The sequence below is a fragment of the Camellia sinensis genome, chromosome 6 (genome assembly GCF_055761805.1).
Source record: "Camellia sinensis isolate YWXY chromosome 6, ASM5576180v1, whole genome shotgun sequence".
In the NCBI taxonomy this organism is placed as follows: domain Eukaryota; kingdom Viridiplantae; phylum Streptophyta; class Magnoliopsida; order Ericales; family Theaceae; genus Camellia; species Camellia sinensis.
Genome location: NC_138966.1, coordinates 27,027,625 through 27,099,713, shown reverse-complemented (window position 1 = coordinate 27,099,713; position 72,089 = coordinate 27,027,625). Strand labels below are relative to the sequence as shown.

Sequence of the window (72,089 nt, the reverse complement as noted above, 5' to 3'; positions counted from 1 at the left end):
CTGGGGCTGAGAAAGCAGCTCCTGCCTCGGACTCTGCTGCTGCTGCAACTGGTTCTCAGGGTGATCAGGTATGTCTATTGACATTTAACCCATTTTATGATTTCTTTTCTTCATTCTGTTTAAAAATTGATTGTATTCCAAGATTTTTTATGTTAATATCTTTTCCCATGATAGTAGGTTTCAAATTAATGACCATAACTACTTCCGTAGTTATCTAGTCCTCTTTGAATCCTATGAAGAGCCCTCTGATTGTGTTGTAGTTATCTTCGTCATTTAGGTTTGGTTATTAATAATGATTGTGAGGTTGGAGGTGATGGGAGTCAATAGAATCAAAGTGGGTTGGCTGAAGCGGAGGAATGCATTTATTATGTGATTGATGAACACCAAGAAAATTGAAAGGAAAATTTTATAAGACATATGTTAGGGAAATGATACTTTACAGGATAGTGTTGGGCAACTATGAAACATTATGTGCATAAAGTAAGTATAATTGAGATAAGAATGATTAGATGGGTGTGTGGGAAGACTAGGAAAGATAGAATAAGAAATGTATATATTCATGAATTGTTAGGAGTAGCATGTATTGAAGATAAGTTGAGAGAGAGTAGGTTAATTTGGTTTGGTCTTGTACAATGAAGACCTATAGATGCAACAGTGAGAGAGTGATATGATCACCATAAATGGAGATTTTAAGGGGAGGGGAAGACCTAAGTCAACATAGGATTTAGTAGTAAAAAAAGATATGAATTTATTTAATTTAATTGAGCCTAAAGCCGTTGATAGAGTAGAATGGTGAAAAAGAATTCATGTAGCCAAACCCACTTGCTAGGGGGCATAGTTTAGTTTGGTTTGGTTGAATTGATTAAATGTAGTTTTGAATACATTTGATTGTTTAATGCATACCACTTCAAATGTTTAAAATCTGTTGAAGCTTCTTGTTGGATCTGGATTTGCTCATCAAGCCTGTTATATGCTTCTCTAGAGATTTCTACCTTCATACCAGCCTTATGACTATTTGTGTTGCCAATAGTAATTTCCTGCAACATCGATGTTGAAAGGAATGTGAGAATGAATATACTTTGGAATATACTTATCAAACTGAATATGACACATCAAAAGCGAAGCTTTTATGAGTGAAGTCAAACTTGTGTTTGTGTTCCTGTCTGCAGTTATTAAGACATGAAATGTTTTTGCCTAGTTACTGCACTTAAAATTTAGTGTGAAGCTTTCAAATGGCTCTAATTGCACATTTTCAAGTGTTTTTGGGATGAAGAGAACTGTTTCAGCAAAATGTGATGTTACTACTATATATTGAAATAAACTTGGAATTAGAATATTATAAGTACAAATCAGTAGGAACTTTTATCTTGAGCAAGTTTTTGTGCTCTCTTTTGCTGATTAAATTATTTCAGTGAACTTGTTTCATTTTTTTGATTTGCTAGAATATTGCAATTTGAGATTCACTATTGGAAGTGGATCCAGTGAGATAGTTCCTTGCTTTTGGATCTTTTTCATTTTCATCCAATCGATCCAATTATTTTTCTTTTTAACATTTTGTGGTATGCTACTTGAAACGTGGATTGTTCCGGTACAATGAACGGTAACGGGAACGTGGTACACCATATGTTCTAAAATGCAGTTCGATAGGATTAGGCTTGTATAGATCACACTATTTGAATTTAAGATACTTTAAACTGTGAGTACAATTTTCATCTAATTATTAGACATCCAATAAAATATAGTGTATTATTCTTTAAATTCATCATGTATAACAAAATTTTAGAAGCATTTATGGCCCATTGTTTTTGCATTTTGTCATGCCAAAACTTTACTCTTTCTATATTTTAGTTCATTATATTTGATTTTTTCTCTCAAGGAAAAACACTTGAGAAAAATATTGGAATCACTTTGGATTGCTATATTTATTGTTTAGGAAAAACAAGTGACCATCTTTCGGAATGTGTAGTCGAAAACATAAATCGCTAGCTTATTAGTGTTTTTTGGTAATTTTGCATTTTGTGTTATTGTTTCTTTTAATTAACACCTTTTCTCCTCTCCTGTAACAGGGTAATTACAAAAAGCAAAACTATGTCCAAATCTCCGTGGAGTCATATTCACATCTAACTGGGTTGGAGGATCAAGTGAAGACTTTAGAGGATCAAGTTAATGAATTGAATGAAAAGCTATCCGCAGCCGAAATAGAGGTGACTAATAAGGACAACATAGTGAAACAACATGCTAAAGTTGCTGAAGAAGCTGTCTCAGGTGTGTTTTGATATAATTGAGATCTATAGAAGGAAAAGAAACTTGTGCACATATGCTATTCCTTTTATGTAAAAATACATTGAATCTCTTTCTTTTCACATGAAAGTAGTTAATGAAATAAACCTTGCCTTTGGACCAAGGGTTTTTTTAAATTGTGTATTTGTCATAGATTAGAACCTAAAATCTCTTTATTCTCCAGGTTGGGAAAAGGCTGAGGCAGAAGCTTTAGCGCTGAAAAATCATCTAGAATCTGTCACACTATTAAAGCTTACTGCTGAAGATCGAGCTTCTCATTTTGATGGTGCTCTTAAAGAGTGCATGAGGCAGATACGAAATTTGAAGGAAGAACACGAACAAAAATTGCATGAAGTTGTTCTTACCAAAACGAAGCAGTGGGATAAAATAAAGCTTGAACTTGAAGCAAAGATGAGTAACTTGGACCAAGAACTCCTCAGGTCAGAAGCAGAGAATGCTGCACTTTCAAGGTCATTGCAGGAACGTTCTAACATGCTGATTATGATAAACGAAGAAAAATCACAAGCAGAGGCAGAGATTGAATTATTGAAGAGCAATATGGAATCGTGTGAAAGAGAAATAAATTCCCTAAAATATGAACTCCACATAATTTCAAAAGAGCTAGAAATTCGCAATGAGGAAAAGAATATGAGTGTAAGATCTGCCGAAGTAGCCAACAAGCAGCATCTGGAAGGAGTGAAGAAAATAGCTAAGCTGGAAGCAGAGTGCCAAAGATTGCGTGGTCTTGTTCGGAAGAAGTTGCCAGGTCCTGCAGCACTGGCTCAAATGAAGTTAGAAGTAGAGAGCTTGGGCCGGGATTATGGAGAAACTCGAGTAAGGAGGTCTCCTCTAAGGCCTCCTAGTCCACACCCACCCCAATTGCCTGACTTTTCCGTTGATGGTGTACCAAAATTCCATAAAGAGAATGATTTTCTCACAGACCGTCTTTTGGCAATGGAAGAAGAAACAAAGATGTTGAAAGAAGCTTTGGCAATGCGTACTAGTGAATTGCAAGCTTCCAGGAATATTTGTGCTAAGACAGTCAGCAAGCTTCAAAATTTAGAATCACAACTGCGTGCTAATAATCAACAAAAAAGTCCATCAAAATCTAGTCTTCAGATCCCCACTGAAGGTTCCCTCAGTCAAAATGCTATCAGTCCACCTAGCTTCACCTCCATGTCTGAAGATGGAAATGATGATGAAAGAAGTTGTGCTGGTTCTTGGGCTACAACATCAATCTCTGAGCTCTCCCATTTCAAGGGAAAGAACATCGAGAAATCCAACAAGGCTGAAAATGAAAATCACCTGGAGCTTATGGATGACTTCCTGGAGATGGAGAAATTGGCATATTTATCAAATGATTCAAATGGAGCCATCTCTGGTTCAGATGTTTCAAATAATATGAGATCTGAAATTGCAAACCAAGATACTACAATGAACCCACATTTCCATTCTAAAGAACAGCCTGAGTTGGATTTGTTAGCAAATCATGAGTCTAATATGAAATTGCCAGTACCAGATCGACAATCTGATATTGATCCACTGCCCTTGATGAAACTCCAAATGCGAATCTCTATGTTGTTTGAGTCCAAGGATGCTGACATGAAAAAGATTTTGGATGACATCAGATGTGTTGTGCAGGAAACACAGGATAGCCTGCATTTGCACACCGTGGGTTGTGTTTTCATGGAAAGTCACTGCTCTGATGCCACTTGTGATAGGCAGGCTTGTTCTGAGGGGACTGAAGTAACCGAAGAGAAGGAAATGTGTTTGTCCAAAGATAGTTCCATTAATGAAGAATTGGCAGCTGCTATATCTTGGATTCATGACTTTGTATTGGTTCTGGGGAATGAAGCTACAGCTGTCCAGGGAACATCTCCTGATGGGGATGTACTGAGCCAAAAAATTCAGAAGTTCTCTGCCACCTTCGATAAGGTTATTAACAGCAAACTAAGTTTGCTTGATTTTGTTCTTGACCTTTCTCGTGTTTTGAATAAAGCCAGTGAACTTCACTTTAATGTCCTGGGTTATAAGAATAATGAAGCAGAAGCCAATAGTTCTTATTGCATAGACAAGGTCGCTTTACCTGAAAATAAGGTGGTTCGGGACACATCAGGAGACGCATATCCAAATGGTTGTGCTCACTTTTCTGATTCCACTTCTGATCCTGACATTCCCCATGAAGGAAGTTTCATCCCAACCTTCGAATCAAATGCTACATCAGGGCAATGCTCGCTTGAGGAGTTTGAACAGTTGAAATTAGAAAAAGATAACATGGTTTCAGATCTGGAAAGCACCAAGGCTCAGCTACAGGGAACAGAGCAGCTTCTGGCAGAACTTAAATCACAATTGGCATCTGCTCAAAAGTTGAACAGCTTGGCTGAGACACAGCTGAAATGTATGGCCGAGTCATACAAGTCTCTTGAAACACGTGCAGAGGAGTTGCAAACTGAAGTTAATCTTTTGCGGGCCAAAACAGAAAATTTAGATAATGAGCTTCAAGAGGAAAGGCGGAACCATCAGGATGCTTTGGCCAAATTCAAGGATCTTCAAGAGCAATTGCGAAGGTTAGTTCCTACCTTTTTTCCTGCATGCTGGCCATCCTGCCCAAACTGATACGTATGTCAGGTACAATGTCCAAAAGGATAGTTGCAGACTCAATTTAAGGCCTGATCAATATCAGGCCAGGATCAGGTTTTATTATATCAAACCTGCTCCATTCTATATGTTTTATGTGGTTAACTATGTTATTCATGGAAAGTAGAAATGTAGATAAATGAACCTTTACATGTGACCCATTGATCCTCATCTCTTCTGAGAAGTTCAACGATTTTCGGAAAGTATATCTTGCATTTCCCTTAGTTTTCTTTTGGTCTGAGTTCTGATGCATTTCCCGTACCCACAATTATTAAGTAAAAGATAGGGTTTCATCAAGCGGTGTTAATTTGCAGCCATTCACCTGTAGGGACTTGAATCCTTGAAATAAATATTGGTAGCCCTCTCTTCGTCTATATATTTGTTTGTTTATATGTATTCATGCCTCAAGTAGATTTTGATTTATCTCTGATTCTTTTTATTTTTTATTTTTAAAAGGAATGAGAGTTGCACAGTGGCTGATGTTGATGTGACGACTAACCAGGTGAGGGTTTATACTTATATCCACCTTGTGTTTCCAATTTTGGAGTTGTTCAAATGCTCATAAGCTTTCACTTCTAACTTCACCTAGCCTGTGTTGAAAGTAAGAGTCTGAAATTTTAACAGATAGTCATACTTTGCTTTAGGATTTTGTTTATTTGCTTATTTATGATTGGATCTGCCTCTGCATGCTGTTGGAATTTAAAATTTTACAATGAAAAGTTATGCTTAGTCTCTAAATTATTTATTATTTATTTTTTTTAAGAAATACAGTTGCGTTCCATACTCTTTCATTTCGTTTCACTCAGTCTTGCCACTCTTGTTTGTAAATATTAGGGTGTGTAAGTGGCCATAAGAGTTCTACACGACCCTTGAAATGTAAAACTTTGTGGAATGAGTTGGTATCTATCTTAGTTATAATATGGATGATTTATTAATGCTTGTATACAAAGTCACGACCAACATTTTATAAATTTGAGACTTCATAACTTGCATTGCATCCCAACTTTTTATAATTGGCTCTGGTTTTTGTCTCAAAGACTTGTTACACTTAAAAATGCATCATGTTTTTGTTATTATATGGTCTTAAAGCTTGATTTGTTTTGATTATTTGTAAAGTAACACAAGTGTTGAATGTTTTATATATGTATATAAGAGGACATCTGGACATGAAAATTAAAGCAATACCACGTATTTCTTAAGCATGACACAGATTGGTAGTGTAATATAAGACACATCACTGGTCATAAATATATAAATATTCACAAAATCGCATTTCCTCATTGTAAAAGTGTGTTATACAAACTAACATAAAATGCTAGCTTGTGAGACTTAGAAATTTGGTCAAGCTGTTCAGAAAGTTGGAACTTATGGGAGCTTATGATCAAACAAGTTTATCATCAAACACTGCTTTTAATATTTCCTATGTTGAGGATAAGAGGGTGTAATCAAGGCCTAGATTAGGAATCTTATGGATGCCATGGGTGTTTAGAATGACACTGAATAATGTCTGGCATGGCAACATGGGTTATACAACTCAGTTGAGCAGATTATGATATGCTTCTTTCAGTGCTTGATGATTTTATTTCAATATTTAACTAAATGTTGGACAGGAAGCACGAGTATTAATAAGTTTTTTTTTTTTTTTTTTTTTTTAATTTTTTTTTTGGGAAGATTGAAAATATTATGTAATGAGTCCTGGATCAAGAGCTATAATCTGTATATTCATATCAAGATTATAAAGTTTAAAAACATATGTTAATAGCTTTTAGGGTCTGGTGCCTTTCTTTGGACTTGTCATCAGAATCACAAGTTTCCCCATTGAATGCTCTATACAATTTGGGTCTTTCTGCTCATTGTTTTCTTAGCTGAATTTTCATACTATATTAAGTTGCGCATTTTGGATGTGATAATCAAATGTTTTATTCATGCTAATCAGTCAAAGAATCCCCACCAATTGGGGTATACTGATTTATAGCTAGGATGAAATGAAACTTTGACCTGTGAATTTGATGTTATATTATATCTTTTTGCTTTTCATGTCGTATGATTTCCTGGAACTTATTATAATGCTACAAGTTCCTAGTTTCAACAACTGGGTTGATGGATCAAAAAATATTAACTTGTGAGCATTTGTCGTCATAGCAGGAGAGAGACATAGCTGCTGCGGCTGAAAAGCTGGCAGAGTGCCAAGAAACCATATTTCTTCTTGGCAAGCAATTGAAAGGTTTGCGTCCTCAAACAGAGCTTATGGGATCGCCATACAAAGAGAGGAATAAGAAGTCTGAGGACTTTACTGAAGAAGAGCCAACTACCAGTGACATGAACTTTCGAGATTTTGATCAGACCGAGATGGACAAAGCCATCTCTACCTTTTCACACAGAGTTGGCAATGAGTCTCCAATGGATCTATACAATTCTCATTTCAGCCCCTCTGACACTGAAGCAAAATCACCAATCAGTTCAAAGCATCCAAAACATCGGCCTACCAAGTCTGGATCATCTTTTTTATCTTCTACAACTCCAGAGAAACATTCACGTGGGTTTAGCAGATTCTTTACTTCAAAGGGAAAAAATGGCTATTAGGCTTGCAGCTCAAAGGCTTAATAGCATCTCTTGGCTGACACTGGTCTGGATCATATTCAACTTGGCCAATTTGCAAACTGGTTTGAGATTCAAAGAGGGGTTTTACTTGTACATGAGAGGGGTCATCAGCATTTGATTTGAGAGACATTGGTCTACACCCATACGCGGTAATCTGCATTTAGTCACTTATCAAAAAAAAAAAAAAAAGAAAAAAGAAAAAAGAACTGTATGTATTTCATAATTTGGAGGCCTCAATCATTCATGCATCACACAAATCACATGGCTCTCAGAGGTCCAAATCCTGAAACTCACATGTTGCATAGCCTTGGAGAGGATGATTTGTGATCAAATTGAGGTAGTTTTTTGTATGAAATTGTTGTATATGATCTCCAGTCGTTTTCATTTTGTTTGAGTGAACATATGATACTTATGTTTTTCCACTTTTTATATAATATAAATATAAATATTATTTTATTTTTTGTCGGCAAACAAGGAATGAACATTGATGGAACTGGAAAGCATGTGTGGAAGTAATGTTGTTGAGAAAGATCACAAACATGAGGTCTGAATGAGCTCCATCACGTGGTTAAGTTTGGAGTGCTGCTAATGGCATCACGCTCGACTCCCCTTCATTGTTTTTTAACTACAAGTTTACCCATCATAAAATTTCAATTTTGATCTCTATTCCCAGCCCCTCAAACCCTAACCCCACCCCAACTCCAGTCACCTTCCCCGGCCCATTCCCAGCCGCTTTCTACCCTAACCTCCCCATCGTTGCCCCACTCCTCCTCACCCCTTTCTTGCTATCCTACTCCTTTGTACCTTTGTTCACCCCACATCCTCCTCCCTTGTCGGTCTCCACTGCCTTCATTCACTCCCACTAACCTTGGCCGAGAGAAAAGAAATCATGCTTGATCGAGTTTGCAGATAACGAAAAGAAGGGAAGGGAGCGGAGGAGATGGGGAGTGAAGAAGGGGTTAGATAGGGTGAGAATGGGGCTAAGGTGTGGCGTGGAGGTGGGGGGAAGGGCTGCCAGAGGTGCCGGTGGCGGTGACAGTTGTTGGAAGTAGAGGTGGTGGCTGTTGTTAGGATTTCAAATATTATGGATGAAGATAGAATTAATATTAAAGCGGGTAAGGTTGCAAACGAGACGAGCCGAGCCGAGTTTTAATACGTTTGGACTTGTTTATTAAGATTTTAACGAGTTCGGCCTCGAACTTGATAAAAATTTAATGAGCCGAGCTCAAGTTGAGTTGGCTTAGGCTTGACTCAAGATCGAGCCAGTTTACGAGCCTTAAAAAAAAAATTATAAATTCATATTGTGTATGAGACTAAAGTCATAATTTAAATTTAAATTATACAATAATATAAACAATATATATAAACATACTAAAAGAAAAGTCAATATTTTATTAAAATAATAATATCTACCACTACTATTATGTAAATGTATTATCTATAGTTAGTTATTATTTACATTTACGTTTTTTAAATATATAAATAACATATTTATCTTATTTTTTTATACATATTTTTACATTATTTAATATATAAATAATAAATGTTAAATGAGCTAGCTAACGAGTTAAGTTTTAGTATGTTTGGACTTATTTATTAAGATTTTAACGAGTTCAAAGTTGAGCTGAAACGCAAAATAAATAAATAAATAAGAAAAAAAAATAACAAATCGAATTTGAACGAGCCCTTAGCAAGCCGAGTTCGAGTCTGTTCACGAACGACTCTATTCATTTGCAGTCTTAAAAGTGGGTGTTAAAAAAAAATAAATTAAATTTCAAAATTTGTAAGCAGGTGTCCAAAGAAATTTGGTGGGTCAATACTAGGGTTGGGCATCGGCCCATTGTCCTGCCTAGTCTGTCTGGCCCAGTCCAGCCTTATTTTTTTTAGGATTTGAGAATGTTGTTTTAGCCTATTGGGCCGAGTTAGACCAACATTTTTAGCCCGATAATGGGCTGGGCTTCCTAGTTCTCCATTATTCCAATCAGGTCCGGAAGAGAAATCAATCAAAAGTCAATGACCCTGAATTGAATCATGACTATATACGCTATTCTAATATTGAGATTCAATATAGATAAAATCGTGGAAGCAAACCTTTGATTATCTTGGACAAATGCCCAAAGACTCCATTGCTTTTCTTGGTTGGACAAACCCAACCGGCAATTTTCAACAAGTCTTTCTTAATTTTTAGAGCGAGACGGGAAACTACAAACTACTAAACGTTTCATCTAATCTCTCCTTCTACTGTCTTTCCTACCTACTATTAGAAAAGAGGTTGAAGCAACAAATCCTTTCTTTTTTATTTTAACCTAATTCCTTGCCAGGTGGGACAAGAAAATGCCCTATCCAAGCTGCCTGAAGAAGGATATTGGAAGCAGCGTATTGCTTTCCCTTCCTTAACAACAAAGCTTTAGGATTCCAGGGATTATTTATATAACAAAGGATTATTGCTTATATGAAGCAATAAGCGTGCTATGACACTAATCGTGGCTATCTGTCAAGGAAGATCTATTTTCAATTCAGCCTGAGTCGACCCACTATTAAATCAATTAATTATAATATATTTACATATATATTTTTGTTGGATCTAGACTTTTGCTTGGGGTGTCCTAAATAAGTACATTTTTAATTTTTTAGACTAAAAAGTTGAGGAAGAAAATATGGATGTTTGGGTTAACTTTTGACTTTTTATGAAAAAATGTGTATTAAAAAATTATATAAAGAAGTTTATAGGAGAAGATAGTGTAGTACACCGTACGGATTGGCAGTCAGTCAGCTGGATGAATACATGGGAAAAAATTACCTCCTTTTCGGGCTTTGATTGGACGATGTTGTTCGGCCCGTGGGGACCACCACGGGTCCCGTTTTTCTAATTAGAACCATTCAATGTGTAGAACTCGTCGAGTATTATATGCTTGTAAAAAATCACATTGATTGGATATTGATAGTTATCTGATCGTGTTAGTTTTTTTTGTCAACTGTTAACTATAACACCATCCAATTTTTATACAAAACTAATTTGATCATAGAACTAGACGAGTTCTACATATTGAACGGTTCGAATTATCAAAACGGGACCCATGCAACTTAGTGAATGTACACATGCAATTTTTTTTTTTCTTTCACTGAAGCTGGCCTAACGTTAGAATCATGATGAGTCAAAAAGTTGATTTGTATTTAATATTTGTATATTAATTTTTTTATATTTTTTTTTGATAAATAGTGATAGCTTTTTTGATAACTTTTTGACTTTTTGGCTTTTTTTACACTTGCCAAACCAACCCTTTATCTTTATTGATTTTATTAAAACTTACATTTGTGGTGATGTGTAATTAAATTTCTTTAAGAATTAGAATGTGTGGTTGAATTCAATTATGGAATGTCTTAAAAAAAATTTAACATATAGTCCGATAGGTGCGCTTGAGATTTATTATTATTTTTTAGACCAGACTTGCGAAGATGTAGAGGTCTGATATTTGGGCTGGGCCAGACAAATACAAAATTTCCTATTATGTATTGTCGGACCCACCCGAGCCCACCCTTAGTTAGCACTCTAATTATGGATGCACTGGGCTTTAAAGCAGTATAGAGTCCAAAGGCCACAGTCGACATGCCCATTATTCATGCATTACCAAGTGGGCTGGGCTGGGATGGGCTCAAAATGTGCAAGCTTAGCCCAGGAAAAGGGAAATCAACAACTGTTTTAAGGGCCTGTCAGTGTCAGGACAACCCAAAGACCAGCTTTTAATAATTAATTTTTAAAAAAAAAAACAAACAAACAAAGAAACAAGATGAAAGTTAAACAAATGCAAAATATTTTCCTTTTATTTTTTTAAATTTTGGTTGTCGAATGTAATTTAAAATAAAATAAAAACCCAGACACCGGACACACATCACCTATTGGGCCCATGGATAAGTGATGTGTCTCTAGGCTTGTTTTTAGGAAAATATATTCAAAATGATAGCTGGCTTGAACAGACTGATGATCAGCTATCTTAATTTTAGGCAGCGGTTGAACTTGATACGTTTATTTTGGAGTAAATTTTGATGATTTGAATCGTTTACTTTTTAAAACTCGTTAAGTAAAATATTTATATAAAAAATCAAGACAATTATACATAGATAACTATATGTTTGAATCAAATTTATATTACAAAAATTAAATAATTTTTCTTAAAATTAGCTTTGTCATTTATTTTTTTAAAGCAAATATTATTCAAACATTTTAAGCTAAGTTACTCAACATGAAAACATGGACAGTCCAACCCACCATGCCATTTCAAACCCCAAGTTTATGGTACAATTATTTTGTAATTCATTTACGCTGTGTTTGGTTGGGAAATTTAGGGAGGGATTTGAAAAGGAAAAGGGAAAAAGTGTGTGAAATTAAGTGAAATATAAGTATGTTTTATTCATATTTCACCTACCTTTTCTATTTTTTTTCCAAATCCTTCCTCAAATCTCCCAACCAAACACAGCAGCATTAAGAAAAGCACCGATTATATTCTTAGACATCTGTGATCTCAAGTTGTTGATTAAAAATCAAAAATTAAAAAATCTTGTTTTGTCAAATGTTGTGATGATATTTTATAATAAAAAGGGCTCTATTGATTTTCTCATGTGTCAAGTTCATATAAATATCATATTAGCTAAAGATGAGATATTTATGACCATTGGACCCTATGGCCTTTGGACTGGTCTGGTTCAACAATTTTTTAAGAAAAGTCTTCGGCCTTTGGACTGATCAGGGGCACTGACTTTGCAAAGGTGAAAATCCGAAATTTTTGAATAAGTACTCATTGAATTTGAATAAGTACTCATTGAAATTTTTTAAGAAATTTCTGATTTTGAATAAGTACTCATTGAATTTGTCAAGTGTACATAGTCATGATTCAAATGAGTACTTACTTCTGATTTTCCTATTTTGGAAAGATGAAAATCAGAAATTTTTGTACTTATTTTTTTTGTCTTTTGGCTTATTGATAAATTCATTTGGAAAGTGTTAAATAAGCAGTTTTTTTTTTTTTTTCCAAAATTATTATAATATGGTGTCACATCACTTGCAAAAATATAAATTGACCATATTATCCTCCTTATCCTAGTCAAAATCTATACACACGAGGGTATTTTGGTAATTTTATTTGTTGACATATTTCCATCTTTCCAAATGTTGTTTGCTCAAATAAGTTGGCTTTTGGCTTTTTGAAATAAGTCAAAAGTTTTTTTTTTTTTTTTCCCAATTGAGGCCTTAATATTTATGTTGGGGTCTGAATGGTGTCCAATCCAAATTTGAGACAGTCTGATCCAGTTCGGTTTATTGGGCTCACGTTTGAATCCCTTTTCGATAATCAAAATTGTTTACATTTTAAGATTTCTTAAGTATATTATTTCTGTAAAAAAATCACGTCGATCGGATAACAGATACTATTATGATCACTTTTGTCTGGAAAAAATAGATGGTCAGAAAATTAACGGTTCATAAAAAAGTTATCCAAATACATAATATCCGTTATCCAATCGATGTGATTTTTTACAGGGATAATATACTTAATAAACCCTAAAATGTAAACGATTCAAATTATTAAAAAGGAGTCCAAAAGTAAGCCCAATGAGCCAGACTGGATCCTCTAGCCCAAATGGTGGACAAGCCCCAGCCTTTATGTTGTCCTTATTTTTCATAAATAATCTCAAGTTGATTTGATTGCTGTAAACACATGATCTTATCATATTTTTTTACATGATTTCTCCATTTTCCAAATCATATTTATTGTCTATTTTATTGAATACAAATATAACAAGGGAATCTAGAAACTTAACCGATTAAATCATCAAAATAACCCGTGATAGGTAAACGGGCCGAAACTGGACATTGGCCCTTATTGAAACTATAGTTAGGATTGAAGTCGGTAGTACGGTTTTGAAGTTGTATGGGGTACTTAAGCTTGTGACCTTCAATATCGGTTACACAACTTCATACAATTTTTACTTCTCTTAATTCTCTATTTAGCAATTTTATAAATTCGAGTCTCACCGCTGCACAATTTTTTCTTACTTTATTTCTCTCCTACCAATTGTATTAAAAAGTAAAAAAATAAAATAAAAATAAAGACTTGGAGAGCTTACAAAGTTTTGAAGTTGTGGAAGGTAAGTCATATCTTCCATTTAGTGACAAAAAACTTCAAATATTAGAATCCCAACATGTCTGTCGCACATGAAAGTCAATCTCCCAACATAAGTGGCTATGCCCTGTCCATCTCGGATTTTAACCTTTTTTTTTTTTTTTTATTAAGGGAGATTATGAAAAAAAAAAAAAAAAAATTTATACAAATATGGAGGGATACAATTTAAAATTGTATCCCGACAACTTTTGAGTTGTACCACCATATTTTACTAATTTTTTTTTTTTTAGTTTTATACCCTAAATTGATATTTTCCATTTTTCTAACTTCCCAAGCTACAGCTCTCCAGATCTCAATCTAACCTAGCTATGTAGAGATTGAGAGAAGATGATATACTTCATTAATCAATAATACTGTTTTACATGTGAACTTTGTTTCCATTTAATAATAAGTCAATGGTGTGGTCCCTTGTTCTGAGTTTCAAAGGCCTAAGAACACATTTTATCTTTAAATTAACACCACTGAATATGGAATCTACTACATGTTTTCAACAAACCAAATTTGATGGTTTAAAAAAGAAACGACACATGACCTCTGCCCAAGAAAATCAATAACTAATACTTTAAATAACAACCCCCAACCCCATCACCCCCAAAAAAATGTTTGTAGCAAAGTTATTAATCTCGTATCCGTTAGTATATCTTCTTTCTATTTTCATTTTTTTATTAGTACAGTATGTACCGGCATACTAATTTCAAATTTATCATTACAAAGAAAGAAGAGTGAATTATACTGAACTCTCTTAATTTTTTTTTATAAAAATACAATAAATTCATCAAGACCTTCCCTTTAGTAAGACTAAATAGACCAAAAACTAATATATATACTATACAGTATGAAAACACGAAGATAAATAAGATGAAATATATATTTCAGAGTAAAAAAGATAACAAAATTATTTTTCCATTCATATGACTATGAATTACGGATGAAAATGAGAAGTGTTATGTGAATTAAAATTTTAAGAGAATCGAATATAATTATGTCAAAACTGTAAGGCTTATTGTATTTTCTTTAAAATCTTTTTGTTTTTCTTAAAAGAAGCTCCATCAAATAATTACAAATAAAGAAACAAATCGCAGTTTGTTTATAAATGAATAGTTTAAGTTTACATTCATATTTGTCATTTATTTTATAAAACAAAATGTGATTTGTTTATATGCTTATACATGTCTGATTGCAGGAATGATTTTTATTGAGGGGCCTTTGAGTTAGACGGTTCGAATCATCGTTGCGGATCATAATACGGGCCCACTAGAGAGGTATGGAAAGATGAAGGTATGAAGAGGAGTTCATCTCTGTTCGTTTGGGCATGCATGACCTTATTGAGATTAATATTCTAATAAAATGTATAATCTGACATTTGATTAAAAAAGTTGGGGTTTAGATTAATAGTCCATCTAAAAATCTAAGGAACAATTGAATCCCAAGAGGAAGGATGAGATATAAAATAGAGGATTATGAAGAGGTTCAAACTAATTAATTAAATTATAAAATTAATAGAACTTTCTCAATGCCTTCTTGTAATCTTGAGATAACATCCAAATAGAAAAAAAAAAATACACAATTAAAAAATAATAATAATAATCTTAAGATTATCATCTTAGTTCGCAAAATCAATTAAGATGTATCATCTATAGGATGTTGGACCACCAAGCCTGCAATGAACAGGGATAGGGTTGAACTAGTGTAAGGATATATCATAGATATGTATAGATTAGATAGATAGATATTGGGCATGATTTTAATAATACTGTAAAAAGATAACATAATTTCACTGGCAAAGGTCCAAGTGGCTATGATAAATCATGATCATAATATTGGTGGCCACTCCTTTTACTTTATTTGGATCTGTGTGGGCCACTCTTTTAAAAGTCTTCTCATCAAGATCATACCAACACTACAAGTGATGAAGGATCAAAACTCAAGTCTTCATAGAATTCATAAACCAGAGTAAAACAAAAGAGATGTTTAATGCAGTTTGTTAGAATTATTATTATTATTATATATTTATTAAGTAAAAATAATTTAAATAATTAAAAAAATAATTGATTATCGCTAAATATTTAAGGAATGACACTTTTCATTTCTATTGTTTAATTATTAACTTTTAACTTATAATAAATTATATTAAACAGACTCAAACACAATGGTGGTGACTCTGTCCTCAAATCACTAGAATTAGACTAAGGATATTTTTATTTTGCTGTCTCATATTAAAATTTTTATTAATTTGCAACTATATAGATATTTTAAGACATAGAGATTTAAGTATAGAGAATCATATATATTATAAATAACTCACCTTTCATTTTTTTTTGATATAGTTGGAAGTATCGACATAAACATGTATATAATTATAAATTTTACGATGAAATATGCATATGTTGCTCTGAAAGCCATGTTAGAGGGAAGATTTAACGTAGGTTAAATCAATTCTATTCAAGATCACTATATCAACATGTTAAGTTGATATTCTTAACTATGATTAATTGCACAAGTCAGTGAATCAGAATCATCTATTTCCTTGAAAAAGATGAAAGAGAAACCTAAACTCCATCATGAATGGATTTATCATTATCATTATTATTATTTTATTTTTAGCTAAAGTTATTTGCAAGGAGTGATGAACTGAAGTTGATGAATGATCTTTTCAACTTAAATCTAAAATAGCAACAAAATGTGAGAGATCGTTGATTTCAATGTGCTTATTCTTTTCTTAGAACATATATATATATATATAAACACAGAGTGAATTAAAATGGGCATCAACCCCAAATATCATTAATATTAGTTCTCTTCTCTCACAGGGCACAGAACCAAACACCACTGTGAGGAAAAATTTCAAACCTTTTGAGATATACATATGCTATATCTAAAACCCAGAATGTGTTCTTGGGTTTTTGGGTTAAACTAACTGTAACAGAAAAGAAAAATGAAAATGAAAATGAAAATGAAAAAACTGAGAAGCAGTGAAACATCTTCATGATCTCTTCAAACAAAGACCCTACTTTACCTACACACACACACACTCTTTCTATTCCACAAGAAGTGACTGAAAAACTACTTCTTCACAAGGAATGGTAAGACCCATGTCGTGATCAAACCCGAACTCTTCTTCGGCACGTTGAAGAAGGTTCTGGAACTCAGGATGAGTCAAGAGAGAGATTGGAACAATGTATCTGCTTCTGTTTACACCAACGTAAACAACAAAGTGGCCTTTTGGGACATCCATGGGAAGACCCTCTTCATCATATCCTTGTTTCTTTCCCAAGCTTGAACACCTCTTCACAATTTGCTTCAGAACTGTTGCTTGTGACAGCTTGTTTGATTTCTTAATGGCCATTTTTTTCTTTTCTTTTTTGTAAAGAGAAGAGAAATAAGAGGTGTTTGTGAAGATGAGAGGGAAAGGGAGAGAAGTAGAGAGAGAAGGAAAGGAGTAGGGTGGTGTGGTGTGTAATGGAGTGGCGGTGTGGGTATTTAAAGTGGGACTTTGAGGAGGAGAGAGAAAACAAGGTCATGTGTGGGGCAAAGGAGAGAGAGAGAGAGACCAGGGGTGTTTTGGGAGGGTGAAGCTCCGGGACATGTTGGGAGCCGAACCCATTGGGCTTACTAACCATTGTTGCCCCTCCTGAGGACATCGCGGTCCATCTATCTGTCTCACTCTCAAATTTTTTTATTTTTTATTTTATTATCATGAGAAATATTATTTATTGTTAAATTTATTTTTTTAAAATAAAAATTTAATTTCTCTCCGGTTAGTAATTCTAGTTGGAAGGAACTAATGAGCCTGGGCCCAATATTGGATTCATTCGAACTATTGATTATTTAGAATCTCAGAGAGGATCATCAATGGAAGAAATAAAATTGATTGGGTAATTGTAGTTACATAATCAAATCACACTGTATTCAGTATACGAATAGTCTATTTCAGAATCATACATGCCATATATTTTTTTGAAAACAAATATGTTGTTTGGGAATAAGCTATGTTAGTTAGATTTAGGGTCGCTGCTGTGCACCCAAATGGATCTATTTCGAGACTCATTTCGATAATCTAAACCGTTCACATTTTAGAATACATCAAGTAGAACGTACCTAAAAAAAAATTTAAGTTAATCGAATATCGTTAACCCTTTCATCCACTCACATTTGTATTCATTTTAATACTTTAAATCACAATTATTATTTATTTTTGTAGATACAAATGTTAGTGGATGAATGAGTAAATGATATCCGATTAACTTGATTTTTTGCAAGCATGTTCTATTGGATGTATTCTAAAAATGTTAACGGTTTGGATTATCGAAATGGGCCCATTTCGTTGCATAGCAATGGCTGCTGTGCGGGTACAGTGGCTGTTGTGCCCCTCGCATAGCAGTCACCCTAAATCCATTTTAGTTGATTTTTTTGACTATTTTAACCTGACTAAATAAGTTATGTTTTGAATGATAGTTGATTTTTTTTTTTTTGGGTAGTAGATTTGATAATTGTGAAAGAAAAAATAAAATAATATATACGCTATAAATATGACATTTTATCTTATTGACTATTTTAACCTATTTTATCTTTAGTGCCTATTTTAGCCTAAATCCAACTTCTCAAAAAAGCCTTAGAAAAGAGTGAGTCTATGTGTATAGAAACCAAACATAAAATGGAACAAAATGAGAGGGCCATGTCCCATTCTATGTTTAGTTTTTATGTTCCCAACATTACTATTTAGAAAATAAATGATTTGGATCATTCTAAAAACAATGTATATGTGTAGGACCAAATAAATACATAATCCTAGTAGTTTGTGGATTAAAATTCACCATTAGGTATTTTCTGTTCAAATTAACAATAAGTATGAAATATGTGCTAAAATGTAAAGGGATTATGTACTAAATTTTAAATGTCGGATGCGGTAAATCACTCATGAATTAAAGCACAATAAATTAAAGTGAATTTTACCTTCAAAAAGCTGACGAATATATCTATGGTTTGCACAATGAGTTTGTTTATAGACAATAGTATTTTAATTTTTTAATTAAATCGTTAACGGATCTAACGAAACACTTTAATTCACAAGTCACATGAGATTAAGTGATTATTTTGAAATATAAGGAAATTATGCAAACATAGACCAAATCATAAGAGAAAGCAAAGGGAAATTTCCCTTCAAAAAAATAAAAACAATTCCCTTCAAAAAAATAATGAGATTTGCCATGAAAAATCACATGAAATAAAGAATTTCAATGAAATATTCTAATGAGGGTGTGGGGTCATAAATTTGAATGACGACACGTAGCCAAGATGTCACCGAAGTGCCAGCCGGAGTGCCACGTGTCCTGGTCATGATGCTGAGATGATCTTAGCTAGGCTGGGGTTATTAGCGAAGATATCGAAATCCGAGTGTGGACGCGCCCTTGGGCTTCATGCTACAGTTCGGACTCAATGTCACGGTTCTTAATCTGATCTCACAATATGCGATGTGAGATTGATAAATCACCAAAGAGTTCAAATCCGGCAAATTATTTTGGAAAACTGATTTTTGTAAAAAAGTGCCAAACATGTACTGTTTTGCCAGATACAGGGTTGCCACCTAAATATTTTATTTTGAGGGAATTTAGGAAACCCTAACTCGTACCTAAGGCCACGTGTCCGTCATCATCAAAGTTGTCTCGGCTCGGGAACTTGGGTACGATTGGGGAAGGTCATCTATGAGCACCCCCGTTCGCCCGATCAAAGATTGACCTGTACTAAGCATGATATTTTATTTTTTGAAAAACACATGTGTTCTTATTCCGATTAATTAGCTAATCTTACTATGTGATGCGCACAGTAAACAAGTATAGACTAGATCGTCTAATTTGGAACAAAACATTGCATATTCGTTTGAAAACGGTTTGAAGTTTGCTACTCGCAAGTAGGCTAAAATACGGATTTGATGAATTGTTCCAATTCAAGTAATCCAACATTCACCCACAGGCATTCAGACAGTTAATCAAATAAGCAATTAGCCTCATAGCAAGCATGCTTTCATGGCAACATTAACACACATGCAATATGCTAAAGTGTAAACACTCACAGTATACTCCGAGCCAAAACAAAGAACTAGTTAGAAATCATGCATGATCCTAGTTCATATTAAGATGGCTAATGCAACACATGCAAAAATGCAACTAAAATAGGCTCGACTATTCTAGAATGACATGTGAAATGCAACTTGACACATGTATTCAACTTGGAATTGAAACACAATGCAGTTAGTATGATGCGCCGAGTCCGGTGCATGCAATACAGATGAAAGGATGCACGCATGCAAGCATAAGGTATGCTAAATGAAATATGCCCTAAAACTAACCATCATAAGCGGTTAAGTAAAAGAGAGAAAGAAATGGAGGTTGGAAGACATGTATCGCACACACGCACACTTATTACAACAATGCGCCCTCTCGCAGGAGGGACCGAATAAGAAGCTAACTAGCTAATCTAAGCTAATTAAACTAATTATTACACAACAAATTAATTAACTAATCCTAGTTAACTAATTATTACAAAACGAATTGAATAGCTAACGCATTAACTAATTGAAGTACAAACCAAAGCATAAGCAAGCTATCTAAGCATGGCAGCTAAGGAAAGCAGTAAAACAGGAGGTTCTCGGAGGGAGAAGAGTGGATACATGCTCGGTCGCCTCGGTCGGAAATCCAATGCGATGCCTCGACTTGCCTCTGTTTTCATTTGTTCTCAAAACTCTGCACCAAGCTCCAGAAAGATGAAACTCCACCTTAGGAATCTTGTGGGAGGGTGGCCGACCACTTTTGGTCTCTCCAGACACCTACCGACCACTTTTGGTTGTTGAAAAACCAAAAAGGTGATCGGCCAGCTAGTTTTTCTGGCTGGCCGACCAGTTGTTGCTGTTGGACTGCATTTTTCTGCAACAAAGAGCAAGAAAGGGCATGGCAATGTATTTGCAAGATATGTGTGCACAACCACCCTCCCTATCATGTCATGAACTCAAAGGGGTGTGGTTCTCGACTCTCGGGCCACCAATCGCGCATTTCCATGCGTGATGGCCGAGAGGCGAAGTTGCACAATTCAATATAAAAATGAATGCACAAGTAAACACATAAGGCCTAGAACTCTATCATGTATGATCAAGAGCGTCGGTAACCGGGAATTAAGGCACGTTTCATCACTTGAAGTATGAAACGTCCTTGGTTTCCCGTGTTTGGACTAACACCTATTCCAAACACAATGCAACACATAACATGGCATGCACAATGCTACTACATGGCATACACAATGCAAGGGACAGGCATGCAACAATATGCACGACAACATGAACAACCTAACAAGGCTAATGGCATGCACAATGCTAATGCATGTAACAACTAGCATACACAATGCAAATGTCAATTAGCATGCACAATGCAATGATGTAACCTAAGCATACACAATGCAAAGTATAAGGCATACATAATGCGATGAACATAACATACATAATGCGATGTAATATAAGCATACTCAATGCTCAAAGGCATGCAAACAAGGCTAACACATGCATACACAATGCAATGCTACAAAGGGCAACTTAGCAATGTTATGGACATGCATACTCAATGCAAGGGACAACTTGGCATACACAATGCTATGAACTACATGGCATACACAATGCAATGTAAGATAAGTATGCTCAATGCAATGGACTACATGGCATATACAATACACAATGGACTTAAACCAAAATGGATAGGCCTCAGTCATGCCAAAACAATGGCCATAATGCTAAAATGAAAGCACCAAAAACACATACAAGCATGCGTGCCAATTGGCTCACCAACTAAGGCACTAGGGTGCAACTCTCAAGAACACTTAAAGAGTAAAAAGCATGGAAGTGTAGCAACACTAAATGCACTGAAATGAGGTAAGAAATGATGTCAAATCATTCAATCAAAGCAAGCATGGCATGCAAAGGTCCTTAAAGCATGAAGCTAGTAAAGAGAACTACCAAGGAGGCATGCAATACATGGCACAAATGCATGAACTAAGCATAGACAGAGCTCAAGTAGGTCAAAATAAGAACCTAAACATGCTGAGACGAGGGCTCAAAGGCCTAGGCATGCAAGCATACAAGCTAAGGCATAAACTAGGCAACAATGCATAATACTCAAAGGCACTTAAAGTATGATTGAGGTAGGAACATGGCAATGCTAAATGCTCTGAAATATCATGTTAAGTGATGTCAAATCATGTACACAACACAAATAAAGCATGCAATAGTGCTCAAAGCTTGAGGCAAGCAAGAGCATTTGTATTACAAGTATACAAAACATGAAGCATGTGACCAAGGCAACCCAAAACAGCCCTAGTACATGTTAAAATGAGTCTAAAACATGCATGGAAGTAGGCCAAAACATGCTAGCATGAAGGGCATAAGGCATAATGCATACAAGGCAAATAAGGTGGATTACACTACACCTATTAAGACCAAGCATGGGATGACTTAAGCAATAAAAATCAGAGTTATATTATGGCAAAATAACCCCAAAAACACATTGAAATGATGGCTCGCAAGCTAAGGCGTGAAGGCATACACAATGATTCATGTTAACGTATAAAGGGGCAATCCCTCAAATGCATTGAATGTGCGACAAATGTGAATGTATAGCCATGAAACATGGACTGAAATCACATAACAAATGATGCCAAATCATTGAAATAGTCCAAGTAATGCATACTAGTGGGCTCAATACACTACAGCTCACAAGCTAGATTGAACCAAGGCTATACAAAGCAAGTCATGTATGACCAAAATAACTAAAATCAGACCTTAAACATGCTAAAACATGAACAAAATCTTCTTTAAGCTAAGCCAAAAGCATGCTAAAATGACATGTCAAGGCATGATGCATGTTAGGCTATTTCAAGGGGTTGCACTACAAGTGCATGAGGCATGCAAGGGCCAACCAAACCAAACCAAAAAAGAGTCATGACATAGAAAAACATCACCAAAAACATGCTGAAATGGAAAGAAAACAAGCTAGAATGACATGCTACTTCATGAAGCATACAAAACTAGTTTGTGTGATTTACACTACAAGTGTATTAACCATGCATGGGGTGACCAAACCAAGAAAAAACAGTGGTATGCCTCAGCAAAATAACCACAAATACAAGCTAAGAATGAGCCAACACAAGCTTAGCAAAGGTGCTCAAACATGAGGCCTATGAAGCAAGTAAACAAGACACAAGGAGAGGGGATAACCCTCTCCTATTTTGGACACCAAAATCACCTTTCCACCACTGAAAATTATCTGGATTTCAGTGATAGAAAGGTCATGCAAAGGGTTTAACAAGAGCCTAAAGGGATGGCTCAAAATAAGGCCTAACAAGGCCTAAGATGGGGTAAATCATCCCAAACGAAAAAGTGACCTAAAACAACTATTTTAAGCACTTAAAAACAGAACTTTTTACAGTTAAGAGTTAAGCTTAAAAACGTGTGCAAGAAGGTCTAAAAGCTTAAGCAAGAATGGGGGTTTTAAGGCTTAGAAACTCACCCTTGTAGAACCACTTCAAGGCTGCAACTCCAGCAAGTTTTTCAAACTCAAACCAACCCAAGAACACCAAAAACAACCTTAAGGGACCTCAGCTCCAAGATTAAGGTGTTTGAGTGTGTGTTTGTGTGTTAAACCAAGACAAATCTACACTTTTGAAGCACAAAAATGGAGAAACAAGGCAAGATAGATACAAGATGATATGTATCTCTCTAAGGGCAATTTTTTGAACCCAGAGGAGTGAGGGGGAGCTTCCCTCTTATAGAAGAGAAAAGGCAAAGCTTCTAGGAGAAGCTAAGCACCAAGGCAATCCCTCCATACACGTGTATGGATGATGGCTCTAATGTCCTCCAGCTGTGCTAACTGGAGGAAAATATCTCCAAAAAAGTGTCAAAAAGCAGCCGACCACTTGAAGTGGTCGGCCTGCTACTTAAAGTGATCGACCGACCACTTTAAGTGATCTCTGAGAGCAAAAACTGGTCGGCCATGGTGGGAGAGAGTCTAGGGCATGAAAACAATGCAGTCGTGTGGTGACCGACCAGAAAAGATGCCTCAAGGACCAAGAAAGCCAGTTATCCGACCAAAAAACTGGCTGGTAGAGGAAGAAGTGGTCGGCTAGGAGAAATACTGGTCTCCCACCCTTGGACCACCTTCCAAACAAGGAAAACAAGGTTTATACCAAAAACAAACCAAAGCGGATGCAAGACGAGAGATCGAGAGGCAAAGCACGCGGCCGAAAGCCCCGAAAACTGGTCTACGAGCACCAAAAGTGGTATGCAACCACAAAAGTGGTCTCCCGAACCACAGTGTCTCTCTAGGCAGAGGCAACAAGGTGTGGTTCAAAAACCACGCCAAACGGAGAACGTTAAGCGGTCCCGAGACAAGGCGCACGGCCAAAGGCTCCAAAAATCAAAAATTAGTCTCCAAACGGGAAAAGTGGCCTACGACCACAAAAAGTGGTCTACGACTACAAAGAGATGGTCTACAAGACCTCTCCCTCCCTCCGGGAAGAGAAAACAAGATTTGGTCCACAAACCGAACCAAAGCACAAAGAGTTCAGAGGCCAGGAGGCAAGGCTCTCAACTAAAACTCTGAAACCTCTAAACGAGCACAACATGCGCCATCACCGAGCGCTCAATCGATGACCTTTGAGTCTTAAGGTCGGTCAAAAATGGGGTGTCTACAGTTGTCCCTCTTTGACAGAACTCCAAAGTCATAAGTGACGGGGGTGAATGTCAAAGTCCAGAGACGACCCATTTTTGACAACGCCGAAGACTTAGACAAACAGGCAAGATATTAAAGAGATGCGCCCACAGGCTGGGGCAAGATGCAAATGACATGCACAAAGCCAAACATAACTTATGATCATGTAAAGAAAGCTGTAACGAAGCAAATATATATAATAAATGCAACAGTTTAAGCAAGCAAAAACGAACCAAACTACATTACATGCAGAAAGGATGTAAGAGAATTATACAATTCTCACTACGTCTCACGCAGAGTAAATACAATACTATGGGAGCCGGATAATTGGAAGAATCAGAAACGTACTCTAGGAGACAGATATTACTCGGCTCTATCCTGCACGATCAGGAGGCCGAATAAAATAGATAAGCCGAATAGATACTGAACTATGGAGCCAAGTAAATAAAAGGATAATGAGTGAAAAGTGGACCTGGCCACGAGGCCCAGGAAACGAGTATAAATAAAGGAATAACAGACTAAGAAAGGTATGTGAAAACTATTACACTGTACTTGAAATATAAACAATTCAGAGATTAAAGACCAACTTACCCATCGGAGTGCTAATTCCGGCACCCCCGACTGGAGTGTTTATTCATTTTCAGGTGACCAAAAGAGGATCACTAGTGTCCCTCGAGATCAGAAGAGTATTCGTAAACCAATTCTCCACAATTGACGCCGTCTGTGGAAATACTCAAACACATCCATGGCGGGCGTAACGGAAGACCCTCTGATAGTCACTAATAAAACCACGCAGAGAGATGACCTCACTCCATCAAACATGCTTAGACTGGAGACCATCCCCGTAAGACGCGCTCTGAACTTCGCCTTACCTTCGACTCCAGAGCATGAAGCAATGCAAGCGATCATGGAACAAGCAAAGCAAAACAAACAAAGGTTGGAGAACATGATCGCAGAGAACGAACTTCTTCGTGAATATTTGGCCTTGGAAGTGGCGAAGTCCGAACAAGCTGTACGCCTAAATCCGGAACGATCTCCGAAGGCAGGTGGTCGACGACCTCGAGCCCGACAAGACGACACTAATAGCGACTCCGACTCGTTATCCCCGGAGCCCAGGAAGAAGAGGCGACCTGAAACTACTAGTTCTTCTGAAAAAAGCCCCCGTATAAGGCACAAGCGAAGAAGGAACAGTTCAGACAAAGATCAACACGATCCCTTCGTACGACAGATTGCAAAGGCAGTGCTACCCAAGAAATTCAAAGCATCGTCATTCACTTTCTACGATGGCAAATCAGACCCCACAGACCACATCCGCCACTACAAGCAAACCATGACATTACATGCAAATGACGAGGCCTTCATGTGCCGAATATTTCCCAGCAGTTTTGGACCATTGGCTGTCAGGTGGTATTATAAACTGGAGCCGGCTTCGATCAAAACCTTCCACCAATTACAAAAATCCTTCAGGGCCAGATTCATCACCAACGAGGTCCAGCCGAAACAAGACGACTCTCTCTGGTCAATGCAAATCCTGCCATGAGAAACACTAAGAGCATATTCGGCACGATATTGGAAATGCTTTAATCTTGTTGATGACGCTTGCAATGACTCCATGGCCATCACCGCCTTCAAAATGGGATTACATCCAGATAGTGCCCTCCGCAGTTCCTTGACTAGAAGACCCCCCTAAACAGTCTGGGGGTTGATGAAGAAAGTAGAGGAATACTGTAAAGTGGAAGATGACGCCTTGCGGGTTAAAGCCAGACACATGGCCAACAAAACGGCCCCTTCTAAAATTGCTCAGCCAATAAGTTTCATACCACCTCAGAGCCCTGAACCACGACAGCGGGCTAAACGAGACAAGAAACGGGATTCTCGCCGATCAAACGATCAATGCTCACACCGAGCAAATGAGGAACTGCAAGTTGATAGTAGGCGCACAAAGCGCGCCGACAAGAAATATACGGAGTTGTCAGAACCAATCAGCTCGGTTATGTCCAAAATCCAACATCTTTCGTTTTTCAAATGGCCGTCCAAAATGGTAGGACCCCCTGACATGAGAAGGCGGGACAGGTGGAACTATTTCCTTAATCGCTCCCTAGTTGTGAGAGGGAGGAACTTCTCTTGGAAGGCATGCACGAATGCCTCCCATGTGTGCTCAACTCTATTCTTAACATACTTCCACCACTATCCAGCCTCTCTTTTCAACTGGTAAGCCACTAATTCTACCCATAATTCATTCTCTTGGATGTCCAAGATTGCAAAAGATTTGACAATTTGCTCCAACCACTCATCTGCTTTCATTGGGCCAGGCCCACTGCTAGTCCTTATTCAAAAGGAAAACCCTCGTTCCTCTTTCGGCAATTCTAGCCGTTTGCTAGGCCCTGAGTATCTCCATTGACTCTCAAAGATCACCCGCCATCTCCCGGGCTAATGTCCCCATTGCATCTTGGGCCGGTGGAATGGCCGCATCATTTTGCCCTACCTCTTTTTCTTGGGAAGGAATATCTTGTTGTGCCAGCACATCCCAGCGACCTCTACAGGGCCTACCTCGACCTCTTCCTTGTCCCGACATCCTATATAGAAATAAGAAGAAAAAATTAACTCACAATCCATACACCACATACTGCTCACCTATCACGCATGCAAGTCAAACATACTCCTATGTAAACACCTATATCAAATAGAACACACCCCGTATTCACATAAACACATAGAACACACACAAGTTACGCTCCCAAGACTCTTGCTAGTTTCATGACACTCAAAGTTTTTCTAGTGGAAAAAAGCATTGATCAGGTGCCTTTCCAAAAGGACTTCAATGATTACAGCATGCACCAATCATATCCTAAGAGCTTAACTCCATACCCACATAAAAGATAAATACACAAGACACGCAAGGCATATAAGCGTCCCATCCTAGCCTAGGAAAGCCATTGTGACAAATGTCACTTCCCACGAGCCCAAGGTATTCAAACCTTGTGCTCTAATACCAATTTGTAACGCCCTGCTAATTTACACATGGATACACCACAACAAGCATAGCAGTATACAAAATAGCCATCTTTCCCATTGAACTAAGGTTCAAAAACAATTTTATATTTCCAAAATACCTCGAACACATCTCCAAGTTCAATGATCTAGACGACAATACAAAACAGAAAGGCCCCCAAGGGCTTACAACGTTCCAAAATGCTTGCTTGGTACAACAAGGTATGCTTTTAAAGTCTTAATACAAAATTCTAAGTCTTAACAACCAAAAAGTTCTTGATCTATCAAGTCCAAAATGAACCACTACTAAATCCAAGTCATTTCTGAAGTAGTATGTCATCATCTCCTATAAAATAAATAAGGGTGAGCTATATGCCCAATAGGAATACATTTAACCAAGTATCTAATCATTTGAATAAGCCTACGGCACCGTTGAGACAAAACAAGGTGAGTAATAAACATACCTTTTTAAACATGGTTAATTATGTAAACTAATGCACAATTGAATAATCTCATTTCTATCTCACACCAAGCATCATCATATCAAAAAGGAAAACATACCATGAGTCCCCCATAAGAGTCCAAATTTAAAATTGAAATCACTTTTATTAAAAAAAAAAAAAAAAAATCCTACATTTACTGGCTATTATACGGCAAGACGTGGGCATAAAAAATCATCTGTCTTTCCACTTTTACCGGCTATGATACGGCAGGACCAGTGGGCATCCAAAAATATTTTCCCACATTCGTCCGACGATAAGCTAAAGACAAGGTAATTGGACACCTTAACTCCCCGCGCGGGTACCAATACACACCATCACATCAAAACCGACTCTTATCCCGAGACTCATGCTCAATTTGCCAAACTTTCATTCATTCACAAGTATTCAACACAGTACGAGATGAAACACAACATTGCACTAAAAAAGAATTAATTTCCAAGCCACAATTTCATTGTCATCTCAATATCCATATCTTTTATCCTTTATTGTTCACAAGACTCCAAGACTTTACGAAAATTCCAATTAAAGTACTATTCTCTCTACTTAGTTGGAAATCAGGGTTTTTAATCAAATTTGGGGCTTTCCCTCTATTTATATATATATAAATTCTCAACACCAATCTTCCTCTTTTATGTTGATTTATTGACATTTTAATAACAAGTGAGTAGAATGTCCCTTATTGTTAAATCCAAAGTTTAATCAAACTCAATCATTCAATCAAGCTTTAAAATCAAAACAATACCATATAAACTCCTTCAAATCAGAGAAATGCTAGGTTAAAAGTGACCATACCTTAAGTTATGAGCACAAGAACCGAGCTTCTAGGTGAACTCTTCACCAAACAAAATTTCAATCGGTAAAGATGATGATCTTCAAGTGTTCTTCACCCTTTGCAGGAGATTTAGGTCAGATCTTAAGAGAATGAGTATTTTGGAGTGGAAACTCAGGTAGTGTTTGATAGAATTTTAGAATTATGATTTGAAAATAGAGTTGTATTTTGAGTTTGTGAGTTTTGAATTATGATTTGAGTCTGAAAAATTTGTTTAGTTATGAGTTTTGAGAAAAGTTTTGAATTGAATTTGGAATTTTTGATGTGACATATGATATTTGATTCAAAAATTTACAACTCATAACTAAACACATAACCCAAAATTCTATTCAAAGATCATAAAAAAAAAAAATTTAAATCTGAAAATATTTTTTATTTAAAATATAAAAATAACATGTGCCAAAAAAAAAAAACTGTTCCAGTCAACCGACCGGATATTCGGGGAGACATCTGGGAGGATGACCAGGTAAATATGTTTTTAAAAGTGAGTGTGGAATCAATTTTTGAAAATTCTAACCAAACACAGCACTCAAACCAAGGTGTGAAATTACGTTTCAAAAACATAGCCAAACACAGCTCGGGCTTTGTGGGCTTGAGACAAGAAGGAGAAAGCGAGAAAAGAAAAGTGGAGAGAATGATCTGGAATCGTACTTTTTAAAGTGTAAAATTGCGCAGACTGTTTGAGTACAACTTTCTTCGCTCGAGCAAACAGCAAAATTACGAGAGGATTGCTCGAGCGACAATTCTACTGCTCGAGCGAAAAATAAAGAGTCCCAAAAGTTTTACAGAGCTACAATGAAACTACTGGAAGCTCGCATTCCACGCTTAAGCGCAGCTTCCTACTCTCAAGCGGTCCTGCCTGTAAACTTGCGAGATACTGAGAGCAGTAATTCTCCGCTCAAGCACAATTTTTTTTGCTCGAGTAGTTACCTAGAACGAAATGTTACAGGAGCTTTTAAGAAATTTTCAAAATTTTTTGAGTCAACCTTATATGACAAATAGTTGAGCAACGTTTGATTAATGTACCCTCTTGTCCTACAATAATGATTCTTTCTTTTTAACTTTCTCAATTTGTCTATACCTTACTCTAGGAGAAATTATTGATCAGTATTATTTTTTATAAAAAAAGTTGATTCATAAAAAAGTTTATAAATTTAATGATTAAAATTTGTAAAATTTATTACTACAATTTGAAATTTTTTTTACAAACCAACACTGAATTGATATTTCCCTCTTTTTTATTAAAGCATACAAAAAAAAAACTATATGTATTTTATTAATTTTAATTAAACCTAATTTCACTATTAAAATTGAACGTAAACCGAGTACCCCTCTTTTGTTGGTACCAATATTGTAGGACAAGAGAGTACATTAATCAAACTGGCTCAACTATTTGTTATTCACTCAAAAAAATTTGAAAATTTCTTAAAAGCTCCAATTTTTTAAATAAGAATTTAACTTTCTCAATTTGTCTACTTGTTTTTAGGAGAAATTACTGATCACTGTTTTTTTTTTTTTTAAGAAAAAAAATTATTGATTCATAATTTTTTTTTATAAATTTAATGATGAAAATTTATAAAATTTATCATTAATATGAAGAAAAAAAATTACAAACCAACATTGAACAGATATTTCCCTTTTTTTTTTTTAAAGCATACAAAAAAACTATATGCATTTTATTAATTTTAATTAAACTTAAATTTGAATGTAAACCGAGTACTCCTCTTTTGTTAGTATCAATAATTTTAGGGCAAATCTCACTTTACTCCCTTATTCATATGCCGATTATCCCCTCTTATTTAAAAGAAATGGGAAATTTTGCCAAAACTCATCCATTGGACCCTTATTTGGTGAAAAGAACAACCAATTTATTTTGTTTCATAAACCTCCTAAAGAGAAAACACATAATTGAGTAAGGATAAAATAAAAATATCTTCTTCTTTTTTCTTGGACAATATTGCCAGAGTAATATTTTACTATGAACCAAAGTAACATGCTATTGTGAGACGGAATAACATATTACTATCGAACTGAGTAATTGTCAAACAGAATAACGTGTTACTGTCATGTTTATATCAATTTCGACTATAATATTTTTATTTTTATTTTAACAATTTCATAGTCAACATGGATCTTATTTGATAGATCTTGATGAGAGAATTTTAAAAATGCTAATTTTATTAAAAACCAACATCTATATCAAAAGTTATATTATTTTAAAATCTAATATTTTGATAATAATGGTATATGTTGGACTTTTTAAGGAAAATTTTTTGTACTAATCATTAATGCATTAAAATTTTATTATGAGGGAATTTTGACCAAATCCCCCTTTAGAAATAACCAATAACCTCATTGTGGTTTGTCGATTGAGGTATATTGTTAAACATTCTGTCCAACTTAACAGGTCCTAAACATTAAGGGATTATTTAAACTTTAAAGGGTGTGGTTGTTTGGACAGACTATTTGGTTTGAATGAATTTGTATCATATATTTGTTTAGTCATGGGATTAGATGTCTGGATTAGATTATTTTTAGTGAATCCAATGTTTGTTTGGGATATTATGGAGAAGTATAAATGTTCAAATGACTATTTTATCATTTTCAATTATTTACTAAGTAATAGCAATATTAAACATAGCTTTAATATTTTAATTATTTTTAGCTAGATTAAATAAAAAAATTATTTTATTTTATTTTTTGCACAATTAAATAAATTTATTTTTAAAAAATTAAATAAATTAAATATCAATAAAAATATATGTTATTTTTTAATTAAAATTTTAAATAAATTTATTTTAAATAATAATAATTAAATAATGAAATAAAATAAAACATCTATTAAAATTTAAATAATGAAATTAAATAAAATATAAACAAAATTTTAAAACAAAACATCAATAAAATATCTATAAAAAATTATTTTAAAAAATTAAATAAATAAAACAAAAATAAAAATAAAATTAAATAAAATTATTTTATTTTTAAATTGAGACATTTAAATTTTATTGAATTTTACTAAATATAATACATAATTGAATATCAGAGGGCAAAAATGTAATTTTATTAGCTAATCCCATGGGATGAGTTATCCCATGGTTTCTATCTCACCCCTCTCATGGGATACCATAGTCCCACAAATATGGGACTAATAGTCCGGAGGGACTATTAATCCGGAGCAAAACTTTTGAAACAAACAACAGACTATTAATCCAGCCGGACTAATAGTCAATCCCATGCACAATCCTTCCAAAACAAACGCCCCCTAAGAGGGTTAAAAGGGCATTTTGCCTTCCACACAAATTACAAAAATATCTATAGTTCAGACACTTAGGTTACTTATATACATGAGTATTTTAGTTTTTCATTAAATTGTTAATGGATCTAACGGTACATTTCAGTTTACAAACTACAAGGGGACTATATAATTATTGCCATTTAAGAGGCGAATAGTCCGCACATGAACCAAATCATAAAGGCTTAAAATGAAATTTGCCCATAATTTTATTCTTATTGTCATTATTACCCCAAAGCAAACCTACCTACACCAAAAACAAATTTAGGAAACAAATGTGGTTAACAATAGATGGGCATTAACCAAATTAAAATTTTGATCACAAAAACATACAGAAACAAAATATTTGTTCTACTTCTATATATAGCTCATTTCTCTCTGCTCGCCATTCTTGTCAACTGTGGAAAAAAAATAATCTAATAATAGTAGATATTATTCAATGAAAAAAATAAAATAAAATAAACTCACAATCAATACTCATGACACATGCATTATTGTATTAAATCGCGATTCAAAGGTGAGAGGGTAATTTGTAAACAAATTGGGCCAAGTTAGGAAGAGTCTTCTTTCGGAGTTGGGCCGCGTAATGGGCCGAGATAAGGGCTGGTGTAGCTCGGTCTTAGGACTGGTGTAGCTCGGTCTTAGGCCAAGAAGACATCTTATATTTCAGATTTGGGCCGAACTATGATCATACGAGAAGAATATTTCGCGCTACAAAAGGCTTTTCCATTTGATCGTATTAGTATGTTTTAGAAAGATAAATCAATGCCCTCTTTTATTTATTTATTGTTTTTTTGTAGAGATCTTCCCATATTTTAGCATTCATTGGCTTCAAATTAATGAACTTTTGTCATGTGGCCCTCTCCTATTATCAAGATAATACAAGCAACCTACAAATAGAAGTCATAATCAAAGATATAAATTCAAACCTAAATGAGAAGCACTCATAGCTGCCTCCCCACTCCAAATTTTCTAGGACTCAGAAAGTAGCCTTCTACCAAAAAAATACCTAGGAATTTAGAACTTCATACAACCACCCTGGTTAGATTTATTTATTTTGATAATTTATTTAATTATATTTTAATTTATTTAAAAGAAAAAAATATAATCATAATTTATTTTGATGATTTATTTAATTATGTTTTAATTTATTTGGAAGAGAAAAATAGAATCAAAATTTATTTTGATGATTTATTTAATTATGTTTTAATTTATTTGAAAGAGAAAAATAGAATCAAAATTTATTTTGTTCCATTATTTCTCACCTAAATCTTTATCCTAAATGTTGTTAGAATGTATTTAATATTTGATTAAATCAGGAGTTCAAACGGCCCAAAACAGAAGTTCAAATAACCCAGCACAGTAGCAGTTCAAATGGTTCAAGTGGAAGATATTCAAATTAGTAATGATGAAGTGGAAGATATTCAAATGAATACAACGGCTATAAACGACTATAAGTTTCATTATATATACCAAAGCCTCTAATGTAAACAAGTTACAAAAAAACAAGAAAATATTCTTTGATCTATAATCACTCACATCGATTCTCTGAAAAATTCTCTAAGAAGTGTTCTTCAATTTTTGTTTACATCCTCTTTCAGAAATTATACACTGAGACGTGTCGTTTTAAGCCCATCTTTCCTGTGTGAGATTTACAGAAAAATCAGAGTTCCATTTTTATATTTATCTTTGAGAGATAATTCTTGTAACTTTCTGTGAAAGCAAAAACATATTCTTTTCAACCTTATAAGAGTGTAGTATACTCAGTATTCTTGACTTAGAAAGTCTATATAAAATCTGTGGAGGATTGCTCCATCTGTGAAAAGGTTGCTAACACCCTGTGAAACTAGAGTATAGCGGAAAATCTCAAATAAAGCTTGAAGAGTGGACGTAAGCCGAGTTGCAGCCGAACCACTATAAATTTTTTTGCATCTCTCTCCCTTATCTCTTTACTTTATTTAAATTGCCATAGCTATATTTCACATTTTCACTGTGTTAAAATCATTAACTGAGAACATTTGTTTTAATTATTTCTATTTCATTAATTATATTTATCTATTGTGCTAGTCATAATTTTTATTAAGGTATTATTATTTTTATTTGTAAAAATCTAATTTATCCCCCTTTTTAGGTTGTCTTTTGGGTAACAACCTTGTTTGGTGCGGATTTTATTTTGAGAGTTTGTCATTGGAGTATTTGGTTTCTATTTATAATCTGTGACAAAAATGACTTAAATACAATGATTATTCAAAAATTAAAAAGAGACGTGTTGGATTGTGATTTTGTCTATTACATATTTGTAATGGAAAAGTTCTATTAGATCATCTAACGGTAAGTGTAATGATTATATCTTAATTTAAAATAAGAAAAATTAATGAAACATTTCTCTCTAACTTTGTGTAATAGGAGAGGTACAAGATATGTTTTTTTTATTAGTTAAGGTCCCTCAACATTTTCACAGAGAAAATTTAACTCAGAAAAATTTTGTCCAACTAAAAAAAATTTCGGCCTACTCAGAGAAATTTCAATTTATTTCTCTGTAAAAATTGAAGTTTCTCTTAGTCGGGTTCAAAATTTCTCTGAGTCGAGTTTTTCCTGTGAAAATACTAAAGGATCTTAATTATTATGAAAATATTGTATGTCTTTTATCCTATAAAATCTTAATATCATAAACCTTAAACAAAAATTTTCCTTTAAAATAATCATAAATTTGTATTATTATTTTATAACCATTAAATATGTAAAATATGGAATAGAGAGAATCAAAATACAAATGTTTTTAAATTCTGGGCTTAGATGATCTACTTCTAGGACTAAAGTACATTGACTATTGACGTTACATGCTATTTATGAATAGAACTAGGGCAGTTTTGTAATTTTTGAGCAAAAAGTTATTTTGGTACAATTTTTTAGTGTTGTTATTAGTATTTCATCAATTATTTTAAACGTTTCATTTCTTTGAACCCCTACTTATAAATTGTAAAACTCTTAAAAAAAATTTCTCCCCCCAAATAATACTAAAATTATCCTTATAAAAACATTCCACATATTCAAATGCACACCCCCACACCCCAAAAAGTCTCTCTCCCAAAACCCTAACAAAACCTATAACAGTGGAACCTCCCAAAACTATTGGAAAATTTTTGTGATGATTAAAAAGTTTTTTTTTCGCTTCATTACGAGATTTGTCAATCTGTTTAATTTTTTTTTTTCCTATTACTTCTTTTCACACATACAACACAATCCACTTTCATACTTTTCTAGTTAGTTTTTTGTCATTCATCCATTGCCTCACTATACTTGTATGCTCTTTGTGTGAATAAAACTGGACAGAATTTCATCCACCTGTCCGACCTCCTTTGCTTGTTTGTTTGCTTCTGCTGTTACTTCGATTATCTGTTCTCGAACAAATAAAAAATGTTCGATTACCTATTCTTGAACAAATAAATAATGTTCGGGCATGTGTTCCCAAATTTCAATCACATGTTCGGGAATCTAGTCTCGAAAAAGTGACGAATAATTTTTGTCATTTTTTTCAAAAACCTTATTGAACTAAGAACGCTATCAAAGTTATGAAGAAGAGTTTGTATTATTGTACACCTCTCATTTCATGAAGTTGTAATTGCCAGAAAAACTTCCACTCATTGTCATTGTCAGAGAAGTGTATGTAATCAAATGGTTGTCACCGTTGCTGTCAGAATATTGCCGCCAAAAGGTTTTCAAGGTTTTCAGGATAGGTAGGTTTTGAAGGTGAGATTTAGGGAAGATGGATGCGTGGTGATAGAGGTGAGTACTCTCATAAATCTTAACTCATGATATACTGAGTGTATGAGCTTAATTGTGAAATGGAATGTCCCAAAATTATTGATATCCTTTTTAGTAATTTCGTTTGAAGTTATTATTGTAATAAAAAAAAAAGAATAAAGATTGGGATGCCCTTTCCCCCACCCCCTTTGACCCCCTTTCTTTTTTGATTAGTCACTTTTTCTTTTTCTTTTTCTTTTTTTTCTTCTCTTCCAATCACCACCCGCCATGTGTGTGTGGGGGTGGTGGGGGTTAAAGTTTGAAAGGGTCTAAATCACTGCTAGAAAAAAAAACTAAAAACTAGAAAGTCTAAAATAATTGATAAACTACTAATAGTAGCACTCTAATTTTTACCTAGGGTTGGTTTGAGATGTCCTAAAAAAGTGCACTTTTTGACTTATTGGTGGGTTTGGATTGGGTTTGGGTTGGGTTTGATGTGATGTGTTAGAAGGTGATGTGATTTAAATAAGATGATGTGACTTAAATAAGATAATGACTTTTTAACTTTTTAACTTATTTAGTACATGTCAAACTAGCCCCTAGTGTCCGAGGCAAAAAGGACTTAGATATTGAGAAAGTAGAAGGAAAAGTTTTTAACTTCTATATTTAGATAATTTGCGTCTAGTATTTACTACCATTTTTCTCATGCCGAGAGATTAGTACAAGTACATTCCCTATATTGAGGCTACATTGAGGCAGTTTGGTATTGCTTTTAGGGGTGGCTATAATTTATTTTAATTTGAGAGTTTATATCAGATTACTTAATATAACTTCTGTTTATAGTTTATTAGGTAGAAATAATTTAAATAAATTGAAAAAATTGATTATTTAAAAGTTAGGAAATGAGTGTTTTTAACTTCTCCTTTTTTATTATCAACTTTTAACTTTAGAAAAGTTACACAAAGCAGAGCCATTGTATTCGCGAATAGAAGATGATAAGTATTATCTCGAAATACAATAAGTTATTTTTCATTAGGACAAGATAATTTCACATATATAGAATACATTGAAATTAGTTATTGAAAAAATTACATTGTTAGTCTCTATATTTTGACTCTTATATTATTTTGATCCTTAGCTCAATTTTGACCTTGATTTTTTTTTTTTTTGGTCTCAAATTGGTCTAACTGATTTCTATTACTAACATTTTTAATGGCAAATGGGCACACAAGAAGATATGTCATGCTTTAATGAATAAAATTGTAAACTGGATTAATTCAGTGACTAAACCTTAACCAAATCAGTAATCATTTTCCGGTAAAAATTCTAATAACATTATCAATTAGATTAAATTGATGCAAAATATAAAATTAAAAATTAAAATTGGCTGAATTAAAAAAATAGAGCCCACAATGCCACTAAATGGCAAAATGTAAAGACTTTGCCCTTAGTTATTTCTGATTAGGAGGTTTGAACCAAATGCAAAAATTATTTGATTTCTAAGGTAGTACATAGGACACCTATGGGCTGTAACTCTGTAAAAACTGGAGGAATACTTACTTTCAACTCGGCAAACTCAAGACTCAACAGAACTAACTGAACCCAATGGCATTCAACACTCAGTGAATGCCTATATCAAGATTTGAAGTTGAGACAGAAAATAAGAGTGGGCCAACGCATGGGTTAGTCCTGATCAGAGCAAGCCATCCCATGTTCTGTGAATGAGATTGGTTGATAAATGGACAATAGAAACAGAGGAAATTGGAAAGTGGGTCCTCCATACTCACCCAAAGGCGGTGACTTAGTAATTTGCTAATCAAACAAATTGCAATTTCTATGGTAGAAAATGACCATATTTTTGCACATGAAAACCATGTTACCCTTGCCTCCCTTGTATTTTGAGAAAATTATTCAATATTCTCCAAAGAGATAGAACCGACCTTATCTCTCACCTAACCAATTAAGATTGTCAGGTTGGTTCCACTTATCCTATGAAACACCACATCAACATGCTAAGTTGATAATCTGAAAATACTGAATAAAGACAGACATTGTAAGGACCTGTGATGTCAATGCACCTGCTGAGTTAATTTATCCCAACTATTTTACAAAGCTGTAACCACCCATTTGTGCTCTTTTATTGTTACCTCCACTGCACAACCACATATACATACATACATATATACATATATCTTCTTGCCAGGATGATGTTGGCAGTAAGGACATGGGGACCATGGTTGGTAGAGCATTTGTTATAGATGACTGCCTTTTTGAACCAAATGTGGGTATTCCAGCACAAGATCTTCTCTTCTAAAAAATTGTCTACTTGTTCGCAAGATTTGATGAGAATCTCATGACATTAAAATTTTACGGCTAAAAATTCTATCTCCCCGTTCTTATGCACTTTTAGCCATAAAATTTTCATATCTTGAGATTCCCATTACATCTTAAGAACACAGATATAAGAATTTTAGAGTAGAGGATCCTTTGTTGGGTATAGCCACCACGCATACTATATATGAGGTTATGAGACTTTACAATTGTACAACAAATTAATAGACAAAATTGCACCAATGTGGATTGAACAAAAAAATGGACATGTTTCAGGCCAGTGAAAAAGGATTGGAACCAACAACACCACCATTATCAGAAACTCCTATAGAAAGATAACTCTTGGGCCCTGTTTGTGTATGTTTTTGAAGAGGTCATAGGCATCTCCTAAAGCTCATATCACATGGTCTATTCTGAGTTTAATGCCATTCAAACCTAACAGGCAAATTTGAGACAAATTATGAAGAAAATGATGGAAAGGATTGCGTTGAGAAGACTAGGACAGCTAACATGAAATCCCAACAAAGTACCCCAGAGTTTAGAGGTCCCCATTACAGCTCACAGATGGAACCCGGAACACCAAGGACTTCCGGACGTACCTGAGCTACAGCTACAATCACATGTACTACACAACATTTAGAGAACTCATTGACGTCTAACTTATTTAGTCAGAGGCACAACTGTATGATCTTACATTGCAACCTACTATGGGAAACAACAGTTTATTGAGAGGGTCCTGGACAGGGTGTATTATTTGTTGTATGGGACAGAAAAACATTAGTATGTACAGTAGGAGCTGTAAGTGGAAGGGTGAGAAATAAAATGGAGTAAAGAGTCTCGTACCTCCAAAGCCCAAATAAAAGGGCATTGCAAATGCACGAGGCTTCCGCCACCTCAAAGTTTGGAGAGGGTCAGATGTACGCAATCCTATCCTTGAGAGCAGAGAAATTGCTCCCATAGTTTGAACCCATGATGACGCCTAGGTCACAATGTAACAACCTTACCACTATGCCAAATACCTAGAATTTTCTGCTACAATTTCAATAATTTTGACTTTACCAAACTAAACAACTTAATTACCACACACATACACCCAAAAAAAAAAAAAATTTAAAATGTAATAATAACAAAACGCAAAACAAAATTAAAAAATTAAAAATCAGCTTCAAACTACCTCACTAATTTACATGTGGAACTATTGTTTGAAAAGATTCAATTAAAAAAAAATTTAAAAATTCCTCCCAACTTTTACGAAGTCTTAATTGCTGCTAAGAGATTCTCTCAACATCATCAGCCAAGCAACCTCCAGACCACCAAAAGATTGTTGCTTTTGTTGAATTGTTAACAATTTACTCATCTAAAAGTTTAATTTGTTAAAGAGATGAACAATTTTATTATTTATATCTTCAAGGACCTCAACAACTTTAGAAATAGATCATTCACACACCCAAACTATGTGCAATAATTTCACTATGTAGAACATGCAAAATAATAAGGATTTTTTCGGTGCATTGGAAGGAAAGGGGAGAGTTGAACTTGCGACCTCCTTGTGAAGTACACACACGATGACTACTAGATTAGACCAGTGGTTAAGTGATAAGGATTCAGTGACATTTCAGGCCAAGGTAGTTGAAAAGATCAACTAATTCGAAGGACCCAATAATAACAAGGGAAAGTATTGTCCCATAAATTAAAAGGCCAAAACTGGTCTGCAGTGCCAGTTCCTCAACTCCAATTTCAATTCCTGTCTGGCCCATGTCTATTGTAACTCAAATTTGTTCCAGACCACTCTTTGCTCAACTACATATCAGCCCATGTGTTCCTTCTGTGACCCTTTTCTAGAATCATTTTACCTGGCAGCCCACTTTCTGCCCCTCTTGAATCTAGCCTCTTTGTTTCCATCGATGTCGTTCCCATTCTAACCCACATGAGGTTCATATTTTGCAAGATGTGTAATTCCTTGCATTTTTTCTTCTGATCGCACAATGTTAGTTATGTGTGCATGTCTTCTCCAAATTTGTCAATAGGGGGAGATGCAAAACTCCCCAAGCGGGGAAAAAAATTACGTTCCCAACACTCAACAAAAACCCACTATAATGAATCGAGATTACAAGACATATATAGGTGAAGGGCTTAAATCCAAAACCTATGTTAATCTATTTTGTTGTGCTTGAAGACGCTCCACAAGCACTAATGAATCAAATTTACAAGATTTAGACGGACGTACAACCAAAACCCGGTTAACCTATCTTTGTTGTCTTGAAGACGCCCCACAAGCATGGCCTGATGCAATTTAGCCTCCATCCACTTGAGGGCCTTAGGTTAGATATGAACCAATGTGGACCTAAAGTTTTTTGACATTGAAATATTAGGTTAAGTGTATATATACTAATTTTTTTATATTATTTTTTTCTTTTCTTTTTTTTGGAGTGTAAGTTTCATTTTTCTAGCTTTTCGTGATGCAAAATTTTCAATTGATAATGTCAAAGAATGAAAGAGAAACATGTGACAAGGGAAGTACTAAAACACATGCCTCCAAAGTTGAAAAATAAAAGATATGGGATTGTGAGATCGCCGGCATGAACACATTATTATGAAAATCATTTGCAGGTTGTGTCACAAAAATTGATGTCAATTGATCGAGTTCAAATGTTCAACAAAAGAAAGACGAGAGTTGTGAAAACTACTATTCAAGAGAAAGAGCAGGGACCAAGTTGTAAGTAGTTGTGATTGTGATTTAAAATGTTGGTATGGAGGAGTTAATTAAGTACAAAGAATTGATTGAATGTTGCCTTGGAATTTCATACGCCGACGGATTTTTGAGGTTGCAAAACGCCACTTGCTGCTGTTGTTGGATGATTCTAAAGAAAGTCAATGAAGTGGCTTCTTAGGATCTTGAAACAACAAATATTGGGCTTTTGTTTTCTGGTTGGTCACACTTTTTTTTCAGGCCTAGAGTTGATTTTGGGCTTTAATATTCTCGACACATGATTCTATTTTAACCCAAAAAATATTTAAGTGAACCCAATTTTTTAATATACCTTATTAACTTATTTAAAGCTATAATTTATTCTCAGTATACTCTATTTTTTTTAAAAATTATTCTTTTGAGGTACATCCAAATAAAACAAATTAAAAATTTGAAATTACTTTTGAAAAACTTTTCTTTTGTTCACGTACATAGATGGAATATAAGTAGAGAACTCGACACCGGCGAAAGCGGCATTGGTGAATATAAGTAGAGAACTCGACACCGGCGAAAGCGGCATTGGTGAAAGAAGACGGCTAAGGAAAAGGAGAGACGGCAAAATTGAAAATCAGCATTATCATGTTGTTTCCAATTTCAAAGTTATAGAGAGAGCCTTCCCCTGAGAATTTGATCATTAAACTTTCTTCAGATGCTTATAATGATTTAAACTCTCTTTCTCTTTCTCTCTCTCTCTATATATATAACTGTGTTTGTAGTTTGTTACATAGAAATTGGAATGGAATGATTCATGGGTATATATACATATATATGTATCTCATTTTGATATTGCATCAATCCCTAAAATAAGCCTATCTTCCGGCTGACGACTAGCCGAAATCTGAAAGGCCAGCGAGGGATAGTTTAGATTGTGAATTTACTGGATCCTAATCATGATTAGGGTATACTATGAGAGAAAAAAAATAATATTTTATTTTAATATTTAATATGTATAGTCTTTATTAGTAAATTTATATTAAGATATAATAGGAATTAAAACTTTAAAATTTGAGTTGGGCGTATTGGAATAATTTTTGAGTTCAAATAGAATAGCCCGAACACAAGCTGTAAAAATTTTGGGACTTGCCTATTCTGCCTAACATGAAGGTCGGGCTTACTCCAATGAGATCGATTGTGAAGTTTGGCATTTTCAAAAAATCTTAAGGCTTTATTAAAAAGACTTTTATCAGATACTTTTTGATGGTACAATGAAAATCATACTTTCTCTTTTTAATAAAAACCAATTTCACAAGTTTTCTATAAGTCTAATATGAATGCATGAGTATACCTGAGTCGGTAATGAAGCAAACCTTGATACAAATGAAGTGAGCTAACTAAGGGGGGACACCCTAGACAACTACCCATTCACAAAGAGAAATTCAACACTTCACTACAACGTGATTTGTGGCACAGAAATAGACAAACTATAATATAATTTTACATATGATTTTTTCTTTCTTTTTTTGATAACTCAGTATTCACGTCAAATAATCGATTACTTCAGAAAACCAAATCTCACCATCCACTAACAGAGAGACCAATTAATTCAGAAAACCAAATCTCACCATCCACTAACAGAGAGAGCAATTAAAGCCGGGGTTGTGCCCCATCCCTCATATGCCAGGTAAACACGGCCTAATTTCATTCCCCAAGAGTAGAGTCATCTAACCTCTAACCTAGTTTCAAATAATTTACATATACTTATAACGAAAATATTTTTTAAATTCTAAAAAAATTATGAAATTAAAAAATATATATATAATTTAATACATTTTCATATAAATTATATTTTATTGTATTTTTTAAAAAATATTTTACTTTTTAGCCATATCCAGATTAGGCACATCTAAAAAAGTAAAATAAATAAATAAATAAATTATTAAAAGATGGGAAAAATATCAAATCAAGGTAATTTTGAGAAAAATAATTACAAATCAATGAGAGGCAATATAAATATTAATAATTAAAATTCTAAACTTTTTATGAATATGTAATATTTTCCCCAAACCAATCCATTTGATGGGACTTAACGTTTGGTTTGATTTAGTTTGGTTTGGTTGTGTAATTTTTTTCCAAAATCCCACTAAGGGGCAATTATTCCGTAAAAAAATACACTAAATTATTTTTTACATTATCCTCAATTAGAAAATTTTAATGTGAGAAGCTTAATTGAAAATTGTTAGCTTTTTATATATTAAAAAAATCGAATTAGAAAATTTTAATGTGAGAAACTTAATTGAAAATTGTTAGTTTTTTATATATTAAAAAAATCGAATTGAAAAAAAAATTTAGTAGAAGTTTTCACAACAGACTAATGCATGCTATATAAAATTATAATATTTTATAACAATAAATGTATGCTGTCTTAAGTACAAATATTTTACGACATATTTTTGTATGTCATGAAAATATACTTTTTTTATGACATACTTTCGCATGCCATAAAAAAATCAAATGGAATTTTTTTTTTTTCTTTTTTTGTAGAAGTTTTCACGATGGGCTAATGCATGCCGTGTAAAGTTATAATATTTTACAACATAAAATGTAAGTCGTCTTAAATGTAAATATTTTATGATATATTTTTTGTAAGTCATGAAAATATGTATTTTTTACAGCATACTTTTGCATACTATAAATATATGAATTAACAACTTAATTACATGGTATGTATGTCGTTATTGAAAAAAATTAATGGCTTGCAAAAAAAAAATGTCGTAGAATATACTAACTACGACATAATTTGATGTATGCCGTAAACATGAAGGTATAAATAGTTAGTTTTGTTGTAGTGTTTGTTATTGGGAATTAAAATACAACACTACTTCTCTATCTAAGGCTCAATTTGTGGTTAGGGTGAAAATGATAGAAAATGAACAAAATGGAAAAAATAAATAATTTTTTTTTAAACTTTGTTTAGTATGAAAGTGCTGGAAGTTAAAAGAAAATTAATTTTCTTGTACAACTCATAATAGTATAATAACTAAACTTTGAGTTTTTTGCAAAAAATACAAGATAATACAAGAAAGTTTAAATTTGTTATAAAAGTGTAAGGGGTTCAAAGTGAACAATGATTAAGAATGTGATTAGAGAGGCAAAGCTATGTTGATGATCCAACAGATCTGGGCTTACAAAAAAAATGAGCAGTTAGGTGAGTGTCACGACCCAAACCCAGTACCCAAAGGTTCGGCATCGCAACAAGATAAAAATAAAATAATTCTAAAATTTCTGTAGTGGTAACGCAACGGATAAATTAAATACATTAAAATAAAATAATTGGGTATCAAAAGTTAATTAAAAAGAAAAAAAAAAGTCATTTGGGTTTTTATTTTATTACAAGAGTCCAATCAAAATACAGATAGTACAAAAGACAAGAAAGAAAAGAAAATACTGTGATTTATCTCCTATTTTGATCTCGTTAAATCCCGTCACCTGAAAGGGGTAACAGCTATAAGCACATAGCAAAGTGAGAAATATTATACTGTGAGTATAGAGGCACAAAAATAGCCATGGATAGTTATTTAAGCTAAAACATTAACATAATTTAAGTTGCATAAATAAATTATTTAAGTGGCAAAAACTGAAATAAAAGTTACGTAAATAACTATAATCACGGTACAGAACAGAACAGAAGTCACTGGAGTGACAATCAGGACAGTGGTCAATGGATCCATGACAAACAGAGGATCACAAGGTAGCCAAATAGGGGCCAATGGTTTACTTAAGTCCTCCAATGCGTGGAACTCCCGTGATGGTACTTACAGAACATAATTGTTTATAAGATCTTTGTCAAATAATTTCTAAAATTTAAACAAACATATCCATGTGTTTCAATTTAAGCAAATAAAGTTCAGAAAATAATCCACCTAATTGAAACATTAACATAACCATAAAACATAAATTATATAAAATAATTTGTGGTAACTCAAAACATTCATAAAATATATTATGGTAACTCAAGACATATAGAAAACATGTTATTGTAACTCAATGTATAATATAATTCACCTTAAAATTACTCCTAAATTATTCTGAGCTTGCTCCTCATTTCTTGTGTTTTTTTGCTCGAATGCTCTCTATTATAGCACTGTGTTTACTTACTCGGATGCTTTCTCCTATAGCACCTATCCTATTTATATAGAACTAAGAGTGAGGCCCAAGCAACAAAGCATACACGCAAGTACTTTCCCTTAACGCCACATGTCCTTGGCCCTAAATTTTCTCTCCCCTATTGCCATCTGTCTTTGACTCTTAATTTTACCTCAAGGAATTACCAAGGGCCAAGTTAATCTTTGGCCCACCGAAAGCTTGTTTGGCCTTTTTTTTTTTTTAGTATTATTTAATTCAATTCTAAAGGTTATGATTCTTAAAATTGTGTAACAACCCTCGTACTGTTTACTGATTTATGACCGATTGATTACCGTTAATCACCGATTACTGTTAAACGAAGCTGATAATGACTGATAACTAACTGATAATCGAACTGAATGAAATACTGAACCGACTGACTGAAGTTGAAACTGAATTGACTGAGTATATGTTAGTTAATTGCATTCTATCTGTTTGATTGTCTGATTATCTGTTCATGTTTATATGTTTAAACTGCTATTTGAAGGCATTATCGGCGGCCGAACTAGAAACCGATTGATGTTACGTGACCCTCATATTTAATGTGATTTTATGGTATAAGTATCTGAAAACTGATTAGGTGTGATTAAATTAGATTAAAATAAGCCAATTGAAGAGTTGGACTTAATTACCGTTTTGCCATTGAGTGGGCCACTATCTCACACACATACTTGAGCCAAGAACAACATTTCCTCAGCCATCTTCCTTCTCATTGCCGACCAAGAGGGAAGAGAGGAGAGAGAGTGAGAGGAATTGAATTCTACCTTGGGTTTTGCTTGGAGAATTGAAGGAATTGAAGTATAGATTGCATATTTGAGCTCCTAGTCTTCTAATTCAAGCTCTAGGTAAGGATCTTATCTTCTTATTGATGCTATTGAACTAGTTCTTGCATGGTTCATGCTTCATTGTAGAACTAAGTCATGATTTGGGTCATTAATGGTGAATTGAAGCTCATTTCTTGCATGCATGGTTGAATTAATGAGTTTTGAGTTGAATTCATGGTAAATGGTTACATGCATGTCCATGTTGTAAGAGTAGACCATGTTTTCATCTTGTTTTGAAAAGAATGAGCTCATTTGAACAAGCTTTGAAGCTTTGATTTGGTTTAAATCCTTGCATGTTTGCATGTTCTTCATATTCTTGAAAATGGGTTTGAATATGGTTCTAATTGACTCACCTTTGGGGCTTGAATTCATAAATTGAGCTTTGGAACTTGTTATACATTGAATTTAATGATGTTTTCCAGAATTTGGGCCCAAGAGGTCGAGTTTGGAGTGGTTGAATGCTTGGTTTGAGCTTGGGAGGCAAATCTGGAAATTCCAGATTTGGCTTCCTCGCTCGAGCGAAGGATTCCCCGCTCGAGCGAGCACCTTTGTCCAGGGCTCCGCTCAAGCGACCATCGAGCGACCATCGCGCGTAAAATTTCAGCATCCAGTACTTTTACTGTTTTGCAGACCGCTCGAGCGAAGGATTCCTCGCTCGAGCGAAGCCTTTGATTTTGGACTTACGCTCGAGCGTAGAAAGTCTCGCTCGAGCGAGGCTCCTATTTTCAGCAAACTTTGCGAAATGTTTTCTAAGTGTATTTTTGCATCCTCATCCCATCCTAGGCATTCTTAGGCCTAGGTTAAGGCACCTTGATGAGGATATCATTGTAGAACACACCAAGGCAAATTAGGGATTAAGTTATGAGATTTCCCAACTGTGTAGCTTAGTGTGTTCAACCTGTGAACTGTGTAGGGTTGGCAACTGGGGAGACACGCTCTAGCATACTGTAGCCCAGAACTCTGTGAGTAACAATTGTGTAAAGATATGTTCAACTGATTATCTTCTGAATACTGAACTGAACTGTTTACTGAACTGGTATTATTTACTGAATGAATGTATGTCCTTTATTTCTGAACTGTACTGTGGCATCCTTAGTATCTACGGTTTACTGTTACTGTTACTGTCACAGAGATCTCTGTCGGTTTCCTTGTGGAACCACTACTGTTTACTGACTGATGGCCATCATTACTGTTCGGTCTTTTAAGACCTACTGTTACTGTTATGCTAATGGATGTACCACATATGACTGTTTACTGTACTGAGCAACTGAATTACTGATTGAAATGAACTGTTTTCATTACTGTAAGGACATTCATTCTAAACCCCTTTACGCTTTATGTTATTCACTGGGCTTTAGCTCACTGCTCATATATATATGTAGGTGTACAGGCACCAGACCGCAGCTAGAGGCGTCAGGGTTACTCCAGTTTTGTCAAGCCAGCCTTTGTGCCTCACTGCGAGGTTCCGAGCCTACTGTTAAGGCTTAGGGGTGTTTTAGAATTTCCCCCTTTTTGTACTGTTTCACTGTTTTGTATAGACTGACTGTTTACTGTACTGTTATACAGGGATTAGGTCCCTGTACTGTGTGACTGTTAATTTTGTATACTGTGTTGTACAGACGGAATGTTTTCTGTACTGTTATGTGGGGTTGAGTCCCTAGTTAAGTGGATGTGAATATTGTGTATACCGTTCTGTACTGTTTTTGTATAATGTATGAAAAGCCTTTTTGCATACAGACTGTCACAGCTCAATGGACACTATTTATTTACTGTATTGGCTTCCGCCAGGCCCTGTACTCTGTTTCACTGTATTACTGTTCAGCAGGCCTTCGGTAATCTCGGATTACTGGCCGGTTACGGTGCTAAACCCATAGGGCCGGGTTTGGGTCGTGACAGAGTGGTATCAGAGCGATACTTACCACGAGTTATACCGCACACACGTGTCCAAATGAGCTATAGGGTGTCCTAGAAAAGTGATTAGGGCATCTCATGAGCATGTTAAGTGTGTGATTACGTTATGACTGAATATCTGTTAATGTGTTAAACTGGTAAGCAAATGACTGCTTATGTTTAAAACCGTTATAACTGCTTATAGTGAAATGGACAATGCAAATGAACCTGAGCCCTCATCTACTGAGGCAAGAATGGAAAGAATGGAAAGAATGATAGAACTGATAACTGCTAGACTGGAACAACAACAGAACCAACAGCCCCCACCTCCTCCTCCTCCGGTACAGCCGGAACCTAATGCGAATGCGGATGATGGGGATATTATTGCTCTTACCCAGAAGTTCAGCAAAATGAAACCGCCATCCTTTCAGGGAGGCCTTGAACCGCTAAAAGCTGAAGCTTGGGTTCTGGAAACAGAGAAATTATTTGAAGTGTTTCCGTGCTCAGAAGCGAACAAAGTACTGTTAGCTACCTTCACCCTACAAGAAGAGGCTAGAAGGTGGTGGATGTTAATCCGTGAAACAAACATTGTTATGACTTGGGCTCAGTTCAAGGAGTCCTTCTTTGAAAAGTACTTCCCTCAGTGTGTTAGGGATAGGAAAGTAACTGAGTTTGAACAACTGAAGCAGGGCACAATGTCCGTTGCAGAATACGAGACGAAATTTACTGAACTTGCCCGTTATGCACCGCACATGGTGGATACTGAATATAAGAAGGCCAGAAAATTTGAAGGTGGCCTTAATGTGGCAATACTTGACCGGATAAATGTTTTGAAACTACCAACTTTTGTGGGTGTTCTCGACCGGGCATTGATGGCCGAGTCAAACATTGCAGCAGTGAAACAATCTGAGACACCAACAACTGAATGGCATGGTAAAAGGCAGGGTTTCAAATTTAAGAAAGGCAAGCACAACCCAGCCAACAAGAAACAGAATACGGGGACAACAACTAGCCTCAGTCAAGGGAGTGGATTCATACCACCCTGTCCTGAGTGTGGCAAGAAGCACAAGGGAGTCTGCTACAGAATATCTGGAGCCTGTTACAGGTGTGGCAAGGTGGGCCACATGGTTAAAGACTGCCCCTCTGCTCCACAAGCCAGTGGTAAAGCTGCACCAAGCGCAGCAGCATCAAATGCTCCACCAAAGCCTAACCCCAGAGTTACGGGGAAAGAGCCTATGAGGCAAGGCCGAGTGTTCGCACTAGTACCGGGAGATGTGCAGAATACCGAGACCGTTGTGTCAGGTATTCTCTCTATCTGTACTCAAAATGCATATGTACTGATTGATTCGGGGTCTACGCATTCTTATGTATCATATGCTTTTTCACGGAAATTGGATAGACCCTTAGAACCCATGAACTATCTGCTAGCCGTATCATCACCCGTAGGGGGATCCATGACATGTGCTTATATGTACCCCGCGTGTGAAATTATTGTTGGGGATATGCATCTGTTTATTGATTTACTGCCATTGAACATTGATCATTTTGACGTAATATTGGGGATGGATTGGTTACAAAAATATCATGCCACTATTGACTGTGTGACCAAGCAAGTTGTTTTCCGTCCACCTGGTTTGCCTGAATTTGTGTTTAATGGGAGTGGAGTAGTACCTCCTCCGTATTTGATTTCGTCAGTGAAAGCTGTTAAATTAATTAGAAAGGGGTGTAAAGGATATCTGTGTTCTGTACTGACTGTGTTTACTGATGATAGTGTTAAAACTGATGTGAATTGTATTCCTATAGTCAGGGAATTTCCAGATGTTTTTCCAGATAATCTTCCAGGAGATTTGACTGATAGGGAGATTGAATTTACCGTTGATATGATTCCCGGAACACAACCAGTTTCTAAAGCTCCTTACAGAATGGCTCCAACTGAACTGAAGGAACTGAAAGTGCAATTGCAAGAACTGTTAGATAAAAAGTTCATCAGACCTAGCACTTCGCCATGGGGTGCTCCTGTTTTGTTTGTCAAGAAGAAAGATGGCTCACTGAGACTGTGCATTGACTACCGTGAACTGAATAAGGTAACTGTAAAGAACAAATACCCTTTGCCACGCATTGATGATTTATTTGATCAGTTACAGGGTGCACAAGTGTTTTCTAAGATTGATCTCAGATCGGGGTATCATCAACTGAAGGTTAAACCGGAAGACATTGATAAAACTGCTTTTAGAACAAGGTATGGACATTATGAATTTCTAGTTATGCCTTTTGGAGTCACGAACGCACCAGCTGCTTTTATGGACCTCATGAACAGAGTTTTTAAACCGTACCTTGATGACTTTATTGTTGTATTTATCGATGACATATTGATTTACTCCAAAAGTATAGAACAGCATGAACATCATCTGAGACTTGCCCTACAAACCTTAAGGGAACAGAAACTGTATGCTAAACTGTCTAAATGTGAATTTTGGCTTGACCATGTTATGTTTTTGGGGCATGTTGTTAGCAAAGATGGAATTTCTGTTGATCCGCAGAAAATTGAAGCTGTAGTGAACTGGCCTAGACCAACAAATGTGACTGAAGTTCGAAGCTTTTTGGGATTGGCTGGATATTACAGAAGATTTGTCAAAGATTTCTCCAAGATTGCCCTACCATTGACTCAGTTAACTCAGAAGGGGACATCATTTGACTGGACTGACCAGAGGGAATCAGCATTCCAAGAATTGAAAACTCGACTTGTGACTGCACCAGTTTTGACTTTACCCTCAGGTACGGATGGTTATACTGTATTTAGTGATGCTTCTCATAAGGGTTTGGGATGTGTTTTAATGCAGAATGGGAAGGTTATAGCTTATGCTTCCCGACAACTGAGACCACATGAAAAGAATTACCCGACCCATGATCTGGAACTTGCTGCAGTAGTATTTGCACTGAAAATTTGGCGTCACTACCTGTACGGGGTAACATGTGAAGTATATACCGACCACAAGAGCTTGAAGTATTTCTTCACACAGAAAGAACTGAATATGAGACAGCGGAGATGGCTAGAACTGATAAAGGATTACGACCTACAGATCTTGTACCACCCAGGAAAAGCCAATACCGTTGCCGATGCATTGAGCCGGAAATCGATTGGAAACTTAGCATGTTTGCTTACAGGACAGAAAGAGTTGCTTTGTGACCTTGAAAAATCTGAAATTGAAATTGTTTTACAGGAACAAGGTGGAACCTTAGCTGCTATTTCTGCTCAACCGGCACTGATTGAAGAGATTAAAGAAAAACAGCAACTTGATGACTTCTTGAAGAAGATCATCGAAGAAAGAGAATCTAAACCGAGACCGGGATTCAAATTTGAGAATAATGTACTGAAATTTCAAGAAAGACTATGTGTACCGAATGATACTGAACTGAAAAGAAGAGTTCTGCAAGAAGGCCACAATTCGAAATTGTCTATCCATCCGGGGAATACGAAAATGTACCAAGATCTGAAACAGAATTTCTGGTGGCCGGGAATGAAGAAAGAAATTGCTGATTTTGTATCCAAATGTCTTCATTGCCAACAGGTCAAAGCTGAACATCAACGACCTGTCGGATTACTGCAACCCTTACCCATACCGGAATGGAAATGGGAGCACATCACGATGGATTTTATCGTTGGGTTACCTCGCTCCAGAAAAGGTATGGATTCAATTTGGGTTATTGTTGATAGACTAACCAAATCTGCTCACTTCTTACCTGTCAAGACGATTTATAATGCGGACAAATTGGCTGTTATCTATATTGATGAAATTGTAAGACTGCATGGAGTGCCTGTGTCTATTGTTTCTGACAGGGATTCGAAGTTTACATCGAGGTTTTGGCAAAGCCTACAGACTGCATTGGGTACTGAATTGAGGCTGAGTAGTGCCTATCATCCTCAGACAGATGGCCAATCTGAAAGGACCATCCAAACTCTGGAGGATCTACTGAGAATGTGTGTCCTTGATTTTCAGGGAGACTGGGAAAGTCACTTGCCCTTAGCTGAATTCGCCTACAACAACAGTTACCATTCGAGTATTGGTATGGCGCCTTTTGAGGCATTGTATGGCAGAAAATGTAGATCTCCAATTTGCTGGGCAGAAGTTGGAGATGGGCCTTTGCTTGGGCCCGAGATTGTGTATGAAACAACTGAGAAAGTGAAACTGATACAGCAAAGACTAAAAACTGCACAGAGTAGACAGAAAAGTTATGCAGATGTCAGAAGACGGGACAGAGAGTATGAAGTGGGTGATCACGTTTTTGTGAAAGTGACACCAATGAAAGGCCAGACTCGTTTTGGAGTCAAAGGCAAGTTAGCACCGAGATACGTCGGACCATACGAGATCATTGAGAAAATCAATCCGGTGGCGTATCAGGTTGCGCTTCCTCCTGAAATGGAGCACATGCATAACGTCTTCCACATTTCTATGTTGAGAGACTATCTCCGGGATCCCTTCCATGTAATAGAGCCTACCCACGTAGTGTTGAGTGATGACTACACTTACGAGGAACGGCCTATACAGATTGTAAACCGACGGATCAAGAAACTGAGGAACAAAGAGATCCCGTTAGTGAAAGTTGACTGGCAGAACCACGGTGGCGCGTATGCCACTTGGGAAAGGGAAGATGACATGGCCAAACGATATCCGAACTGTTTCCACTGAATCCTGTTTTCTTCCAGAATGAAGGTAACTCGAGTTTAGAGGACTAAACTCTTTATAAGGAGGGGAGACTGTAACAACCCTCGTACTGTTTACTGATTTATGACCGATTGATTACCGTTAATCACCGATTACTGTTAAACGAAGCTGATAATGACTGATAACTAACTGATAATCGAACTGAATGAAATACTGAACCGACTGACTGAAGTTGAAACTGAATTGACTGAGTATATGTTAGTTAATTGCATTCTATCTGTTTGATTGTCTGATTATCTGTTCATGTTTATATGTTTAAACTGCTATTTGAAGGCCTTATCGGCGGCCGAACTAGAAACCGATTGATGTTACGTGACCCTCATATTTAATGTGATTTTATGGTATAAGTATCTGAAAACTGATTAGGTGTGATTAAATTAGATTAAAATAAGCCAATTGAAGAGTTGGACTTAATTACCGTTTTGCCATTGAGTGGGCCACTATCTCACACACATACTTGAGCCAAGAACAACATTTCCTCAGCCATCTTCCTTCTCATTGCCGACCAAGAGGGAAGAGAGGAGAGAGAGTGAGAGGAATTGAATTCTACCTTGGGTTTTGCTTGGAGAATTGAAGGAATTGAAGTATAGATTGCATATTTGAGCTCCTAGTCTTCTAATTCAAGCTCTAGGTAAGGATCTTATCTTCTTATTGATGCTATTGAACTAGTTCTTGCATGGTTCATGCTTCATTGTAGAACTAAGTCATGATTTGGGTCATTAATGGTGAATTGAAGCTCATTTCTTGCATGCATGGTTGAATTAATGAGTTTTGAGTTGAATTCATGGTAAATGGTTACATGCATGTCCATGTTGTAAGAGTAGACCATGTTTTCATCTTGTTTTGAAAAGAATGAGCTCATTTGAACAAGCTTTGAAGCTTTGATTTGGTTTAAATCCTTGCATGTTTGCATGTTCTTCATATTCTTGAAAATGGGTTTGAATATGGTTCTAATTGACTCACCTTTGGGGCTTGAATTCATAAATTGAGCTTTGGAACTTGTTATACATTGAATTTAATGATGTTTTCCAGAATTTGGGCCCAAGAGGTCGAGTTTGGAGTGGTTGAATGCTTGGTTTGAGCTTGGGAGGCAAATCTGGAAATTCCAGATTTGGCTTCCTCGCTCGAGCGAAGGATTCCCCGCTCGAGCGAGCACCTTTGTCCAGGGCTCCGCTCGAGCGACCATCGAGCGACCATCGCGCGTAAAATTTCAGCATCCAGTACTTTTACTGTTTTGCAGACCGCTCGAGCGAAGGATTCCTCGCTCGAGCGAAGCCTTTGATTTTGGACTTACGCTCGAGCGTAGAAAGTCTCGCTCGAGCGAGGCTCCTATTTTCAGCAAACTTTGCGAAATGTTTTCTAAGTGTATTTTTGCATCCTCATCCCATCCTAGGCATTCTTAGGCCTAGGTTAAGGCACCTTGATGAGGATATCATTGTAGAACACACCAAGGCAAATTAGGGATTAAGTTATGAGATTTCCCAACTGTGTAGCTTAGTGTGTTCAACCTGTGAACTGTGTAGGGTTGGCAACTGGGGAGACACGCTCTAGCATACTGTAGCCCAGAACTCTGTGAGTAACAATTGTGTAAAGATATGTTCAACTGATTATCTTCTGAATACTGAACTGAACTGTTTACTGAACTGGTATTATTTACTGAATGAATGTATGTCCTTTATTTCTGAACTGTACTGTGGCATCCTTAGTATCTACGGTTTACTGTTACTGTTACTGTCACAGAGATCTCTGTCGGTTTCCTTGTGGAACCACTACTGTTTACTGACTGATGGCCATCATTTCTGTTCGGTCTTTTAAGACCTACTGTTACTGTTATGCTAATGGATGTACCACATATGACTGTTTACTGTACTGAGCAACTGAATTACTGATTGAAATGAACTGTTTTCATTACTGTAAGGACATTCATTCTAAACCCCTTTACGCTTTATGTTATTCACTGGGCTTTAGCTCACTGCTCATATATATATGTAGGTGTACAGGCACCAGACCGCAGCTAGAGGCGTCAGGGTTACTCCAGTTTTGTCAAGCCAGCCTTTGTGCCTCACTGCGAGGTTCCGAGCCTACTGTTAAGGCTTAGGGGTGTTTTAGAATTTCCCCCTTTTTGTACTGTTTCACTGTTTTGTATAGACTGACTGTTTACTGTACTGTTATACAGGGATTAGGTCCCTGTACTGTGTGACTGTTAATTTTGTATACTGTGCTGTACAGACGGAATGTTTTCTGTACTGTTATGTGGGGTTGAGTCCCTAGTTAAGTGGATGTGAATATTGTGTATACCGTTCTGTACTGTTTTTGTATAATGTATGAAAAGCCTTTTTGCATACAGACTGTCACAGCTCAATGGACACTATTTATTTACTGTATTGGCTTCCGCCAGGCCCTGTACTCTGTTTCACTGTATTACTGTTCAGCAGGCCTTCGGTAATCTCGGATTACTGGCCGGTTACGGTGCTAAACCCATAGGGCCGGGTTTGGGTCGTGACAGAGTGGTATCAGAGCGATACTTACCACGAGTTATACCGCACACACGTGTCCAAATGAGCTATAGGGTGTCCTAGAAAAGTGATTAGGGCATCTCATGAGCATGTTAAGTGTGTGATTACGTTATGACTGAATATCTGTTAATGTGTTAAACTGGTAAGCAAATGACTGCTTATGTTTAAAACCGTTATAACTGCTTATAGTGAAATGGACAATGCAAATGAACCTGAGCCCTCATCTACTGAGGCAAGAATGGAAAGAATGGAAAGAATGATAGAACTGATAACTGCTAGACTGGAACAACAACAGAACCAACAGCCCCCACCTCCTCCTCCTCCGGTACAGCCGGAACCTAATGCGAATGCGGATGATGGGGATATTATTGCTCTTACCCAGAAGTTCAGCAAAATGAAACCGCCATCCTTTCAGGGAGGCCTTGAACCGCTAAAAGCTGAAGCTTGGGTTCTGGAAACAGAGAAATTATTTGAAGTGTTTCCGTGCTCAGAAGCGAACAAAGTACTGTTAGCTACCTTCACCCTACAAGAAGAGGCTAGAAGGTGGTGGATGTTAATCCGTGAAACAAACATTGTTATGACTTGGGCTCAGTTCAAGGAGTCCTTCTTTGAAAAGTACTTCCCTCAGTGTGTTAGGGATAGGAAAGTAACTGAGTTTGAACAACTGAAGCAGGGCACAATGTCCGTTGCAGAATACGAGACGAAATTTACTGAACTTGCCCGTTATGCACCGCACATGGTGGATACTGAATATAAGAAGGCCAGAAAATTTGAAGGTGGCCTTAATGTGGCAATACTTGACCGGATAAATGTTTTGAAACTACCAACTTTTGTGGGTGTTCTCGACCGGGCATTGATGGCCGAGTCAAACATTGCAGCAGTGAAACAATCTGAGACACCAACAACTGAATGGCATGGTAAAAGGCAGGGTTTCAAATTTAAGAAAGGCAAGCACAACCCAGCCAACAAGAAACAGAATACGGGGACAACAACTAGCCTCAGTCAAGGGAGTGGATTCATACCACCCTGTCCTGAGTGTGGCAAGAAGCACAAGGGAGTCTGCTACAGAATATCTGGAGCCTGTTACAGGTGTGGCAAGGTGGGCCACATGGTTAAAGACTGCCCCTCTGCTCCACAAGCCAGTGGTAAAGCTGCACCAAGCGCAGCAGCATCAAATGCTCCACCAAAGCCTAACCCCAGAGTTACGGGGAAAGAGCCTATGAGGCAAGGCCGAGTGTTCGCACTAGTACCGGGAGATGTGCAGAATACCGAGACCGTTGTGTCAGGTATTCTCTCTATCTGTACTCAAAATGCATATGTACTGATTGATTCGGGGTCTACGCATTCTTATGTATCATATGCTTTTTCACGGAAATTGGATAGACCCTTAGAACCCATGAACTATCTGCTAGCCGTATCATCACCCGTAGGGGGATCCATGACATGTGCTTATATGTACCCCGCGTGTGAAATTATTGTTGGGGATATGCATCTGTTTATTGATTTACTGCCATTGAACATTGATCATTTTGACGTAATATTGGGGATGGATTGGTTACAAAAATATCATGCCACTATTGACTGTGTGACCAAGCAAGTTGTTTTCCGTCCACCTGGTTTGCCTGAATTTGTGTTTAATGGGAGTGGAGTAGTACCTCCTCCGTATTTGATTTCGTCAGTGAAAGCTGTTAAATTAATTAGAAAGGGGTGTAAAGGATATCTGTGTTCTGTACTGACTGTGTCTACTGATGATAGTGTTAAAACTGATGTGAATTGTATTCCTATAGTCAGGGAATTTCCAGATGTTTTTCCAGATAATCTTCCAGGAGATTTGACTGATAGGGAGATTGAATTTACCGTTGATATGATTCCCGGAACACAACCAGTTTCTAAAGCTCCTTACAGAATGGCTCCAACTGAACTGAAGGAACTGAAAGTGCAATTGCAAGAACTGTTAGATAAAAAGTTCATCAGACCTAGCACTTCGCCATGGGGTGCTCCTGTTTTGTTTGTCAAGAAGAAAGATGGCTCACTGAGACTGTGCATTGACTACCGTGAACTGAATAAGGTAACTGTAAAGAACAAATACCCTTTGCCACGCATTGATGATTTATTTGATCAGTTACAGGGTGCACAAGTGTTTTCTAAGATTGATCTCAGATCGGGGTATCATCAACTGAAGGTTAAACCGGAAGACATTGATAAAACTGCTTTTAGAACAAGGTATGGACATTATGAATTTCTAGTTATGCCTTTTGGAGTCACGAACGCACCAGCTGCTTTTATGGACCTCATGAACAGAGTTTTTAAACCGTACCTTGATGACTTTATTGTTGTATTTATCGATGACATATTGATTTACTCCAAAAGTATAGAACAGCATGAACATCATCTGAGACTTGCCCTACAAACCTTAAGGGAACAGAAACTGTATGCTAAACTGTCTAAATGTGAATTTTGGCTTGACCATGTTATGTTTTTGGGGCATGTTGTTAGCAAAGATGGAATTTCTGTTGATCCGCAGAAAATTGAAGCTGTAGTGAACTGGCCTAGACCAACAAATGTGACTGAAGTTCGAAGCTTTTTGGGATTGGCTGGATATTACAGAAGATTTGTCAAAGATTTCTCCAAGATTGCCCTACCATTGACTCAGTTAACTCAGAAGGGGACATCATTTGACTGGACTGACCAGAGGGAATCAGCATTCCAAGAATTGAAAACTCGACTTGTGACTGCACCAGTTTTGACTTTACCCTCAGGTACGGATGGTTATACTGTATTTAGTGATGCTTCTCATAAGGGTTTGGGATGTGTTTTAATGCAGAATGGGAAGGTTATAGCTTATGCTTCCCGACAACTGAGACCACATGAAAAGAATTACCCGACCCATGATCTGGAACTTGCTGCAGTAGTATTTGCACTGAAAATTTGGCGTCACTACCTGTACGGGGTAACATGTGAAGTATATACCGACCACAAGAGCTTGAAGTATTTCTTCACACAGAAAGAACTGAATATGAGACAGCGGAGATGGCTAGAACTGATAAAGGATTACGACCTACAGATCTTGTACCACCCAGGAAAAGCCAATACCGTTGCCGATGCATTGAGCCGGAAATCGATTGGAAACTTAGCATGTTTGCTTACAGGACAGAAAGAGTTGCTTTGTGACCTTGAAAAATCTGAAATTGAAATTGTTTTACAGGAACAAGGTGGAACCTTAGCTGCTATTTCTGCTCAACCGGCACTGATTGAAGAGATTAAAGAAAAACAGCAACTTGATGACTTCTTGAAGAAGATCATCGAAGAAAGAGAATCTAAACCGAGACCGGGATTCAAATTTGAGAATAATGTACTGAAATTTCAAGAAAGACTATGTGTACCGAATGATACTGAACTGAAAAGAAGAGTTCTGCAAGAAGGCCACAATTCGAAATTGTCTATCCATCCGGGGAATACGAAAATGTACCAAGATCTGAAACAGAATTTCTGGTGGCCGGGAATGAAGAAAGAAATTGCTGATTTTGTATCCAAATGTCTTCATTGCCAACAGGTCAAAGCTGAACATCAACGACCTGTCGGATTACTGCAACCCTTACCCATACCGGAATGGAAATGGGAGCACATCACGATGGATTTTATCGTTGGGTTACCTCGCTCCAGAAAAGGTATGGATTCAATTTGGGTTATTGTTGATAGACTAACCAAATCTGCTCACTTCTTACCTGTCAAGACGATTTATAATGCGGACAAATTGGCTGTTATCTATATTGATGAAATTGTAAGACTGCATGGAGTGCCTGTGTCTATTGTTTCTGACAGGGATTCGAAGTTTACATCGAGGTTTTGGCAAAGCCTACAGACTGCATTGGGTACTGAATTGAGGCTGAGTAGTGCCTATCATCCTCAGACAGATGGCCAATCTGAAAGGACCATCCAAACTCTGGAGGATCTACTGAGAATGTGTGTCCTTGATTTTCAGGGAGACTGGGAAAGTCACTTGCCCTTAGCTGAATTCGCCTACAACAACAGTTACCATTCGAGTATTGGTATGGCGCCTTTTGAGGCATTGTATGGCAGAAAATGTAGATCTCCAATTTGCTGGGCAGAAGTTGGAGATGGGCCTTTGCTTGGGCCCGAGATTGTGTATGAAACAACTGAGAAAGTGAAACTGATACAGCAAAGACTAAAAACTGCACAGAGTAGACAGAAAAGTTATGCAGATGTCAGAAGACGGGACAGAGAGTATGAAGTGGGTGATCACGTTTTTGTGAAAGTGACACCAATGAAAGGCCAGACTCGTTTTGGAGTCAAAGGCAAGTTAGCACCGAGATACGTCGGACCATACGAGATCATTGAGAAAATCAATCCGGTGGCGTATCAGGTTGCGCTTCCTCCTGAAATGGAGCACATGCATAACGTCTTCCACATTTCTATGTTGAGAGACTATCTCCGGGATCCCTTCCATGTAATAGAGCCTACCCACGTAGTGTTGAGTGATGACTACACTTACGAGGAACGGCCTATACAGATTGTAAACCGACGGATCAAGAAACTGAGGAACAAAGAGATCCCGTTAGTGAAAGTTGACTGGCAGAACCACGGTGGCGCGTATGCCACTTGGGAAAGGGAAGATGACATGGCCAAACGATATCCGAACTGTTTCCACTGAATCCTGTTTTCTTCCAGAATGAAGGTAACTCGAGTTTAGAGGACTAAACTCTTTATAAGGAGGGGAGACTGTAACAACCCTCGTACTGTTTACTGATTTATGACCGATTGATTACCGTTAATCACCGATTACTGTTAAACGAAGCTGATAATGACTGATAACTAACTGATAATCGAACTGAATGAAATACTGAACCGACTGACTGAAGTTGAAACTGAATTGACTGAGTATATGTTAGTTAATTGCATTCTATCTGTTTGATTGTCTGATTATCTGTTCATGTTTATATGTTTAAACTGCTATTTGAAGGCCTTATCGGCGGCCGAACTAGAAACCGATTGATGTTACGTGACCCTCATATTTAATGTGATTTTATGGTATAAGTATCTGAAAATTGATTAGGTGTGATTAAATTAGATTAAAATAAGCCAATTGAAGAGTTGGACTTAATTACCGTTTTGCCATTGAGTGGGCCACTATCTCACACACATACTTGAGCCAAGAACAACATTTCCTCAGCCATCTTCCTTCTCATTGCCGACCAAGAGGGAAGAGAGGAGAGAGAGTGAGAGGAATTGAATTCTACCTTGGGTTTTGCTTGGAGAATTGAAGGAATTGAAGTATAGATTGCATATTTGAGCTCCTAGTCTTCTAATTCAAGCTCTAGGTAAGGATCTTATCTTCTTATTGATGCTATTGAACTAGTTCTTGCATGGTTCATGCTTCATTGTAGAACTAAGTCATGATTTGGGTCATTAATGGTGAATTGAAGCTCATTTCTTGCATGCATGGTTGAATTAATGAGTTTTGAGTTGAATTCATGGTAAATGGTTACATGCATGTCCATGTTGTAAGAGTAGACCATGTTTTCATCTTGTTTTGAAAAGAATGAGCTCATTTGAACAAGCTTTGAAGCTTTGATTTGGTTTAAATCCTTGCATGTTTGCATGTTCTTCATATTCTTGAAAATGGGTTTGAATATGGTTCTAATTGACTCACCTTTGGGGCTTGAATTCATAAATTGAGCTTTGGAACTTGTTATACATTGAATTTAATGATGTTTTCCAGAATTTGGGCCCAAGAGGTCGAGTTTGGAGTGGTTGAATGCTTGGTTTGAGCTTGGGAGGCAAATCTGGAAATTCCAGATTTGGCTTCCTCGCTCGAGCGAAGGATTCCCCGCTCGAGCGAGCACCTTTGTCCAGGGCTCCGCTCGAGCGACCATCGAGCGACCATCGCGCGTAAAATTTCAGCATCCAGTACTTTTACTGTTTTGCAGACCGCTCGAGCGAAGGATTCCTCGCTCGAGCGAAGCCTTTGATTTTGGACTTACGCTCGAGCGTAGAAAGTCTCGCTCGAGCGAGGCTCCTATTTTCAGCAAACTTTGCGAAATGTTTTCTAAGTGTATTTTTGCATCCTCATCCCATCCTAGGCATTCTTAGGCCTAGGTTAAGGCACCTTGATGAGGATATCATTGTAGAACACACCAAGGCAAATTAGGGATTAAGTTATGAGATTTCCCAACTGTGTAGCTTAGTGTGTTCAACCTGTGAACTGTGTAGGGTTGGCAACTGGGGAGACACGCTCTAGCATACTGTAGCCCAGAACTCTGTGAGTAACAATTGTGTAAAGATATGTTCAACTGATTATCTTCTGAATACTGAACTGAACTGTTTACTGAACTGGTATTATTTACTGAATGAATGTATGTCCTTTATTTCTGAACTGTACTGTGGCATCCTTAGTATCTACGGTTTACTGTTACTGTTACTGTCACAGAGATCTCTGTCGGTTTCCTTGTGGAACCACTACTGTTTACTGACTGATGGCCATCATTACTGTTCGGTCTTTTAAGACCTACTGTTACTGTTATGCTAATGGATGTACCACATATGACTGTTTACTGTACTGAGCAACTGAATTACTGATTGAAATGAACTGTTTTCATTACTGTAAGGACATTCATTCTAAACCCCTTTACGCTTTATGTTATTCACTGGGCTTTAGCTCACTGCTCATATATATATGTAGGTGTACAGGCACCAGACCGCAGCTAGAGGCGTCAGGGTTACTCCAGTTTTGTCAAGCCAGCCTTTGTGCCTCACTGCGAGGTTCCGAGCCTACTGTTAAGGCTTAGGGGTGTTTTAGAATTTCCCCCTTTTTGTACTGTTTCACTGTTTTGTATAGACTGACTGTTTACTGTACTGTTATACAGGGATTAGGTCCCTGTACTGTGTGACTGTTAATTTTGTATACTGTGTTGTACAGACGGAATGTTTTCTGTACTGTTATGTGGGGTTGAGTCCCTAGTTAAGTGGATGTGAATATTGTGTATACCGTTCTGTACTGTTTTTGTATAATGTATGAAAAGCCTTTTTGCATACAGACTGTCACAGCTCAATGGACACTATTTATTTACTGTATTGGCTTCCGCCAGGCCCTGTACTCTGTTTCACTGTATTACTGTTCAGCAGGCCTTCGGTAATCTCGGATTACTGGCCGGTTACGGTGCTAAACCCATAGGGCCGGGTTTGGGTCGTGACAAATTGCCTATGATTATACGTTAGTTTCACGTCTAAAAACCTCACCACCCAACTATAAAACATCACTTACCACTTACTGAAATATTTAATGCGCGATGCCTCACAATTTATTTCCTTAACAATTTAATTAATTAATTCTCAATTTCTTAAACTATGCATTTATTTATTTATTTATTTATTTATTATTTTATATAATATAATCATGGTAAAAATTCGGGTGCCACAATTCTCCTCTCCTCAAAAGAAGTTTGTCCCTAAACTTGACGTACCTTGGTTTTCGAAGAGGTGTGGGTATTTGGCTCGCATTTGATTTTCAGTTTCCTACGTTGCTTCTTTGACACAATGGTTTCTCCATAAGACTTTTACAAGAGGTATAATCTTGTTTCGAAGGACCTGGTCACGACGATCAAGAATTTGTACTGGTTGTTCTTCATAAGAGAGGTCTTCTTGAACTTCCAAGTTCTCATAATCAACAACATGCTCTAGATCTCTGTACGGGGAGAAAATATTCCGGCGAGCCCGTGCTCCTTTCTTCCGAGCTCCGTTTCTGTCCGATCACCTGCGAGCAAATAACGGTGAGCTACCCGGCGGTGTGTGGCCGGAAAAACCCTCCGACAATCAAGTTAGCACACACCTTACGATAGAGGGAGAGAGAGAGAGGAGTGTTAGAGTGTAAGAATTTCTTTACAAAAATGTTCCTGTCCACCGTATGGGGGGCGCAGACATGCTCATATACCCTTCTGCGCCCCAAATCTACTCCCATTGGTCTCTCAACACGTGGCTCTATTATCCCATCTGTCAGCACAAATCTTGTTATACATCACCTAACCCAACTGCCAGCCCACTCTGCTGGGAGCACGACAGCCGGGCAACATTATCTCGGCTATCAACGGCCATACTGATCATGCCGAAATGCAGTTGATAGTTTCCTACTACCGGGCCTAATTCCGGCCGTGCTCAACTGTATTCCAGCGAAGCTGAGCTGGAGATTGGTTGTGATGGTCAGCCAACAACCTTCTCGGCCAAGCTCCAAGCGCCGGCCTTCCTACCGGGTTAAGGTGCGTGCATTACAACCTTGCAACGCGTGAGCCGGGGAGCCTCATCTGGGCTGTTCCTCCACCTGTCCGCCCTTCGCGGAACCGAGATCATATAGCTCGGTCCCACGTGGGCTTTGCCATTACCGAGCAATATCACGGCCTGATCTTGGAGCCCAATACCTCGGTCCAAATCTGTCCGGCTAACGTCACGACCCAAACGTCACGACCCAATCTCAAATCATAAATCTCCCTCTCAATTGCCCCTTAATTTCGTCCGTAAAAGCGTGACTGGGATTACTTATTTCGACCGGGACAACACTTCCTCGGTCCTCAGAATGCAAAATGGCAACCGGGCTAGTTGACATTCCTGTCTGCAAACTTGCTCGGTTATACTCCTCGGTAGACGTCCTCTTCCTCAAAATTGCCCAGTTGTCTCATCGACTCTTCAACCTGTCCTTTCAGTTCTGACGTCATCATAAATGGGGACACGTGGCAGGCTTCCATTGGACCTCGAGCAGCCAATCCAGCCGTCCGCCAGAATTTGAATTCTTGGCGGTTTCTCCGTCTATACATATGAGCCCCCTCTTCCTCATTTCGCTCCTACTGCCTCTCTGCAATCCGATGCTTCAGAGCTCAAGCAACTTTCTCCAAGCCTCATCTGCCATTCTTCGTGCTCGAAGGAATAGTCCCTGCCCTTCACTGGTAAGTCCTTCAACTCCTCTTTTGTTGCTATCTTCTTAAATATTTCACACATTAGGGTACTAAAACATAGTTCTTAGGACGTAGGCCATAGAAATCGTCCCAAACCTCCCACTGTTCATAGTGTTCTTCATTTTCGCTGATGAACTTCGAAGAACTGGGGCGGACCGGGCTCCAGGTCTTCGTTTGATCCAAAAAACCATCTCGACCGAGCAAATAACCTGTTAGATATAACCGTAGCAAGAACCGGGATAACAAAGGTCTTTGGCCACTCAACCGGGCTAAAATCTGGTCTGCTTGAACGGCCAACCTCCTTGTCAGCCTCTACGACCGAGGTGGTTTGGCACTCGTAACGACCGAGCTAAAGTCAAGCTCGCTTTGCGCGACCGCGCTCCCACTTACACTTGCCCTCCTTTTCCTGCAGAGTCCAAGGGGACCATTGTCCAATCCTGAGGCTCTCAAAGACCAAGCAGCCACAAATCACCTGACAGTGCCAAACCAAAGCCGAGCTAATTTAGCCGGTCGTAAATGGGGAAATTCCGCTTCCTCATAGATACTCCGGCTGCACTAGTTGCGTTCAGGGAGGAGTACGGCATCCCGGCCGATGTCCACCTAGAGCTCGCAGAAGAAGAGACCATGCCTTGAGGCAGAACAGAACAATGCCCCTTCACCGTGCTGTCGATCGTCGAAGGAGGCCTCCGCTTCCCACTCAACCCACTTATCACCGAGTTCCTCCGCGGCACCGGGCTGGCACCCATACAAGTGTCCACCAACACTTACCGAATTATCAACGGCGTCCATGAACTGAACAATCGGCTAGGCACCAACTTAGGTCTAGCCGAGATATTAAGGCAATACACTATGGGTCACACCGGTGACGACCTAGCCTATTACTTGAAAATCAGACCGGGCAAGGAGAAACTTATAACCGGCACCCCGGATAAAGACTTGCACGACGACGATTTTTTCTGGGTGTCGGGTAATTACGAAACAGCCGAGGTACCGGGCTGGTTTATAAGTAAGAACTTCGGTTCCTCATGTAAGCCGCTCAAACTTGCTCGGTCAGCTTACCTTCTTTATTCTGTAATTAACCAGTTTTCTTGTTTCTTTTGCAACAATCCAAGCCTTGCAAGCCAACTACCAATTTCCCAACGTAGAGGCAATTCGGACTGTGCTCTGCCATCGCAACCGAGATTGCAACGAGCTGCTCGGCTATACTCCAACCTACAGATACTCCGCTCCCTGCCGGAGTAAAGTTACAGACTTCCTCCGTGCTTCATCTCCTCCACCAGATCCAACTTTGCCAGACGTTCTACTAATCCGGTTGACAGAAGAGCAAGAAATGGCCAAACGAAGCCGAATCATGAACCTGCTCACCGCAACGTCTGCCGAGATACCGAGTGTCGCCACCCGCTCTCCAGCCGCCGGTCAGTCAAGGGGCGCCGTGGTCGCCCTTGCTTCTCAAGCTGCCGGGGAGTCAAGCCAAGTAACACGCCGGGCTAGCAAAAGAGCTCGCGCGGACCCGTCTGCCGAGCTGATTACCGAACTATCCACTGAGCAACCTACCGTCACAGCTGAACCAACGCCGACATGGAGACCGCAGCTCAAGCACCGGGGAAAAGAGATCCCGGCAACGGCTTCCGTCAAGGGAGACAAAGAACATCTTCTTGCGTTTGATCTCTCCAAAGCCCTTCTCCTACCGAGCGACGTAGTTGGCAGCGACCACGTTCCTGACACCTGGCTGGTGAAATCAGCCGCGAAGTCCATGACCAGGGTAAAAGTCTTAACCTTCTACTCCAATTTTCTTAGTGTTTGCACGGTTTCTTCTTCTCTGATCAGGTTTCCTCTTTGCAGGCCATCCAAAAACAACACTTAGTCATGGAGCGCATCCACCGACTTCGGCAAAAGGCAGCCGACACTGACAGCCAAGTCCAAAGTCTCCAAGCCGAGCTTGGCCGGCCAAAACCATCTCTCTAAATCGCCAATGCTAACAACAACAGATTGCACGGTCAGCTTGACGAGGCCGAGAAGAAGCGCGATGAGCTCCAGGCCGAGCTGGACGCCCTGAAAAAGTCAAGGAAGAAGGACTGCCGAGATGCAAACAACGCCGGCTTCCTAGAAGCCGAGGGAAGCTACAAGAAGCAGGTCTTCGCTACCCAAGACATCTACTTCAAAGCGGGTTGGAAGTCTGCCTGCGAGCATCTCAGTCAGGGACCTGATACTGACGTCTTTGCCACCCCGCCGCTTGCTTCCCTGCCGGCCTACCTCGTGCCATATGCCAATGACGTCTTCAGTGCATTGCAGGCAGAGGCCGAGGAAGGGCTTGAAGAGGAAGAGGCCGGGGAAGATACTGACGGAGAGGAGCAACCAGAACAGGAGCAGCCCGGCCGAACTGAGCCCGGTGTTAAGGACCGATCTCCAGTAGTGAACTTGGAGACAACTTCAGATGATGAATTCACCAATCTCTCCCCCTTAGCGTAGTTTTTTTTTTTAATTGCTTTGCACATGTAACCGGGCTCTCTGCCCCTCCTTTTGTATTAACTTTCTATCAATAAATAACTTTAATTGCAACAAGTGTTCGCACGGTTTTCTTGAACTCTATTTTCAGCAGAACATCTCGATTTCAATCACGAAGTTGCACAAATCGCCAACTAACCTGACCGGAGTTAATATCTTGGTTTTAATTCTAAGAATTGAACAAACCATCAACTCCTTCAATCGGAGTAGGGCATCTCGGTTGGAATCTCTGAGTTGGACAAACCACCAACTCCTTCAACTAGAGTAACTCATCTCGGTTGGAATCTCTGAGTTGGACAAACCACCAACTCCTTCAACCGGAATAATTCATCTCGGTTGGAATCTCTAAGTTGGACAAACCACCAACTCACCTGACCGGAGTTAACATCTCGGTTTTACTTCTGAGAATTGAACAAACCATCAACTCCTTCAACCGGAATAGGGCATCTCGGTTGGAATCTCTGAGTTGGACAAACCATCAACTCCTTCAACCGGAGTAACTCATCTCGGTTGGAATCTCTGAGTTGGACAAACCACCAACTCCTTCAACCGAAGTAACTCATCTCGGTTGGAATCTCTGAGTTGGACAAACCACCAACTCCTTCAACCGGAATAATTCATCTCGGTTGGAATCTTTGAGTTGGACAAACCACCAACTCACCTGACCGGAGTTAACATCTCGGTTTTACTTCTGAGAATTGAACAAACCATCAACTCCTTCAACCGGAGTAGGGCATCTCGGTTGGAATCTCTGAGTTGGACAAACCACCAACCCCTTCAACCGGAATAATTCATCTCGGTTGGAATCTCTGAGTTGGACAAACCACCAACTCACCTGACCGGAGTTAACATCTCGGTTTTACTTCTGAGAATTGAACAAACCATCAACTCCTTCAACCGGAGTAGGGCATCTCGGTTGGAATCTCTGAGTTCGACAAACCACCAACCCCTTCAACTGGAATAATTCATCTCGGTTGGAATCTCTGAGTTGGACAAACCACCAACTCCTTCAACCAGAGTAAATCATCTCGGTTGAGAATACCTAAGTTGAATAAAACATCAACTCTTTCAACCGGAGTAAATCATCTCGATTGAGAATCTCTAATTTGAACAAAACATCAACTCTTTCAACCGGAGTAAATCATCTCGGTTGAGAATCTCAAGTATTCAAAGCAATCGATCAAAATGCTAAGTCAAAGAAGACACCTCTATATATTGACAAAAAGAAGTACATTCTGAAGTGAAAGGCAAAAAATTCCTTTGCACAAAAAGAAAACTGTCACGACCCAAACCCGGCCCTATGGGTTTAGCACCGTAACCGGCCAGTAATCCGAGATTACCGAAGGCCTGCAGGACAGTAATACAGTAAAACAGAGTACAGGGCCTGGCGGAAGCCAAAACAGTAAATAAACAATGCCCAATGAGCTGCGACAGTCTATATGAAAAGATTTTTCATACATTTATACGTAAACAGTACAGAACGGTATGCACAATATTTACAATCATTCAGACTAGGGACTCAACCCTAGATAATAGTACGGTAAACATTCAGTCTATACAGAACAGTGAGACGGTGCAGAAGGGGGAATTGTAAAACACCCCTAAGCCTTAACACGATAGGCTCGGAACCTCGCAGTGAGGCACAAAGGCTGGCTTGACAAAACTGGAGTCTAACCCACGCTCCTAGCTCCGGTCTGGTGGCTGAGCACCTACATATATATATAAACAGTGAGCTAAAGCCCAGTGAATAACATAATGCGTAAAGGGGTTATGAATGAAATGTCCTTACAGTAATGAAAACAGTCCATTAAATCAGTATTTCAGTCGGAACAGTTATTCAATCATATGTGGTACATCCATTAGCATAGCAGTAAACAGTAGGTCTTAAAGACCGAACAGTAATGATGGCCATCAGTCAGTAAACAATAGTGGTTCCACGAGGGAACCGACAGAGATCTCTGTAACAATAACAGTAACAGTAACAGTAGATGCCAAGGATGCCACAGTACAGTTTAGAATATAGGACATACATTCATTCAGTAAACAATAGCAGTTCAGTAAACAGTTCAGTTCAGTATTCAGAAGATAATCATTTGAACATATCTTTACACAATTGTTACGCACAGAGTTCGGGCTACAGTAAGCTAGAGCGTGTCTCCCCAGTCGCCAACCCTACACAGTTAACAGATTGAACACACTAAGCTACGCAGCTGGGAAAGATAACAACTTAATCCCTAATGCCTCGGTGTGTTCTACATCTATATCCTCAACAAGATGTCTTAAACTAGGCCTAAGAATGCCTAGAATGGGGTGAGGATGCAAAGATGCACATTTAAAAGCATTTTCAGAAAAACAGAGTCCCGCTCGAGCGCAAGTTTCCCCGCTCGAGCGGTCATGCAACAAAGGTACACGCTCGAGCTTAAACTTTCCCGCTCGAGTGTACTGTAAAAGTACTGGATGGGTGAAATCTCCGCTCGACACCCGCTCGAGCTTGAGACATGACTCCGCTCGAGCGCCCGATCCTCCGCTCGAGCGGACTGTAAAACAGTGCAGAGAGATGCTGGTTGCTCGTATTCCCCGCTCGAGCGGAAGTGCGAAATCTGGAAAACCCAGATTGCACCTCCAAGCTCAAACTCAAGTTTAAATGCATCAAAACCGATCCTCTTGGGCTGAATTTCCAGAAAACATTTATAAACACATAGAATAACATGGTTCAAAGCTCAATTTGAGAAATCAAAGCCCAAGGGTGTTTAATTCAAATCCAATTTCAAACCATTTTCCAAGAACATGGAGAACATGCGAACATGCATGATCTTAAATCATTTTCAAAGCTTTAATGCTGTTTCAAAAGAGCTCAAACCTTCAAAAACAAGATGAACTCATGGAGTATGACCAAAAGATGGACATGCATGTGAGGTATTATGAACTACCACCTCAAAACTTCAATATATGTACATGCATGCAACAATCAAGCCACAATTCAACATCTAAACCATGTTTTGGCTCTACACTCCATCAATATGACATGAACCATGCAAGAATCAACTTAAAACATGAACAAGAAGGCAATGGAGCTACCTTTAGTCTTGTAGTTCAAGAAGGGAGCTCAAATATGCAATCTACCCTTCAACAATTCTTCAATTTCCAAACAATATTGAGATGAACTCAACTCCTCAAGTCTTTCTCTCTCTATGGTCGGCTAAGGGTCTCACAAATAGGCCAAAGAAATGTTTGGTTCAATGTATAAGGCTCAAGTGTGTGTGCGAGATAGTGGTCCACTAGGGGTAGTTCGGTAAATAAGGTCAACTCTGCAATTGATCAATATTTAATCTAATTTAATCATACCTAATCAGTTTTCAGGTAAATACACCATAAAATCACATTAATCATGAGGATCATAAAACACTAATCGGTTTCTAATTCGGCCACCGATAAGGCCTTCAATTAATAGTTTAAACATAAAACACGAACAGATCAAACCAACAGTCAACAGATAAAATGCAATTCAAACAGGTGTATTCACTCAATTCAGTTTCAATTTCGGTCAGTCAGCTCAGTACTTTAATCAGTTCAATTCTCAGTCAGTTATCAGTCATTATCAGTTCCGTTTAACAGTAATCAGTGATTATCGGTAATCAATCAGTCATTAATCAGTAAACAGTACGAGGGTTGTTACAAAAACAAAAGCTAGAAATAGTACAGTTTGAGGTTGGCCGCATTCCATGGCCGGGGTATTCCTTTACCATCGAGATCCTCTAAGTGGTATGCCCCCTTACCCGCCAGACCGATTATCTTGTAGGGTCCTTCCCAATTTGCCCCTAGTTTGCCTTCACCGGGCACTAGGGTGTTGCCCATAACTTTCCTCAAAACCCAATCACCTACTTTGAACGGTCTGAGGTGCACCATTTTATTGTACTTCCTTGAGAGCTCTTGTTGGTAGGCAGCGATGTGGATGAGAGCCTTTTCCCGGCGCTCTTCCACCAGATCCATTTCCAGAGCAATGGCCTCGGCGTTTAGCTCGGGTTCAAAACTTTCACTTTTGAGAGTGGGCATACCTACTTCCAAAGGTATGATCGCCTCCATGCCATAAGCCAAAGCGAATAGAGTTTCCCCGGTAGAACGCCGAGGGGTAGTTCGGTATGCCCAAAGGACGCTGGGAAGCTCCTCAGCCCACTTTCCCTTGGCCTTCTCAAGTCTCTTCTTCAGTCCGTCAAGAATAATCTTGTTTGATGCCTCGGTTTGACCGTTAGATTGCGGGTAAGCCGGAGTGGAGTTGTAGAATTCAATCTTCAAATCTTCACAAAACCCTCTGAATAAGCGACCGTCAAACTGGGTGCCGTTGTCAGAGATCAAAATTTTAGGGACGCCGAACCGTGTTACCACATTCTGCCAGACAAACCGCTTCACGTCTTTCTCTTTGATTGTTGCCAAAGGCTCGGCTTCAACCCACTTGGTGAAGTAGTCTGTTGCCGCGATGAACTTCCGGTTGCCTGGTGCTGTTGGGAGCGACCCCACTATGTCTAATCCCCACATTGCAAAAGGCTAAGGGCTGGTTAGGGGAAGAAGTTCTCTGGCCGGCTGATGAATCTGGTGCGCAAACTTTTGGCACTTCTCGCACTTGCGAACATATTTCTGGGCGTCGGCTTGCATGCACGGCCACCAATAGCCTTGCAAAATAGCGCGGTAGGCCAAGGACCTGCCCCCTATGTAGCTGCCACAGACGCCTTCGTGAATTTAGTACAAGAAGGCCTCCACGCTACTCGGGTGCACGCACTTTAGATAAGGACCGGTGAAGGACTTTTTATACAACACTCCAGATGGAGAGAGCCAAAACCGCTCTGATTTCACCCGGACTTTGTGCGCTTCTTTCTTCTCGGCTGGCAAAATCCGATCTCTGAGAAACAGGACTATAGGGTCCATCTAGGAAGGACCTAGCACGGCGCAGAATACATCCGTCTGTCCAGCTTCCTCTATGCTCGGCCGTGGAAGATATTCAATTAACAGGGGGTTAGGAGATGCGCAATAAACCATTGAGGCGAGGCCGGCCAACTCATCAGCTCGGTTGTTCTCTTTTCGGCCAATCTGTTGAACTCTGATTGCCTGAAATTGCTTGATGTGCTCCCTGACCAAAGCTTGGTACTTTGCCATTCTGTCATCCTTTGCTTCATAAATCCCAGCGACCTGGTTAACCACAAGCTGGGAGTCACTGTACACCATTAGCTCAGAAGCCTTCATCTGAAGGGCGCTTTTGAGTCTGGCCAAAAGTGCCTCGTACTCAGCCTCGTTGTTGGATGCTGGGAAGCCAAGGGTGATAGAATGTTCAATAGTTAGGCCATCTGGCGAGATAAGAACGATACCTAGCCCGACACCGTGGCGGTTCGACGCTCCATCAACGAAAAGTTTCCACATCTCCCCTACAAAGAGCTTCCAACATTGCGAAGGGTCCTGAGAGTTACGAAGGTTGATGGGATCACGACTGCTCGGCCGTTCGGATTCGAGTTCTGTGTTGATTATTTCCAATTCAGCCACCCTTGATGATTCAACACTGGACTCAGCAAGTTGATCTGCAATGCTCAAGTTCGTAGGCGAATCACCAGGTTGCGTTATTATGCCAGCCGCAGGTTCTGAGCTGTGTGGTTCCATTTCTTGCCCCCTTGGTGATGCGGG

At 37.8% G+C, this 72,089-nt stretch overlaps 3 protein-coding genes across 4 annotated transcripts in view; 2 read left to right on the top strand and 1 right to left on the bottom strand.

The window, feature by feature from the left end:
* The window catches only part of LOC114316543 (filament-like plant protein 4), a 10,524-nt gene extending 2,550 nt beyond the window's left edge, over positions 1-7,974 (top strand). Inside the window, exons 2-6 of one of the 2 annotated variants that reach the window (XM_028263216.2) lie at positions 1-68; positions 2,067-2,265; positions 2,465-4,847; positions 5,374-5,419; positions 7,063-7,974. The exon at positions 1-68 is cut by the window's left edge and continues 52 nt beyond it. In XM_028263216.2, coding sequence (XP_028119017.2) covers positions 1-68; positions 2,067-2,265; positions 2,465-4,847; positions 5,374-5,419; positions 7,063-7,500 — 3,134 coding nt within the window. In that variant the 3' untranslated portion in view covers positions 7,501-7,974. Of the gene's footprint in view, positions 69-2,066; positions 2,266-2,464; positions 4,848-5,373; positions 5,420-7,059 lie in introns of both variants that reach the window. The other variant, XM_028263215.2, reaches the window with a different exon arrangement.
* An 8,757-nt stretch (positions 7,975-16,731) lies between these two features.
* Positions 16,732-17,040, bottom strand: LOC114316520 (auxin-responsive protein SAUR50). Its single transcript, XM_028263171.2, has one exon. The coding sequence runs from the start codon at positions 17,038-17,040 to the stop codon at positions 16,732-16,734; it is 309 nt and encodes a 102-aa protein (XP_028118972.1).
* An 18,692-nt stretch (positions 17,041-35,732) lies between these two features.
* LOC145793231 (uncharacterized) lies at positions 35,733-66,386 on the top strand. Its single transcript, XM_082875999.1, has 5 exons — positions 35,733-35,794; positions 48,013-49,068; positions 49,489-50,827; positions 56,222-58,026; positions 65,906-66,386. Exons 1-5 carry the CDS (start codon positions 35,733-35,735, stop codon positions 66,384-66,386), a joined length of 4,743 nt encoding a protein of 1,580 aa, XP_082732125.1.
* Positions 66,387-72,089: the final 5,703 nt, after the last annotated feature.

Bases quoted from the DNA above. Each gene is read 5' to 3' on its own strand.
- LOC145793231 (XM_082875999.1), top strand. From the start codon at position 35,733: ATGGTTGTCACCGTTGCTGTCAGAATATTGCCGCCAAAAGGTTTTCAA. The intron at 49,069-49,488 runs GTCTACGCATTC...TACTGATGATAG, and splicing joins TATGTACTGATTGATTCGGG to TGTTAAAACTGATGTGAATT. The intron at 50,828-56,221 runs GTTGCCGATGCA...GGAGATGTGCAG, and splicing joins ACCCAGGAAAAGCCAATACC to AATACCGAGACCGTTGTGTC.
- LOC114316520 (XM_028263171.2), bottom strand. From the start codon at position 17,040: ATGGCCATTAAGAAATCAAACAAGCTGTCACAAGCAACAGTTCTGAAG.